At 41.4% G+C, this 71,782-nt stretch overlaps 3 protein-coding genes across 5 annotated transcripts in view; 1 reads left to right on the forward strand and 2 right to left on the reverse strand.

The window, feature by feature from the left end:
• Nucleotides 1–2,903: 2,903 nt before the first annotated feature.
• On the reverse strand, nt 2,904–19,605 carry KRCC1 (lysine rich coiled-coil 1). 2 transcript variants are annotated; one of them, XM_037527787.2, is made up of 4 exons: nt 19,455–19,605; nt 8,403–8,501; nt 7,854–7,966; nt 2,904–5,651 (listed from the first exon to the last, which is right to left on the reverse strand). In XM_037527787.2, exon 4 carries the CDS (start codon nt 5,627–5,629, stop codon nt 4,859–4,861), a length of 771 nt encoding a protein of 256 aa, XP_037383684.1. In that variant the 5' UTR covers nt 5,630–5,651; nt 7,854–7,966; nt 8,403–8,501; nt 19,455–19,605; the 3' UTR covers nt 2,904–4,858. The 2 variants fall into 2 exon arrangements, with proteins under 2 accessions (XP_037383684.1, XP_037383683.1); XM_037527786.2 differs by having other exon boundaries at nt 7,854–8,035.
• Nucleotides 19,606–29,535: 9,930 nt separating this feature from the next.
• Nucleotides 29,536–56,855, forward strand: SMYD1 (SET and MYND domain containing 1). Of its 2 annotated transcripts, XM_037526857.2 has the most exons (10): nt 29,536–29,672; nt 41,154–41,330; nt 42,287–42,500; nt 45,361–45,491; nt 47,498–47,536; nt 49,192–49,381; nt 51,298–51,390; nt 53,804–53,967; nt 54,957–55,125; nt 55,773–56,855. In XM_037526857.2, exons 1-10 carry the CDS (start codon nt 29,536–29,538, stop codon nt 55,929–55,931), a joined length of 1,473 nt encoding a protein of 490 aa, XP_037382754.2. In that variant the 3' UTR covers nt 55,932–56,855. The 2 variants fall into 2 exon arrangements, with proteins under 2 accessions (XP_037382754.2, XP_054557790.1); XM_054701815.1 differs by lacking the exon at nt 47,498–47,536 and having other exon boundaries at nt 55,773–55,949.
• A 13,484-nt stretch (nt 56,856–70,339) lies between these two features.
• FABP1 (fatty acid binding protein 1) overlaps nt 70,340–71,782 on the reverse strand; it is a 4,137-nt gene continuing 2,694 nt past the window's right edge. The window contains exons 3-4 of the mRNA XM_037528872.1: nt 71,271–71,363; nt 70,340–70,453 (exon numbers count right to left, since the gene is read on the reverse strand). Of these exons, the coding sequence (XP_037384769.1) occupies nt 70,403–70,453; nt 71,271–71,363 (144 nt within the window). The 3' untranslated portion in view covers nt 70,340–70,402. The remainder of the gene's footprint in view (nt 70,454–71,270; nt 71,364–71,782) is intronic.

Raw genomic sequence — 71,782 nt, forward strand, 5'->3', positions numbered from 1 at the left:
TAAAGGCATCAGAGCATAAAATTTCTTGTCATCATTTATAATTGGTGCAATGAGGTTGCTGTAAAGCTTCTCTTAAAAAAGGAGCCACAGATGGTGCAGGCAGTTGAGTGCCACGCTGTGAAGCTGTCTGCAGTCTCTGCAGTGCAGGTTTGATCCTGGCCGGCCTGGGAGAGACACACATGGCGCGGCAGACCTTTCCTGTCTCCCCCGCTCCTCCCCTCAACAGCGTATTTCGTCAGTCTGCCTGTTCTGTTCCCTGCTCTGTCTCTGGTGAATCCTCTCATCCTCTGGTGCCTCTCATCTGGCCTGTGCCCTGGTTCTTGTATAAATAAATACATCTAAAAAAAAAAAAAAGGAGCCACAGATATTTTCCTCCATGTACAACTCCAGGTTTTCCCATCATCCTTCATTCTTGCCACAATGTACCCAAAGATGAAACAACTCATATCCACACAAAGCAGAAGATAGAAAAGAATGGCACCTTTAGCAATGTCTGTATACTTGAAACCTTAAGTGTGAATAAGATTTTGCAAAGGGAATTTTATTTCACCTATAGGAAAAAAAAGATCAGTGGGTTCCATGGGGTATACTTGTTAGTCTGAAAAGAGATTCAGAGCTTTTACCCAAGATCAAGTGTACTATACACCCTTACCACTTTATCATCTTATAAGGCCTTTATTCAGAGAAAAAAAAAGTAAGTGGGTTCGGGGTCGGGACAGCAAGATGGATGGATGTGTATTCCATCCGGGGTGCAAGCTCCATCTCTTAGCTTCAAAAATCCACTTAATGCAGTGTTCTCAGTAAAACAACAAAATAGCAAATATTAAACTATGAAAAACAGATACCACCCCAAAGCCCCTCACCCCCAAATTCCCAAACTTTGGGGGACTCTTGAGGTCCTTCCTTTGTTCACTCGTCTAGTTCACAATGAAAAACCTCAGCCTGTCTAAATTTCGCCCTCTCTTATTTGAATATTACACTGAAACCAATAATCTCTTTTGCAGACATTTTTGTTACCCTCGTGATTTATTAATGACTTTCGCATCCTTTTCTGTGCACATCTCCCCTGGCTGAAGTGGCGGTTGATTTGACATTGTCCAGTCTCTTCCCCTGGGGCGTGGCCATGACGGGCCTCCCTCAGGACTGCTCCTGCTTCTGGGAAGCCGGTTGGAAAAGCTCTAGAACCACCCCATTGTGGGCTGGGACACACGTTGTGCCCGAAATTGAAGGAAATTTGGACTTGGGTGAATGTAAGATTGGTGAACAAGGTTGTTGCAGGCAGAGAGGTCAGCACTCACCTGGGGAAAGTGTGTCTACACAGGGGTGCCACTTGAGTGTGAGGTGAGGTCACTAACTGAAAAGAAGGGGCCTACAGGACTGAGGAGAGAGGAGAGAACATAAAACAGCTCTGAGAGTGGGAAACTTACTGGGGAAACAGGATGGGTTGGAAACAGAATGGTTCTCCTCCCCCTCTCTCTGCTCTTTGGGGCCCAGTGAGGTAGGAGGATTGTCTAGGTGGTGACCCAAACCTGCCGCAGGGCTGAGAAAGGCTCAACCCAACAAGGGTAAGGGGGGTTTATTACATGCAAGAGGATTGGGGGACCATATTTATATGGCTCTTTTTTTTTTATATATATATATATCTATTAAACAAACATGATAATGGGAACTGGGGGGTTTCTTTGCAGTCAGAGAAGGAAGGTACAGATATAGAAGAGGGAAAACTACCAAAGTGATCTGCTCTGTTCAGTCGCAGGGGGACGTTTTAGAGCTGCCTTGACTTAAACAGCTGATTTTCCTCCTTTCTTGAAGTGTTGTTTCACTTTGTTTGTGATATCACATGTATGTACCTGCGGCTAATTTTCTGGCCTTTTTTCTGCAGTGTCCTTTCCTACTTTTTTCCTCTCCTAAATGAAAATTTCTTCCCCCTGGACTCCTCCATGGTTCCTTGAATACCTTCTGATCTTTTTTTAAAGGGGAGACATTCAACTCTATCCAGTCACACTAAAATCTAGTTAAAGACAAAAAGGGCTACGATGATTGGGGTGAGGAGGGTTTAGATCTATAGGAAGTGGCCTTTCTAAAAGAAAACTGGAAGCTACATAGGACATAAGGACCTTTAATCACTTCTCATTGTCCTAAGGACAAACCCAAGGTTCTTGCCATGGATTTGGGCTATTGGGAGACTTCCTCTCTTCTAAGCGTTAGCTCTGGTGGCTCCTTATATAGTCATCTATAGAAAATTCCAGTTTGTCAAATAAGCAACTGCGTTCTTGCTTATGGACCTTTGGACATGGTAGCATCTCTGCTAGGAACACACTTAGAAATGAAAATTGATCCTCTGTAGAAGATGGCTTAGATGTTGTTTGGTGAGGCTTTTCCCGAATGCCCACTCCCAACCCAATGAATTAGTTGCCCCTGCTCCCCTCATTATCCTTTGCCCCACTGTTGTACCCCTGGATTGTGATTGCCCTTCGACTTGTTGGTTTCCTGTTGGTCTGCCAGCTGTTGGTGAAGAGTGTCTTAAGTTCTTATTTTTTAATTTCATCCTGGCATAGTGCAGGCTCACAGCTGCTGCTATTTATTCATGCATATTATGATAATTCCACTTTTTCCTTGTCCAATTTTTGGTATTTTCAAAATTTAGTCAGCATTTTCCTCCCTGTATTTCTATTCAGTTTTAGTCCTGCTTTCATAGAAGAACCTTTGAAGATTTGTTCAAGAAGTGGGAAGCAAAGTAGGGCTCAGCTTCAGGGTCACCCAAGACATTGTAGGGGAAAAAAGTTTGTCTGGAACATTTTGAAAATGACATACATAAGCCACAGTGATTTCCTTAAGACTATCAACATCACATACCAATTTCCATGATTTTAATTAAAATTCTTCACAATATACTGTGTGTAGATTGATGCTCTGTTGTATATTGGTAACTTTATTGAACCTTGGCACCTACTTTACAATCATTTTCAAAAAATCACAGTACTTTGGTATCTTACTGAATATGCTTGTAGCCCCAGTGTTACTCAAAATAACCTCTGAAAAAGAATTTTGTCAACTCCAAAGATGAAATTTAACTGACCTTGTTTTGTAGTATCTGTCAAAAAGAATTTTTCTTGGAATTTTTAGAGAAAAGAGAATATTTTGTGTAAATAATTCATAGTCTCCTTGTGCTCTATTTTGGTCTCTTTTTATCAGCAGATTAACTATACTGAGAACTGAGAAAGTGTTACAGTACAAAATAGTCATTGTGAATGCCATGGAAGAACAGTTGATTTGAGGATCCATTCACTCACTTGGAGACTAGTCATATAATCAGTTATACATCTATAATATTCCTTACCCCATATTTGTCATTTTGTGCAAATTTGAAGAAAACCTATACAAGTCTTACCTTAAGGCAAATGTATCATTAGGTTTATTTTTTTCATAGGATTAAGTAATCAAGGAAATGGAATAGCCCAATTTCTCTGTCTTGGTGCCGCCACATCAGATTTTTAGATTCTGATGGTCACTGCTTCCCTTTCTAGAAGGTCACAGTCTAAAATGGGAAGAGTCAGAGCATAGGCATGCTAATAAGAGCTGAGATGCTGATTCATTTTATCAGGAGTTTATTTTTCCCAGCTAAAGGTTGTATTTTTGAATAAAAAATGGGAAGTGCAGATAATTTTATTTTTGAAGTTCCACATCTTTCCCCACTGTGTTAAAAAATATTAACAAAAATAATTTTAAAGTTAGTAATTTAATATTAAAATAGGCATATAAATATAACATTGTAGAATGTAAAGTGTTTTCCTATCACAGAATCTTGTTATCCAAGGCATTTTAGAGAACAATCCTTTTAGTCATATTTGAAAATGAGGAAAATGAAGTCATGACTTCCCCCAAATCATATAACAACTTGATGACATAGCTAAGACTAGATTCCCAGGCCATCACTTTTTCTACAACAAAACAATGATGTCTAAATATTTGATATGCTTTTCATATCAATCCTTTTCACAGGATTACCAGAATATATAAAAGTACTGGCCAAACAGAATAATCTAATGGCATTTTATTTCTTAAAAATCCCTCCCAACTATTTGGAAAACTTGTAGTCATTTACACATTTCTATCCTAAAAAGTGGCTTTAAGTAAGAATAAGCAAGAGATTTTTACAATGGTAAATGTGATCTACCCAAGAGATCTTGTCTGATAATGACAAATTTCTCAGTTACAGTTCTTTCAGCAGTTGAATGGGAACAGATCACTGACACAGAACAATAAAATGTAGAAATTAGAACACTTTATTATAAACATTTCTAGAACAGAAATTGACTTTTAGGATATAAACTTTGAAACTTAAAACTATATGTAACCTAAGCTTACTATTACTTAATGGATTTCATTTTCTACTTTCCAATTTAGAAAATACACTGCAAGTTAGATTTAACAAAGGGGGAAAAAAAAACCAACCTAAGTTGCTTCATAGAGAAAACTGATGAATATAAAAATACCTCCCCTAAATTAAACCAAACCCAATCAAGAAATAGAGTCTGCAAAGCCTATTAAGCCTCTAATTTAAAATAAATGACCTCCCAAGGGGTAACTACTTCCACCATCATAGCAATTTGATGCAGAAAGAGCCACTTTCATTAAGGGAAATTACATTATATGTAAGAAAAATTGTAGCAATGCCTTCAGAAATGAGGAAAATGAATTTCCCTGCTGGAGAACAGTAGCTACTTCCCGTTCACTCGGCCTGTTACAAGTTTGAAGTGTCTGTTCACATGAGAAAAATGCTATGAACACAAATGTCATAAACCCAAGCTCCTCAGTACTTTTTCAATTTAGCCTTGGGAGAACCAACTGGAGAGAGTCAAAATCCAAGGATAGACTGATCCCAAAGCATTTCCTCCTCTGTCCTTTCCTTGCCTTGTTCCTTTTTTTCTTTTCTATGCTTACGCTCCTCTTTCTTAGAGGCTACTTCTCTTTTTTTCTCTTTTCTGTCCTTAGGCTTTTCTGTATCTACCCTGCCTGCTTCCATCTCTGTTGTGTTTCTTTTGATGCTTTTGTATTTGTCTAAATCTATTTCCTCACAAGTTTTTTTTCTCTTATGCTTGGGCCGTTCCTCCTTTGGTTTTTCTCTGCCTTCCTCTGGGTGCCGTTTTCTCTTGTGATGTATCTGTTTGTGACTGGTTTGATGGATGTTGGTACTGCTTTCTGAGGAGAGGTGCTTGTGAACTCCAGAATCTATACTATATGAGTTACAATTATACTCTGGCTGACTAAGGTGGAGGGGTACTGACTTTTCTGAAAAACAGTCCCTGGTGAATTGACAGTAGCTCAGGGAGTCTAGTCTCAGCCTACTGTCATGAGCTGGCAGCCACTGTGGCAACCGGTTTTCCACTCTTTGTGAAATAGCGCATGATCTTGGGTAGGTCTGGATGGTTTCTGATGGAAGTCTTTGATTAAACATTCTATACCTGGGTCTGGAATCAACCTCTTCTTTGTATCTACAGGTTTCCAAAAGGTCCTCTCTCATTTTTCTGAAACAAGTCTTTGGCTCTAAGCCTCTGGCTTTCTGTACTTTGATATAATCTTCAAGTTCATCTTGAAAAGAGTTATATGTCTTCATTGAATGTTTCATTAGGTTGAAAACAAAGGGTTCTCTGTAGAGAAGAGAGAGAATTCTTTTTACTAGGTTATTTTATTCTGAAAAGTGTATTTCCTTTACTTTTGAAAAGAGCTTCACAAAACAAAAACAAAGATGCCCAAGCAAATTAAATCCTATGTCTGCATAAAGTTAAAAATCACACCATTATACACCAAAAAGGAGCACCAGAATGGTCAAATATCTCCCAGGTCACTCACAAGTAACTCTCCTTCTCAGAAGTGGGATGAAGAGGACAGGAAGGAGCTGACATAGAGGACTGTGTTATGGGACTGAAAATGTAAGGCATATAGGGATGTGTGGGTAACGGCTACACATGCATGTTGTGTGACCTGACCTGAAAATTGAGTAAGTTCTAAAGTTCTGACTCATTAGTTTTTATATATTGTTTTCTAAGAAAAGTAACAGATCATAGAAAAGAAACTTGATCTTTAAAAATCTTCAGTTTACTCAAACAAAACAAAATAAAGAGACATACTCACCTAACTAGAATACTGTAAGACTTAATGATAAAAGGATGTTTGTAAAATATTTTGAGACTGCTGGAAACTAGAAATTCAGCTATGAGATAAAACTACTCTTCGGTTTACAGGGTATGAGGGGAAAAAAGAGAGAACAGAGTTCCGTGTCTTCTATATAGGGCTTGGACTTCATTCCACCACTTATGATTGGTGAAAAAAGCATTCTAGAATGTCTTTTGATTTGTTCTTTCTATTAAAGTGCTGATGGGAAGGGTAAGGGAGGAAATGGAAGGAAAGCTGAGAGGAGTAGAAAGGATGTAGAGAAAGTTTCAGAAGAAATATAAAATAGTTATTTTTTTATATTTATATAAAATAGATAATTTTTGTTTGACTATTGGGGGGGAGGTGAGCACTAACCCTGACTCTCTTCCCCAACTCAACTCCTGCATAAATACAAATAAAGCAGATAACATACTTATTAGGAATGACAATGCCCTAGGTAGTTTGGTGATATATTTTATCAGTAAAAATAGGGAGGCAGCATAACTCACGCAGGACTAAACATTCTTTCCCTTTAACAAAAACAAATATGCGTGACATAGCAGTCTGAGTCACTAATGATCATCTATCTCTTGTGGAAATTTGAGATCAGAAAGAAAGTCTAAATGAAGCCTAATTTGATGATTCAGAAAATTTAGCCCCTATTCAACGTAAGTATAAAAATTACGATTAGCATAAAATAATGAACAAGAATTTCACTAAGTATGGGTAAAATATTTGAACAGACACTTCATAAAAATATACAAAAGGTTAATAAACACAGGACAAGATGCTTGATATCATTAGACATTAAGTAAATGGCAATTAAAACCACAATGAGATACCACTATGTACTCATTAGAATGAGTAATCATTAGAATGATTACAGTGAAAAAGATGACAACATGAGGTGTAGAACAACTGGAATTCTCAAACACCCTGGTGGATGTAAAATGGTACAACCATTAGAAAACAGCTTGGTAACTTCTGAGAAAGTTAAACACATACCCACCATATGATCCAGTTATTCCACTCCTAGATATTTACCCAAGGGAAAATGAAATATATGTTCACATAAACAAGAATGTTCACAGCAGGGTTTTTCATTTGTTTTTTGTTTGCTTGTTTTTTTGGTAATAACCCCAGAAAGGAAGAAACCCTTGATGATGTTGATGAAGGTGAATGAATAAATTATTGAAATTAGATGATGTAAAAGGAAAATTTTCTATTTTTATCTTTGAAAAATTTTGATAATAAAAAGATTTTACTTCATGCCACTGGAATTGCTATAGCCAAAAAGACAGATAAGTGATGGCAAGAATGTGGAAAAACTGGAAACTTCATTGTTGGTGGGAATGTGAAAAGGTGCAGTTACTTTGGAAAGCAGTTTGGTAGTACCTCAAAATGTCAAACATCGAGTTACCATATGACCCAGCAATTTCATCCCTAAGTAAATAATCAAAAGAACTAAAACCTACTTCTACACAAAACATGTAAATGTTGAATAGCAGTACTATTCAAACAGCTAAAAAGAAGAAACAAACTCAATGTCTATCATGGTATGTTCACACAATAGGATATTACTTAACAATAAAAGGAATAATGTACTGATCTATGGCTTACCATAGATGAACACTTGAAAAACCAGCCCTGAAGAACACAGATAGCAGAGAGATGAAAAATGATGAATGGAATCTTACCTTTATCAGGCTGAGAACTTTGTGGAGAAATCTGAACATATTCACTCATTAACTGCTTCAGCTTTTTAGCACCAACTTTCTCCAAATAGTGAGACTGTATACCAGCTGGGGAGCTAAAAACCATGACGCAGAGATTATAAAACTCTATTTTTGTCCAATAGTCTATTCCCATATACCTGAAACTAAGCACAATCTTGTTATAAAGATGAAATAATTCAAGGTTTAGAATTCCAGCATTAGTACAGATCAGTTATCCGAAAACTCATAAAAATCTAGTGTCAATTTCTTTCATTTTGCTTCCTATAAATTTCAAAGTAAAGCTAACCTTTTGAGCATGTATTTTACCTGGAGCAATAAATAATATCTTATTTTAGAACCAAGTCACCACAAATATACCCCTCAGAATTGAAGATAGCATTAATGAATTTTGATATATTTAGCCTGAACTAAGAGTTTAGGAATAGCATTTCATTTGCTTTAAAATCAAAGTATCAGTTTCAGTAGAAATAATCCCATGATTTAGGATTTAGCGCTTTATTTTCAACCTACCTCATAGTGTGAAATCCTCTGTGATTCAGACTACAGTATTACAACACATATACCTTCTACAAAAGGTATCTGTAAATAGTTCAGTTCATTCGATGTTATCTATGAATAAAATAAAGGAGGTAAGACAGATCATATTAAACATTTAAGGTAATACTTTAAGTTTTCGACTAGATATTTCATTATTCAAATATCAATTTCCTGCGTGCTTAAAAGGCTATTATTGTATTTGCTTTTTGCTCACTACAATAGCAATTTAAGCATGAAAACATTCAGTAAACCTCTAATGTTTAATGTGGTAAACAGAAAATGTCATTCTGAAGAAGTTAGTGTAGCACCAGCAGGAATCTGAACTTTATGAAAATGGTCTGGGGCACTAGTACTAAAAGGCTGGGCTAAGAAATCTCTAGCCTTGACACTTTTGTGCTTTATCACAGAAAATCTCAAGAAATGCAGTCTATTTTCAGATAGTCACAGATTCTAGCTATACAATGAATGTCATCTTAGAATTATAGAGGAACCACAAACCATCTTTACCTGCAGTGGGCAACCACCCTCCACAGTTTGTACAAACATGACCACAAACAAGGGTCACAACAACAAAGCTCAGGTAAACCACTCAAGGCTATAATTATATTTATATATTCAATGCCTTGGATATATTGCAGGTTTCAGATTACTGAATAAAGCAAATACTGCAATCAAGTCCCATTACATTTTTGTTTGTTTCCCAGTGCATGTAAAAGTCATATTTATGCTATACTATCATCTGTTGAGTATGGACTAGCACTATGTCTAAAAAAAGGACATAACTTAATTGTGACACAGAGACACAATATGATCACATTACAGTTGAAAAATGGCATGACAGAATGGCTTGAGGCTGGGTTGCACAAATCTTCAATTTGTAGTTTTGCTGAAAGTGTTCCATACCACATGTCAAAATTACTACATATATAGTAAAAGTCTGCATTACTATCTAAAGCTGCTAAAATTTATTCTATAGACATTTGCTAGTTTATAAATATGTCAATCACAGAACACCAAAACTGTATTTTCTATGCAGCTATTTAATTGAATGAATCGGAGCCACACATATTGGCATAGAGAAATATCCGTGACATATTAAGGGGAAAAAACAAGATGTAAAACACCTTACTTATTGATCTATTGATTGTAAAATCTAACTTTAGTATAGAGACATTCAACATACGTACACAACTACAAATTAAATAGATTATATATATATATATATATATATATATATTTACTGTAAGGAAGAAGTTAAGAGTGACTGCTCACTCCTCCTCCTCTTGAGGGGGAAGAGGGAAGAAGGCAGGTAACCTCCCGACCACTGAGTAAAGAGCTTAATGATATTTACTAGGAGGACAAGACCTTGTCTCTAAAATGTCCGTAACAAGATGTTCCTGGCTAAAGATTGATTAGCTACAGTAAATAATCGCAGGATTTATGAGGCAGTTCCCTGAAGTACATCACAAACGATGCAACTCCCTGGAGTGACCCTCACTTAGAAACCTCCTCTGTTTATTAGAAACCTTATTGGCTATTATTCTATCAATAGAAAGCTCATCCATTATTCTGGGTGGAGCTGCATGTCCAATGAAGGAAAAAGTGGTCAGAAGGGTCATCATGTGTATTTACTGTAAATACTGTTTCATTAGCACCTCTGGTTGCCTATATTACTGAACTTGTTGCTAGGTAATATTACTGATTCATGTTCAACAATCTGATCTTGTGTGTTAGCTGAATGCCCATAGAAAATATCTGAGAAGATAAACACTAAATTTAATGGGGTTTGGGAATTTAACGGGGTTAGGAAAGGAATATGGGAAAACACTTTAAATTTGTCCTCTGTACATATTTGTTTTAATTTTTGTCCCCCCAAAAAACTCCAAAAAAGAGAAAGACAAGAAGAAAAAAACAAAGGAAAAAAACACACACAAAAAATAAAAACAAAAGTTTTGAATAAAAATACTATGTTTCAAAAAATTATAAGTAAACATTTGGAGAGATTAGATGACTACTTATAAATCTCTAATGTATCTCTCTCTAAATTAGTTTTGAGTTGTTTTAAAGTATATAATTTAATTACATTGACCCTAAAGTTTAGTGAGACCAAAAAAAAAAAAGTCAACTAATAAGGCTTTCAGAACTTTCACTGATTCAGAATTAAAATATATAACCTGACTGTGGTGATGGAACACTGACTTTTTTATTACAAATCTTTAATAAGAACTGGAGAATGTCTTTTGGTGACAATCAAAACTTAGTATGGATGGAAAATTTACAGAAGACTAGTAAACTTAGAAGACTAGTAAATTTAGAAACTCCAGATATCCTTAAAAAAGGTTCAACCCTTAACGTCAGATTCCCCATTTCTAAAAGTCAGTGCTTTAAGTTGACACCTTGGTAAGAAACTTGAAATTACCTTTAACTTCTTCACCACCAAACTATCAATAGCTCTTGCTTTTCTCTATCTCTCTTAAACATCACATTCCTAAGCTCAAAATCTCAGCTATTTTTCTCCTTATCAAACCTTGAGTCATATCAACTCTGGCTTTATAATGTTTTTCAATGTTACTCCTTTATTTTTCAATTTCCATATCACTTAGTTCAAATTCTCCATAACACTGGGCTTTACTGAACATTATTATTATGGGGCCTCCCTGGTGGCGCAGTAGGTTGAGAGCAGTGCTGTGAAGCTGTCTGCAGCCTCTGCAGTGCGGGTTCGATTCCCAGCCGGCCAGGGAGATACCCACATGACGCAGCAGACCTCTCCTGGCTGTCCCGCTGCTTTCTCAGCACTTATTTTGCTCCTTCTACCTGTTCTGCTCCCTGCTCTGTCTCTGGTGAATTCTCTCACTCTCTCGTGCCTCTGACCTGTACCCCAGTGCTTGTAAAAAGAAATAAATCTTAAAAAAAAAAAAAAAAGACTGTCATCCTTAAAAAAAAAAAAAAAACAAAACACATTATCGAGTTTTGTCTTCAAGGTACCATAGTGAGTACTATGGGACTAGGTAGGAGGGAAAAGAGATGAATATTTATTGAGTGACTTGTGTATGCCAAACAAGATAAGAGGTAATTCTTTCAGTCTTTCACTTCTGTAAGGTTAAATGGAATGTCCTACTCTTCATTATATTTTTCTCTTTTTTTTTTTTTAAGATTTATTTATTTATACAAGCACTGGGGTACAGGCCAGGAGTGGGAGGGTGAGAGAATTCACCAGAGACAGAGCAGGGAGCAGAACAGGCAGAAGGACCGAAGACACTGCTGAGGGGCGCAGCGGGCGAGCCAGGAGAGGTCTGCTGCGCCATGTGGGGTATCTCCCTGGCCGGCTGGGAATCGAATCCGCACTGCAGAGGCTGTGGACAGCTTCACAGTGCTGCTCTCAACCCGCTGCACCACCAGGGATGCCCCAAATGTCCTACTCTTTAAAGAGCAGGATTCAAAGAAATTAAAATAACTTGCCTCATGTGTTAATTGATAGTGCTGATCTTAAACAATGGTTTATTTGGACACTTTCCATTATATATACATGGCTGTTTCACACACTAGGAATTATAAATAAGTAAACAAGGCAAGTCCTAACATCAAGAAAATTATAGTTTTGAAAATGATATGAAAGAACTAAAATGTAAGACAAAAGCATGTTGAGTGCCATAAAATAGGAAAACAGAATGTTTTCTTGTGAAGGGTTTGGGAAACGTTTTATGAAGAACAGATTCTAGATTGATCCTTAACACCCAAGAGGAGAAAGCAAACATACAAAAATGAACAATGATGTAAAATATATATAAACTATATAAAAATTTTTAAAAAGACAGGAGAATAGAATAGATAAAATTTTAAAAATGAGTAAAGAAAGGGCATTCTAGAGGAGGGATAGGCACTAGAAAATGCTCATCTGTTTTAAATAAGATATGCATGAAGGTCATGAAAGACTATGCTGTAATGGCAGAATGTGGCCAGATTATAATAGGCCTTCTTCGGATATTTGGATTTAATACTGTAGCCAATAGGGGAAGAGACTCGAAATGGGGATATAGGTTAGGAGGGTACTGCAGGCAAGAGATATTGGGCTAAAGCGGAAGACTGGCAGTGAGAACAGAAAAAGGAAGAAAGAAACATTCTAAAGGTAAAATCGAAGGAATTTGTGGTAGCTGGGAAAGCAGGTAGAAGGAACAGAGAAGCACAGATGACTCTGAGACTTTGATTTTGGGTAAAGTTATTTTTGTCAGAATGAAGATGAAGAGAGGTATTATTATCACTGTTACTGCTTTTGTTGTTATTCTCCAGAAGGAGGGGCGTAGGGAGTGGAGAAGCTTAGTGTTCAAAAAGATGGTGGATTTGACTTTGGAATAAAGTTAGATTCTATCAAGTGTCTGTCACACCTGTCCTTTCCCTTCCTATTCTGTGTGTTCTATTCCTCTATAGCTCTAGAACCAAGTTGAGATAACTTGCAGATGTTCTATGTACCTTGAAATTTGTTATAAAGATTATAAATTAAAACAGTTGGACACTGGCCAAACTTCTGTGAACATGGTGGACAATAAGGAACCATAAAAGAAGGAAGGTATGATAGTAAATTATACGTATTGTAGAAAGCTTCCCTCAGAAAACATTTATGCTACCTTTATTCCATTTTCTTAGTGGATACATTTACTTATTACGGGTTGTAGCATTCTACAGTTTGAAGAACACAGACTTCAAGTCTGTAGAGCACAATGAAATGATCATGTCCCTTGACCTGGATGCTAGTTCCATTTTTACCGTATTCTTTGGCATTATTTTTTTTAAAAAATAGGTGTCATATTATAGTTTCTACTGACCTTTGTAATTGTTAAAATACTAGAGGCAACATTTCATTCCCTATATTGGCTCTTCTCCCACTTGGTAATAAATGTAACATGACTTTTTCAAAATGCAGGCTTTATACTGCATCTCATGAGTTTAATTATTCCAATCTATGAGATTTTTTACATTAAAATTCTTTTAATCTTTAAATTTACTATGGCTCTGCAAAGGTAAGAGTTTTCATCTATGTCTTCATCTACGGCACTGGTAAAAACTTTCAGTAGGACAAGCGCAAGATAATATTATGGCATATGACAAAGAAGTTACCTTTTTGCTACATCCATCAGTAATCTATGATTTTAATCAGGGAGATATTAAGAATTTGACAGAATGTGAGTTTATTTGAAAATTAAATTTAGCATCTTTTCAAATACTATGTTTCCTCACTCCATGCCCCATGTACCTTCCTCTTATGGATCTGAATATTCAAGTCTTTCTGTGTGACATCACTCTTATTTTTCCATTTTGTTAATATTTTAAAGATACATGACATGTCCTCTTAAATTGTAACCATTCTATAGCAATGGTTCTCAATCTCAATCATTTTACCAAAGTATTTTATAGGTAGGCAAGGAAATTTTCATTGCGAGGTTAAAGAGACCAATCACAAAAACATGTATTTAAAAGTTTCATGGTTTACCTTAAGAATTTATGGACTTCCTGAACACTAGTCTTAAAAGAGTCTTTAAACTTTAAATAAAATGTGCTATTCAAACTGCCAGTGCCTCTTGATATACTACTGAACACCTCAAAAGACTCAAGGAAGTCTGAGAAATATGGTCCCACAATGGTCCTACGATCTACCAGTAGACTTTTCATAGAAAGGAAAATGAGACATGTTTGTGCTTTCAGTAAATCCACATTACCTTTTAATGTTCATTTCAAAGTATTACATTCATAAGTCCCTTAGTAATAATCAGTTTCATAAGACTTATCCAGTATTGCCCTTACTATGTACCAGATACTGTTGAAGCACTTATAAACAGTAACTAATTTTATTTCCCTCAGAAACTTATGGGCTAAGCACTACTATTATCCATATTTTATAGAAGAGGAGACTGAGGAATAGCAAAGTTAAGGAACATGTCCATGATTGCAATTAGTAAATAGCAGAGGCATTCTGGCTTCAGAATATATCATTAACTGTTATGCTTGGTTGCCCTCCCAACTGATAAAAACTTCCAGTTTACATTCTGGAATCCACTTTTCCCTTTTTTAAAAACCGGAACATCTTCTGATCTCCATGATTTATACATCTCTCCAGTAAAAAAGTTAAAAGTCACAAAATGGAAGAAAATATTCTCATCTATGAGACATCTAGAATGACGAATTCTTTTCCACATAAACAAGCATATTATCTGCAAATAAAGACAGTATTGTTTCTTCCTCTCCAATCTGAAAGCCTTTATTTCTTTCTCTTGGTTGAATGTACTGGCTAGGACCTCCAGGAAAATATTGAATAGAAGCGGTGAGAATGGACATCCTCGTTTCTTGTACCTGCTCTTGAGCTTTGCCATCTTTTAACGCCATTACAATTTCAGGAAAGACTAAGCAGAGTGCAATACTAAGTTTTAGGAGACTAGGTAACATTCTATTATCTTTGCCAAAGTATGTTGTTTTATTCCTTTTTACCATGAAGGTCAAACCCCATTAAAGTTCTGAGATCTTAACTGTGCTGGGATTACAGCCCTGTACCTGTCAGTACCATGAATACTCTTTGCTTTGTTAGTTATTAACCTTGCCTTTTCAGGAAATGAGATTAATATCTGACCTGACTTTGTCAAGCTCCAGCTACTTCACACTAATACAACAATGGCAAAAATTACTAAGGTTTACTATGACATATTTCTAATGAAAAAATACAAAGGAATTAAAGTATTTAATTGGGAGTACTAGTTACATATTTAATATAAAAGTTGCTTTTATTTAAACTTTATTCAAACTTTGTCTTTGAGTAGCAATTCATCTAAGTACTCTATGGCAACGAGCTCAAGGATCATGCCTGTGTAATTTTATTCGAACCCAAGGCAGACATCCTACATTAGAGTGCTATCAAATGCATACCATTCCTTTCACAGTGTTGGTTAGTTAATGTGAATGCACCTGTATGGAGGAGGGAAAAAAAAAAATCAATGCTCATGTCCTAACATAAAATGGTGAACATAGTAGGGGTGACCTCAAATTAGTTGTTTTAATGTGCCTAAGTCACTATTTTCACATATTGACACTGAATAAATGTAGATCTGAAAGTCATTAATGTCTCTTCAGATATCCTCTCCTCCCATTAGTGTTCCCAGCTGCCAACACTAGATTTACAATATAATGTGTTTTGGTGTGTCTGTATCAAAAATGCCATGGGCAGATTTGTATAAAACAATGAACAACTCCTGATACTCCAGGAGTTTGACTGATCCATATTTCAAACTGCAGTTTCTCCACTGTCCCTCTCTAATATCACTAACAAACATTACTACTGAGCTCTTTAAAAGGGTTATGTCTGGTTCATCTGTTATTCTTAGTGCCAAGCATAATATCTGATACAGAGCAGAAGCTCAAATGTTTTCTGAATAAATGTAAGGACTTGAGCTTCTGCTTAAAAACATGAAAAGGGAAATTTTTTTAGGCAATTGTTAAATAAATGGATTAGTGATTCAATAAGGAGTCAAATACCCTTCAGTAAAAAACTGAGTCCATTTATTTCTTCCTAAAAAGCAGCAGCAGATAAACATGTAATTTTATTTTTACTGATTTCTCAGGGCTATCATTACTCAGTGAAATTTTTTTAAGCTGTCAAAAGTATTTGAGAAACCTCACTGAATGAATTATAAAGTGCTGTGGAAAAATCTGATACCTTGACCATAAATTCTGTTTATGTCTTTTCATTTAAGTCTGGTCACGTATTTCTTTTGTGACTCAGTTTAATTTTTGAATTTCCTATTTGTAATCTTATACCACCTATATATTCCGGACTTGCCAATATTTAATACTAACATTTGTTCATTATCAAGCCCAATACGGAGTAACTCCTCATAAGAGTGTTACAGTTACAAGTATTAGCAGATAACCTTCATATCAGCTTCAATGTTCCTATCAAGATCTTGAAAGTCAGAGTTGAATAAATAGAAACACACCAATAGTTTTACTCCTCGAAGAATCTGATAAACTATTTTTAGGGGGGAAAAAAATGATATTAAGTACCAAGTAACATTTCTTTCCTCTTCTTGCTTATGTACTATCATAATTGCCAATTATTTAAGGCTTTTATAAATGACCTAAACTAAAAATATACTGAATCCTATTAAAGTGTTTGAAATAATATATCAGATATTGACCATTTGTTAAGTAGCAATTAACTGAAGGCTAATGAAGGTTATTTACTAGAAATGACAACAGATAATTTTTAAATAACAAATGATACTGGTTTTCAAATCCTCCTGAGTAGTCTCAGACCTAAATCTACAGAAATTTCATTATTCTATGAATGTCATCTATGGTCTCTATAGGTCAAAGGATATTTTATGAATTGCTCTTATAGAACAAAGCCATGCCACGGCAATAACATTAGGAACTGCAAAATCAACTCAGTTCTGAAACTGTCAAGGACCTCGGGGTTTGGGTAGCATAGAATTCCTCAATCTCAATGCTGACATCTTGGGTGGGATGATCCTTTGTGTGTATGGGGGCTGCCGATATATTTTAGGATGTGTGCAGCTTCTCAAGCCTATACACCATGCTGGTAGCTTACACAGATGCTGGTAGCACCTGTGCTCACCATGCCCATCCTTTCCTAAAGGTGAAAATCAAAAGTATCTCTAGACACTGCCAAATGTCCTTTGGGTTGGGAGTGGTATTGGGGGATGGCAGAGGGTGGTGGTGGGAGAACAACAAAATCACCCCTGGTTGAGAACCACTTGATCCGGCTAGTCCTACTCCTCCCCTGACAAATGATAAAACTCAAGTCCAGAAAGTTTGGGATTTACTCAAGTCCCCACAGCTAGTGAGGTAATCAGCACTAGAACCTGCTACAAGTCAAGACTCAAGCACTCTCCTACTTCCTTAAAGTGGTATAGAAAGGTTATTGCTAATATTGTGTGAACTGTCACTGTTTTTAATAACTGCACAAATTCAAAGTTATCACTAACTACAAACAAAATGCTAGGATTGGCAAGAAGTCATTTCTTTCACAAGAAACTATTTCCAAATGTTCCTGTGATCTGGCTATGGAAGTCAAATTAAACTGTAGTCCTGACGCTTGCTTGTGGGTGACACCTATATACAGCCTTCCTTGTTGGTGAGAGAAAGAAGTTTGGTATAAAAACAAAAAATCCAGATTTTATTGTTTATCTCAGAAAATGATACTATGCTATCAGGCTGATTAAATACATTTAATCTAATCTTTCAAAGACTGTCTTCAGTAAGAGACTGAATGGAACATTATTTGGTTGCAATGAATTTCTAATAACCCCTTTTAATGAATGGAATTTATATAAAGTGCTTACAAAAATGTTTTCAGATATTTATGATATTTTACTGCTTTGTCATTCCTCCAAAGTGAAAGGTGCAAGATTATGGAACAGCAAGTAGAATATAACATGAAGAGGGTGAAAATATTATTTTTGTGAGGCTATTGTATTTATTCCTCCAAGATAAAGAAATCTAAATTAGTCTACAATAATTTCACCGTCTTTCACTCGGGAGACACAGTGCAACATAAAGCAACACAGCAAGTACTAAAAATTAATTATGAAATGAAGATAGCTGAATGTTTCACTGAGACCTTCTGCAGTGGGATCAAGCTACACCACCTAAAATCGTTTTCAAAGCTGTCTTAAAAGTTTGTTCTCACAGTTGGCACAGAAGGCAGTTCCCAGGTATATATTATTTTTATGAACTCAACCATCTCTTAGATTGAAATGCTCAAGAAATACCTTTTTATGTTAGGGGAAATGTGTTGGTGAGAACCGCAGAACACTCCTTCCAAACAAACGGCACAAAAAGACTTGACCCAACTTTACCAGGGCCTTGAGCATCTAAGGCCAATTCGGTGGGATCAAGGCCCCTTCTGGGTTCACATGAGTAAAAAGCTCAGGGATGTCGAAAAGAACATCCTGTTCCAATCAACACCTGCTGATAGGTCCCTGATCGCCCAGCTTTTGAGTACTTAGTAAAACAGATTGACAAGTGAGCTCCCTCCCTCACTTCCTCTGAGATGTACACGTATTTCCTACAACTCAGGAGGGGTCTTTCTCCGGGGCCACAAAGCCATCCATTTCAATGCAATCTTCAGAAAGGACCGGTTCTTTGCCTCCCAGGCTCCGTGGGAAGCTAGAATCCTAACTTCCATAATGACCAGCACGCAACACTGCTGGCATTCACACTGCCTGGGTCTCTACTTTTTCACCTCCCAGAACACTCTTTTCTCACCCACTACCTCATTTCCCCTCTAAAACGTCCAGTCACCCCGGGGCATTTTTCTGAATGGAGCTAAGCTGCCCCCATGTCAGTAGTTAGGGCATAAAATCTGTTATTACTGCTCTGATTAATGTCAGGCTTTGATGTCTTTGACGGTGGCATATACATAATAAAACTCAGACCATCTCAAGCAAGGCCTTAAAATCTTAGAAACTTGTTTGACGGGCTGTTATCCTTAGACAAGGAAATCTCTCCAAAGGGATCCCTCAAAACCCTCACCACCTCCTAGTGGTCCCGACAACTTGAAGCTCCCAAGCGACTTCCTACTGTCCCCCAATTCCTAACTCCACCTCTCTTTACTTGCCGGGGTGTTCCCTTAGTGCAAATCGAGGTGATGTCCCTTTCCCGTCTTAGGCCTCTCGTCTCCTTGCCTCTGTCCCCTCAGTCTGGGAGTTTTCTCATCAACCCCCCTTCCCTCTCCCTGACAGTGCACGATCTCTCTGCCTGGTCGCCTCTCGTCCCCACTCAAACCTCCGCCTCCTCAGCATGATGTCGCGTTCCTTTACTCTCCACAATCCACTGGGGGCCCTGGCGCCCCTTCCCGGGGTCGGCGGGTGGTGTGGAGAGCGCAGGAACTCCGGCCCGGCCCGGTCGGCCATTTCGCACTTTCGGGGCGAGCCCGGCCGGCTGGGTGCGCCGGGCCTTTACTGGGCCCCGCAGTGCAGGGGCTGAAGAGGGGCCGCTCCCGCCGCCGGGGCGGGAACTCACCTTCTCTGAGGCAGGGGCGGGCGTCTACAACTACAGTCCCCCTCCCCGCCAACGCCGCCGGCCGGGACACAGGCCGAGGTGGAGGTGGCGGAGAGGCAGGGACGACCGCTGCCGCCTCCGCCACCGAGCAGGCGGGGTAGGTGGAGGAGGAGGCGGAGACCCGGCTTCCAGAGGGGAAGTCGCCGCCACCACCCGCAGCTGACTGGACGGCGCCCACGCCATGGCGGCGAAGCGCGCTACTGCGCTTGCGCCGGCCGCCTTCCCGCCCCCCGCCCCCCGCAGCCCCGCCTTCCTGCTCGCCGGGCCCCTCAGCCCCGCTTCCGGGTTCCTCGCGGGCGCTGCCGGCGAGCCCGAGGCCCGCGCGCCTGCTGTTCCCGGGGTTGGGGGCGGGGAATAGCAAGGGCGGCGGCTCGGCTTTCTGAGCGTGAGTCCGAATCCAGCTGTGGGGGAAAAAGGTCTGGAAATCTTCGGATCATACCTCCAAAGTAGTTGAAAAATGCACATCTTGCCTCATCTTTCTCTCCTTTATTAGGGCCTTTCATCCATATGGACTAGGCCTAGCCCTTGGTCACAGTAACATGTTGTCATTGGTTTATTAATGACCCTTCTCTAGATCCCTCTCGCAATGCGTGCACAGAGACAGGTCCTTCGCCATCTTATCTCGTCCGCTGTCTCAAAGAAGTCACTTTCGGTTTGTAGTCATCGTTTCTTTCATGACTATGTGTCCATGTATCTGCACATGTTTATGTGACTCCAAAAAGCTGAGACTGGTTTTAAATTTAAGAGTTGTATCTTTCTCTGTGCAGTATTCTGTGACTTGTTTCAGTCAACATTTTGAGTTTCATTCAAGCTGTTGCATATGGTATGCTATTCATCTCACTGCTAGGTAATGTCCCACCCATTTCCCTGTGGAGCGGCTTGTCTGCTGGTGGGCTATGCAAGAGTTTCTCTTCGCTATCCTCTCCTTTCCTTGTCAGATTGCCATTACTTAATTTCAGGTTCTCATCTCATTTGAGGCCTACCCCATCAGCCTTCCTTTGTCTTCACCATTCCAATCTACTCTCCATAGTGATGCCAAATCGAGGTATCTGGAATTCATGACTGGCTCCCCTTTGTTGGGAAAGATCAAACCTGAGTAGTACCTGGCTTCTCTGCACCTCCCTGAGGTCTTTCTCTAGTGCTCTCCCCTTCCCACCCTTTTTTCATCGAATGATTAAGTAAATATTAAATCTTTCCTGATTCCACTACTGAGCTATTGTATATCTCAATGTATAGGCTGCTCCTTCCTGGAATGGTCTTTCTGAGACATAGGGCAAGTTAGAAATTAGGCAGTTTTAGGGACAGTGTAGGAGAGGACCTCTGAAGAATTTAGGGAGGCTTCAGAGATAAGGACAACCAAGGGAATGTAACCAATTTCACTAAGAAAAACAAACATCTCAGGACCAAGGACAACATTGTTAAAGCTGGTCTTGGTTTTTTTCAGGTGGTAAAGGGAGGCAGAGATTAGAGAAATAGAGAGTGGTTTAATTTATGAACAACTTAGAAAGACAACTGTTTAACTTCAATACAGGAATGCCCATCCAGAGAACTGGGCCATAAAGATAAAAATACAACAAATGGGGAAAGACAAAACTGTTAAATAAAAAATGTAAAAATCTCCCACTCAGTAGCAAATTAAGTAAAACAGCCGAAAACTAACCAATCACAAAGAGACTGGTGGAGCTTTAAAATAATGAGGGAAAAAGAGGTATATATATTTCCTGAGACACAACTCCACTTTGGCTTCCTTGCCCCTCCCAGGCCTGGTTTCCTGGCCTGGGAGTCCCACTTTATTTCTGCTCTTTTTCTCCTCAATAAACTTTTTCTTTCTCAAAACAAACCTGCCTCTTCTTGCTTGCTTGCCTGAGAGTCTGTGAAGTTCCTGCTGCGGCTTCGTGAGACACCAACCCGTGGGGGTCTAGTGACTGAGGCTCAGCGCTGCCCTGCAGCCTGAGGTCCATTCCTGGCTGGGAGACTAGGCCTGACAATTCCGGTATCATTTCCTTGCTTCCTCATGAACCTTTCCTTCTCTCAGAAGTAAACACCAACCTGAATTCAGCATTTCTCATATCCATTCATTTCTTTATAACTTTTACTTCTTATATATGTATCCCTAAGTAACATGAAGTATTGCTTTGCATGATTTAAATCTTTAGATAAATGTTATTTACTTGCTTCCCCCCCACACTTGCCATTTAAAAAAAAAATATTAATGCCTGCTTAGATATGAGAGTTTACTTCATTCACTATCATAGTGTTAGGGGGAAAAGGATGTCCCAAAGCTATTTCCATATAGGCTTTGTGGACTCCACCCCCACCCCAGGTCAAAGCCAAAGACACTGGGAACTCCAAATCCCATCACCACCAAAGGGAAGGTGGCTGGGACCTGAGGGTGGGGTTAAGCAGCCAGGTGGATAGAAAAGGCAGACACGTGGGCTTTGGGGGACCCCATTTTTGGGCTCTCCACCAGGTGGCAGCGTCCGGCCAGCTCTGAGAGTGACTTTGGGTTTCCAGGTCATCGGATCGGGTAGGACGCATTAAAGACTTTATTTCCCTATTTTCTCCCTGAGTTGTACATTTTCCTTATTTCCTTTCCTCTTGTAAATAAACCTTTTATTAACCTTTTGTGTGTGCCTGTAGTAGAGTATTCATAAGTCCCTTTAAAGCGCGTGGGTGAGGACCCACAGCCAGGAACCCATTTAATATCGGGGTTGCTCTATAACAATAGTTCTGTATTGTATGAATATGTCATAGGGCAAATGTGGAGGTGGGGGAAACTGGGATGATGGGGGTTGTGAGTCCTCATTGGTGCACTTAAGAATGTAGGACAACACCCAAAAGCAGACACACAGGGAGAAATTAAAAAAAAAAAAAAGATTTAAAGGGATTTATTTACATAGGGAATGAAAAAGGGAGAGGTGAGAAGGGAAAGAAAATTTTTGGCTGGCACATGACCACATTCCATCTGTCTTACCAGCAGATTGCATTGTTGTAGAAATAAATTTTAGCCTTTTAGCCAGGCAGAGGAAGAACAAGCGGTACTTCAGGAATGGTGAGGTCAGGAGAAGCTTTATTACTCATGCATGAGGTCCCAGACCTGGGTAGCCCAGTAAGGTCTGAGCACCTGTTTGAAGACCAAGGATTCCTTTTATACACAGTTGTCTCCATATCTGTTACATTGTAATAGCATCATTTTTCACCAGGCACAACCATTTGCAGCAACATCCCCAGACAAGGCGGGAAAGATGCAGGCATTTGGGGATGACCTTGGAAAGATAGACTAGCTGGTTGGCTGCCCAACCTTGTAGATAAGAGTGCCAAGTCCCTGGCCATGAATCTTGAAAGGAAGGAGCTGTAAGTGAGCACACTTGTTAATTATGCCTGTATTGGAATGTTCATTGCTCCTAGACTGGAAGTGCTGTTGGAATCTTTTTATATTCATTTGCTCAACAATATATTTTCTCATTAGTGTCGGCTCTGCAGAAACCTGGATACAAAGGAAAGTCAAAAAAAGAGAGTGACCCACTTGTGTTCAGTCATTTTAAGGCCTACAAGTTGGCTCAGTTCTACCCCTAGTTCCCAGTACCCCCTGTTTAGGGAGTCTTGGGGCAGTCAAAAGCTGCACCTTCCGTTTTGCTATGAGCGCAACCCACTGGCTTGGAGGTTGTTCCTCTCTGGCCCTCTTACAAACAGACCATGAGCTGTCCTTTGTCTTTCAGCTAGACATTGAGCTTGTTTCCCATTTTTGTTTTCACGGAGTGTTGCTTTAGCCTTCCTGTATAGTCTCGTGTGCACAAATGGGAGTTTCTCAAGAGATATTGCTGCATTTTAAGTAGGAGGCTTCCATAATAACTACCTCAAAGGATGTGAAAAATACGAGGTAATGTTAGTAAAGCATGATTTCAAGCATTCAGACAGTTATTGTTGTTGTTGAAACAATAGAAAAGTTTTCAAATGTATATAAAACTCTGGGACATCAAAGGCAATAACACAGTAGTCTCCCCCTTATCTGGGGTTTCACTTTGCTCAGTTTCAGTTATATGTATCAATTACCATTGAAAATAATATATACAGGGCCTCCCCGTTGGTGCAGCGGTTGAACGCTGGGTTGCGAAGCTGCCCGCAGCCTCTGCAGCGCTGGTTCGATCCCCGGCTGCTCCCCGGCCACCGGAGGAGGGTCCCACATGGCACGCAGACCTCTCCTGCCACCCACTGCTCCCCTCAGCAGTGTACTTCGGTCCTTCTGCCTGTTCTGCTTCCCACTCTGGCTCTGGTGAATTCTCTCACCCTCCCGCGCTTCTGACTGTACCCAGTGCTTGTGTAAATAAATAAATAAATCTTTAAAAAAAAAAGAAAATAATATATACAATAAGATGTTTTGAGAAAGAGCATAGTCACATACCTCCTAGTACAGTATGTTGTTAATCTTATTATTAATTTCTTACTGTGCCTAATTCATAAATTAAAATTTATCATAGGCATGTATATATAGGGGAAAAAAAACTGTGTATATAGGTTTTGGTATTATCCATTGTCCCAGACATCCATTGGCAGTTTTAGAACATATCCTTGTCAGGGGGGACTATTGTCTTCTGGTATGATAAACAGAATGATATGATAAACAGAACGATAAACAGACGTATAATATGAGTGCTTATGTAGCTCCCAACTGATTGCAATTATCTGCACATGTTATGCTATTGTTTATATCCTCATGTCTGTTCATGCTCCTTGGGACTGAAGTGGTCTCTTCCAGTTCTGCCTCTGCCCCTCCCTGCTTATTTTCGTATGCCACTTCTCTGAAATCTTTCCTGATTCCTCAGGCTGCCTTCGCTACCCTCCCCCTTGCTCTTAATGCTCTTTCCACACTTTTCCACCATCCATTCTAAATGGTCAATATCATAAAGAGAGGGCCTACATGTGTTTAATCTTGGTAGCACAGAGCTTAGTGCCTGATACATGTGATGACAAATGCATGTGGAATGAATGCATTTAGGAATTTTGGGGAAGAAAGCAATTTGCGACTAAAAATATTTTGAAGCCAGAATAAGAAAGATAAAAGCAAGTGTGTTATTTTAGCAAGCACATAGAGACTAGAGAAAGTGTGGAGTTTTGTCAATGATGTGATTATACAGGATATAATGAACCCTTAAGGAGGGAACCTGCCTCTGACGTCCTGGAATGTGAGTGGCTAGATGTGCATCGAGCTTTTTCTTTGATCGCTTGCAGTGATAATGAATTGAATGAATGAATGGATCAATCATTCAATCATTCAAATTTCAGTGGATGCACTTGAAATTTGAATTTTATAAAATTTTCTTGTGTTAGAAAATATTCATCTTTTGATCTCTCCCCCACTCCCCAATTAAAAAAGGCACAAGTCATCCTCAGTTTACAGGCCCAGAGGAAACTTGTTGACCCCTGGCCTAAATGAACCTTAGCTTCACGGACAGTGGGAATGGAATCTAGTGATAAAGAACTGGTGTTTACTAAATCAGGTTTTAGAAAGATTTAAGCTCTTGCAAATCCCTTGATTTGCCACTAGATGGTGGCCCTGCAGCCAGTGGAATTTTCAATAGAAGGGATGATTGGAGTTTTTCCAAAGTATGGTAAATCAGTCACAGAATTAATTAGCACCACACAATCTACCCCAATGATTGAAAACTTATCATGAACCATTACTCTGGATTTCATTTGTAACTTCACTTTCTCACTTGTTTCTACATATTAAATTGTGACATATGCAAATGAAGGGGACACAATCACTCTCTGAAGATCTCTGAGGTGATTTGCTGAAAGGCTCTGGATGGTAATATGAATATAGGCATTGATTAAAGATTTGGAGGCTACAACATGGAATCTGGAATCAAATTCCACAAGAGATGCAGGTTAACCAGTGGAAGTTCAATTAAAAGGATACTTGGAGGGCCTCCCCGGTGGCACAGCGGTTGAGCGCTGGGTTGCGAAGCTGCCCGCGGCCTCTGCGTCGGTTCGATCCCCGGCTGCTCCCCGGCCACCAGAGGAGGGTCCCACATGGCGCGCAGACCTCTCCTGCCGCCCGCTGCTCCCCTCAGCAGTGTACTTCGGTCCTTCTGCCTGTTCTGCTCCCCGCTCTGGCTCTGGTGAATTCTCTCACCCTCCCGCGCTTCTGACTGTACCCAGTGCATGTATAAACAAAACAAACAAACAAACAAATAAAAAAAAAAAAAAAACATGCCTCTATTAAAAAAAAAAAAAAAAAAAGGATACTTGGAGCCCATGTCTTCTTTTGTAGTGCTACACAGATAACTCTTTAAAATAGCCCCCATTCCTGGCCTCTTCATGTCACTTTCTTCCACCCTTGAGGTACATGACTGAGTACCCAGCATCACCCTCGCTTGGCATGTCTTGCAACAGTTGCCTCACACTTTGAGGAGCACTGTGGGAGTGCTCGGAGGTCAGGGGTGATGTTCTTGACATATATGGGCTGAGGTAGGAAGACAGTTCAGCTGAAATAGAGGCAGAGTTCAGTGGTCATTTTTGTCTTCCTCTTGTCTGGAATCTCCTAGGTCAGATCTCTCTCAAGGACTGGGGGTTCTTTCACTTGAACTGTTTCATTTTCCACCCTTTCTCACTGTGTATGTGTGTGGGTATGTGTGTGTGTGTGAGACACACATACACAAAAAAACTAGATAGCTGTTAAAGTCATTAGCAATGGAAAAGTTTTCCATCTTCTTGGAGCAGAAGGGGCACGTTTACAGAAGTGTGGTGAAAAATCTGTGGTGTGCAAGTGTATCATCTTATAACTGTGACACCACATGATTATGCCCATCCTGGGCCCTAGTTTGATGTATGACATCGAAGAAAGCCCTTGTATCATTCCTGAATCTTTTCATCTCTGGCTAAGCAACTCCAGCAGGGCTATAAAAAATCCTTTTAAAACTCTAGATGTACTTTTCCTGATGACAAGCATTCTAAATGGTGACCATTCTACCACATAGAAGGTATTTTAGAAATGGGGGTGGGAAGGAGGAAGGGAATTTTGGTTGTCAATGATTGTGGGTATTACCGGCATATTTTGGGAAGGACCAGGGCCACGAGGAAAGGTTTGCCTCCCAATTCCAGTGAGGGGAAATTGAGCAAAAATTACACACAGGACTGGTCTGATGTATAATATAGGGCCCTGTGCCTCCTTACCCATCACCATCCTTATATTTAGTACTAACACCCCATGTCTCACTAGTCTTGGCCAGAGAGACTAGATGCATTGGGAAGTAGGGGACAGTCTTAGACAGTGAAGAATCTCTGGTCATCTTACACAACCTCAAATATCTAGATGCACATTTCAGTTATATGAAACTTTGTTTTTAACTATCCACGTCTAGAACTTTATTTTATATATAATCATAGGGCAGTTTTTGTAAAGTTTAACGTACACTAAATTTTCTAGGAATGTGACTTCTTTTTAACTGAAGGGAGGTTATACTTTCTTTTGTTCAGAACTTGATTATAGGTCATTCATTACTTCAGAAGATTATGTCACAGACAACAATGCCCTGTGTGTTATCTGTGTCCTCAATATCAACCTACATTTTTAGCTCTCACTTATCACAGTGATTCCATTCAGAGAAGCAAACATCTGACCACTTTTTTTTTTTTTTATTTTACAGTATAGTTGTACTCAGGCATATTTATAGTGAGCATTGTAATGAATATATATTACGTTAACTTTCATTTTATTTCTCCCTTATTAGGTTAGGTTAGTGTTTTAGTCCATTTAGGCTACAACACAATAAAATACCTCAGATTGGGAAGCTTATCAATGACAGAACTTTATTTCTCACAGTTCTGGAAGCTGGGAGTCCTAGATCAGGGTGCCAGCATGGTGGGATGAGGACCTTCTTTCAGATCACAGTCAGCCCAGTCAGAGACAAAGAAGAAATCTACCTGCCCCAGGACAAAAGGAGGGAGAGAACATTGGGCCCAGAGTTTTAGTTATTGAATCTAACCTTATTAGCATTATGTTGCTGAAGTGTGGTAGACAGAAAGACAATATATTGCCCCCTCAGATGTCCAGGTCCTAATCCCCAGACCTGTGAATTTGTTGCCTAATACGGCAAAAGGAACTTTGCAAAAGTGATTAAGTAAAGTATCTTGTGGTGGGGAGGTTACCCTGAATTATCTAAGCAGGCCCAATGGAATCACAAGGGGCTTAGAACCAGACATTTCAAGATGTTAAACTGCTGGTTTTGAAGATGAAGGAATGGCCCATGAGCAAAGAAGTGCAGGCAGATGCTAGAAATTGGAAAAGACAAGGAAACAGCTCCTTCCCCTAGAACCCCCAGAGGGGGTGAGACCCTGCTGACATCTTGATTTCAGCCCAGAGCCCTGTTTCTGGCTTCTGGACACCTAACTGTAAGATCACTTACAGTTTTAAGCCACTAAGTTTGTCGTAGTTTGTAACTCTTTTCAGAAACTAACCTGTCGAGTATTATACTTAACCTCTCATTATAGTAAATATATAACATCCAAACACTGAAATGGCATTTGTACATAATATAATTTACTTGCTCATACCTGAAAAAAATCTAAATTACTAACTCCTATGGCCTGAATGTGTCTCCCCAAAATTGATTTATTGAAGTCCTCATTGACAAAAGTGACAGTATGGTAAGTGGGGTTTTGGAAGATGCTTAAGTTATGATGGCGGAATCAAAAGGACTGACCAGTGCCTTACAAGGAGATTCCAGAAAACCACAGAGAACCAGAGTGCAGGGTTCCTGTAAATAGATACATCCCGGAAGCTAAAAATATTACCTGGAAGATAAACCACAGCTCCGGATCTTCAAGTGCTTTTCTTTTCAACTTCAGTGAGAACTGCCTGGCCATCAAGGGCAGTGGTATTTAGTTAAGTGGGGATTTTAGAATTGTGTCTCTGACATCCACACCCCTGCCTAAGAGGGCCAGAGCCCGTTGATAATTCCTTGGTAGCAGACATGGTTAAGGGAGATTTGATAGAAAGAAATGGGGGATTTTACTTTTTCTTTTTATGTGGTTTTAAAATATTTTTTGCATAATGATTTTATTATTTACAATTTTGCTCTTAATGCAAGCTTATATTTTAGGTTTTAAAATTTTTTAAAATTGAAGTAATGTTATGTTTTCACATATAAGTTATTGGTGTGCATCATTTTAAATCAATGTCTATGTGCTACATTAAGTTCACCACTAAAAATCCAGTCTGTCCTTCTGGTAACCACTATTTTAGTTTGTTTTTGTTTTACTTAGTTCACTGAAAGGGGGGATTTTGTTTTCAAGCCCTGCCTCCTCTCTTTATCCTCCCTGTGTCCTGCACACCTACATCCTCAGTGATGCCAAGGCAGGGCACTCCCAGGCCTCTATGCCCTGGGTGGGAGTGCTGTGGGAGGCCCAGGTCATTGGAAAAGAGGGGTGGCCCTTGTAGCCTAACTAGTACTGTTACATAGATGCCGAAGGAGTCAGTTTAGCAGACCCCTGCTTTCTGCCAACAGTGCACCCGTGAGGGAGGAAGTAGGGGCCAAGAGGACTATCTCATTTGAGAAACTGCAAGTCTGATAAGGAAGAATCCCAGAGCAGTAAGTATCACCTCGCTTCTCCCCTTGGACCATTTGCTCTCTACTTTGGATTGACAAAGGCATCTGGCTGCTAAAAATACCCTACTGACCAAGTGCTCCCTATTCCAACTAAATCTGAGCATGACTGCAAATCCAGGACTTAGCTTATTGCAAAGAAAGTTTTCAAAGTTTGTAGGCCCAACCCCAGGAGCACACCCGCCCACGATTATTTTCTGCTGTGTCAACTTTGCCATGTGTTGAAAGAGGTCATTCCTGGACCACTGTCCCCTTGCCTGCTTCCTCCCCACCTCCAGAAAAAGTGGAGGAGGGGAGGCAGCCCAGGGGAAAGTGAGGGGGCAGGGAAGGGGAGGTGGCATGTCCATTTATAGACTTGCTCTTTGGGATGCTGAAGTGCTGAAATAGCAGCGACAAGAGTCTTGGCTAAATACCCTGTGCTGCCTGAGCCTGAGATGACAATAGAGAGAATGGAGAACGTGGAGGTCTTCACGTCTGAGGGCAAAGGCAGGGGTCTGAAGGCCACTAAGGAGTTCTGGGCTTCTGATGTCATTTTTGCTGAGCGGGCTTATTCAGCAGTGGTTTTTGACAGGTATGAAATGTGGGGAGTTGCCTTCTTTTCTCTTGTTGATTTGGCTGATGCCAATTTCTAAAATACTTTGCTCTTATATTTACCAAGGAAAGGTAATTCAAACTTCTGACAATTAATTGTTTTCTGACATAACTTTTTCTGCAGAGTCGCTGGCAATGTGACTTGTTAAGAGGGTTATAAAGCAAAGACTTTGGGGGAACTTGCCTGGGTGGAGGTACCTTTTGTGGTAAGGTGGAGGGGGAAGTGGGTGTGGTACTGTCAGAAATCTTTTCTTACAGAAAGCTCTGTGTTCTTAGTTTCTAGGATATAACACATATAACATGCGTGTGTGTGTGTGTGTGTGTGTGTGTCAAAGGATAAAGTGATTGCTGAAACTTTAAAAAAGTAATTACAAATACACAAGTAACACTGGGATCCATTTACTTTTGGAAAGTTGGAATATCATCAATGAAGCTGGAATCTCTTTTTACCTTTCCCACCTTCACTTCCAGTCACCTCTTCAGAGGTAATGCTTGTTACATTTTTAATATTTTCTTCTAGGATGTTCTGTACTATTACACACACATATCTGAACATATAAAAATGTACAGCTACCGTTTGTCAATTTTCTTTATAGAAGTGGTATATTTCAGATGTCATTCTAGAACTTGTTCTTTTCACTAAATATTTTGATATCTATTCTTAAGGGAGCAATATGTCTATAGCTACTTCTTTTAAATACTCAAAGATCTGTTTCTCTTACCCGCAAATAGACTTATCCATGTCAATCCATATACTGTATGGCTCACCCATTTTAACAGCTATCAATATTCTACTCTATAAATAATTTTATTTATCTTTTTGAGAACCACAGTTGGTAGTTTCCAACTTTTCATAAAACAAGCATTTCTGCAATTAAAATCCTTGACCATGTCCACTTGTAAATACGTGGCTGTTCCCTCAGCCATATGGATAGAAGAGGAATTGCTCTGTTTTTCATTTTAATAGGTCCTATTAAATTTACATTTCTAGTTCCCCAAAACCCTGTCCATGCTTGACCACCAAAGTTTTAAATAAAACATTATTATTTCAAATTATTTTATTTTATTAAAATCTTTGTTTAAAAAAAGCCATACGTTGTGATTAAATCATGACAATACCCTCTGAGCCCAAAGCTGGGGTGACCTGCCTAACTTTTCTGGGATCTGATTCAAGTAGGTGATCAATTCATTGTACTGACCATCCTCAGAATGGGCACTGCTTTTCAAAGACAATTTGATTAGCATTCACATTCTGTTTTCTCCCTGCCTACCAAGACTTTCAGGAAAAAGGCAGTGAATGGGGTAGATGCTGACTACCACCTAAATAAGGGGACTGAGGTGCTAGTAACAGTTCTTTGGAGAACTTGTCTTACTTTACTAATTTGCTTGAATATGTTGGGGGTGGAGATGAGTGTGGTTAAGGAGTTGGATTCAGAATTAAGACATAAAAAGCTAGAAACACAGGAAGTTTGGATAATATGGTGCTGTCACTGGCTTGCTACCTTCCCTTATATGGGAAACCCCTATTGGTGCCTCCAATTCCCCAAAAGTCAATCTATCTAATCAATTTCCCCTCCAAGAATGTTTGCAGTCTAGTGGGGCAAAACTCAATCTTATTTTAGAAAACTTAGGAAGAAAAAAATGTATCTTTACTCCCTTGACATGATTGTCGATTTTTTCCAGCTTGGTTTAAATCATAGGTTTCATTTGTTGTGCTATATAACTGGGATCTTAACTGTAGAAACAGTTATAGTGTTTCATTTAATAATTTGAGCATCTTCTGTGTTACTGTACACCCTTCATAAACATAGTACTAAACAGCTGCATGCTCGCCTACCACTGCTTTATGCCTAGATATTTAGATGGTTTCATATTTTTCTAACTATAAATAATTCATCGTCCATTTGAAGTTACAGATACTGAGACCATAGAGTGCATTGCAGAGATAAAATGCTACATAAATTGCAATAGACATAAAAATTAGGATGATTGGAGTAAATGATCTTTAAAATAATTTAAAAAATCTAAGAGATATTTTTAAAAAGTGACTTGCCCAAATCTGTCACTGCAAAGATGAGAGTGTTGCTCTTTCTTTGGGCATATCTGAGAGAGTCCAGAGAGGCATTGAAGGAAAGCTGTGTCCATCTGTTCTTGCTCCCGTATTAGACTTCTGGTTGAGACTCAGCAGCTGTGCATAGGAGACCTGACACAGGAGGTAGGCTGAGTCAGCCACATAGGCACTCTGTTTTAAAAGAGGCACATTCTAATCCATGAAATTGCCAGGCAGGTTTTCTTCCCTATCGTCCAAACAAAAACATGGGGGGGGGGATTATTATTTTTAGTCCAGCATTGCATTAAGTGAAAATGAATCCCTACATGTATGTATGTATGCATGTATATGTCATGAAGCATGGCAATAGTGGAATACCTGTGAAACCACCATCTAACTTAAGGAGAATATTCCAATTGCATCTTTCATCTTTTCCTATAGTGTCCTGTACCTACCCCAAAGTTAACTACTATATTGAATTTTGTGTAATGTATTCCCTTGCCTTTAAAAAAAACCAAAACCGGGCCTCCCCGGTGGCGCAGCGGTTGAGCGCTGGGTTGCGAAGCTGCCCTCAGCCTCTGTGGCGCCGGTTCGATCCCCGGCTGCTCCCCAGCCACCGGAGGAGGGTCCCACATGGCGCGCAGACCTCTCCTGCCGCCCGCTGCTCCCCTCAGCAGTGTGCTTCGGTCCTTCTGCCTGCTCTGCTCCCCTCTCTGGCTCTGGTGAATTCTCTCACCCTCCCGCGCTTCTGACTGTACCCAGTGCATGTATAAACAAAAAACAAACAAACAAATAAAACATGCCTCTATTTAAAAAATAAATAAATAAATAAATAAATAAACAGTCATTTCTAAAAAAAAAAAAAAATAAAAATAAAAAAAACCAAAACCATGCCTTTGAACAATTCTTTTATTATATATGCACATATTTCTTATATATGTGGAATTTAGTTTTTGTGCTTTTCTTTTTGATCTTTTAAACAAAAGTATAATATGTGGATTTATACCTCTTGCTTATTTCATTCAAATGCTTGCTTTATTATTAATTCATATGGTTTTGCATAACTAATGAAATTATAAACTCTGGGTGTGTGCCACCATTTATTTTTCTGTCTTATAAGTAGTTGCTTATGGATTTTTTTTATTCCTTTTTCTTGGTGAGCAGTTGCATGAGGTATGTGATCTAGGAGTAGAATTACTTGATCATAATGCTTGTGAAATTCAACTTTGAAGTATGATGCTGTACTATGTAATGCTGACTTGTAAATTTGAATTGTGTCTTTGGTAGACTTAGTTTACTATTAATAGCAACAATCCAGGCCCTCATAATAAAGTCATAGTCTGGTTAGGATCTCTAATTTTATTGGCTGGAAAAGCAGGTGGTCTGGTCAAAGAGGAGCAAGAATAAAATGGAGACACTCCATTCAGGCCTGGAACGTGGGTAGCATTTGGGTCACTGCTAATTGATCAGGCAACTTGGCCTAATTGATTTCCAACTTGGCCTCAGAATTCTTTCAAATACGGTGCTCCAGGCAATCACTACGTGCAGCCGGCAACGCCAGAGCTGGAGGGGGCTGTGCTCAGCGAGATGGGCCTGAGCGAGGGAGAAGAGTGTCGAATGATTACGCTTGTAGCGGGAATGTGGGGGAGCCAGGTGAGACATCTGTGTAGGAAAATTATGACGGTGCAGAACGCGGCAAAGCAAAAACAGACAATTGTAGGTCGGAGACCTGCTGCCCGGGAGGGGGGAGGAGGATCAGGAGGAGGAGGAAGGGAGGCGGGAGGGAGACTGAGGTGATAGTGCAAGGGTGCATTGGTGAGGGAGGTTCTGTGGGGACTGCACCTGAGGGGGTGGGGGGGGAAACAAATATTGTTTGGAAATGAACAGTGATGTAAAAAAAAATTATTAAAAAATCATAATAAAACTTGGAAAAAACCAAAACAAAACAACCAAAAACTGGCATTTAAAAGGAAGCCTATTTGCCAGGCTCTTTTTTTGTTGTGCTGGTGGGTGCAGAAAGGAATAGAAGTGAAGTAGTGGGAAGGTCAGTTTGCCAAGAGGTTAGTTTTTGCAAATATGATCTTTTAAAGTGAATGACACCCCAAGAATGAGCTATTAAAAATTGCTTTCTGCCCCTCTGGCTCTTTGCTCTGAGGATTTCCTGTTAATGGAAGCACAGTGAATGGGAGTCCTATCTTGCCCTAGCCTGAGTGATCTGCTTGCTTCTACATGAGCTGGGGCTAATCTGGGAATTCACGATGCTGTCTTGTTCAGATGGTTTATTTAAATTCATTTTAGAAAATTTGGAAATTACAGAAAAACCAGAGCAAGAAGTAAATATTCTTAACATTCCAAGAAAACTACTTTTAGCTTTCTGGTGTATATCCTTTTAATTCTATTAAACAACTATTTATATGATATAAATCAAGTATTTTCTTGATCTTGATGATTAGTGGGTGGGGTGGTGGTGACAGGAGAAAGACTATATTAAATGTATACCTTATTTGTAAGATACATCCCTAAATTCAAGAAATTAAAATGTGATGGCAAGGGAGATTATTTTACAATGAAGTGAATATGAGAGAATATAGTATTTTATCAATTCTAGGATACATATTTCATTCTAACATCTCTAAGATCATGATATGGTCTATAATCTATGGTTAATATGGCTTAATTGGGGACATTTATTTTTAGTTTCTTAATGGTAAATAAAAATAGTGTACTTATTAATGGGAATATCTTAGATTCAGTGTAATTAATTATGCATCTTTTTTCCTTTACAAAAGTGGGATCATTGTATGACCTGTTTTCTTTACTTCATAACATGTCGTGAGCAACTTTCCAAATTCTTCTTCTAAAACATTTTTAATTACTTTAGAGTATGTTTTTATTGACTGGTTTGTATCAATTTAACTGGCACCATATTTTGGATGTAAAGATTGCTTTCTAGAAGGTTGTTTCTACTAGGTTGCTTTCCTAGTAGATCTTTTTATGTACACATTTCTCGTTATTATTTATTTATTTATCTAAAATTTTATTTATTTGTTTTTGTTTGAGGTAATATTAGAATACCCCAAGCAGGTATTACCACCATAGTGCACCCACCACCAAGTGACACATAGTCCTCCACCATAGTCTGTTGTGCTTCCTCCCCTCTTCGTTTTCATCCCCTTTCACCCTTCCACTCTCTCCCCTCTAGCTACTTTTTAAAGATAAACTCCTTGGAGTTTGCATTTTGGATTCAAAAGACATTTTAAAAGGACTTTTAATGTAGATTTCCAAATCACTCCAACAAGAGGATCCTGCCAGCTTTCTCCACTAGCAGTATAGTGTCTGCCTCTCTATCCTAACCCTGACAACACAGAAAACTACAGTTTATTTTTTTGTATTTATGAAAACTAAGCATTATTTCATGTTGGATTTTAAAAAATTAGTTTGTGTCACAAAATGAGAGGCAAGACAGGAATGAGAGCATAAATAGCTTTCATCCGAAGAGTTACTCAGGCCTTCAACAAGGAGATTAGATCTTTATCTCTGCTTGGTCATGGAAGATCCTCTAGACTTCTGAAGTAGACCCTCCCATCTTTTACAAACTATAAAATCAGTTAACCCAGTGGGCCACAAAATAAGATCCACGGGACACAACATATGACAACATGAATAAAATCCCTTCATTTCTATCACTATCACCACCATTACCTTCAAACAATATCCACAATCAGTACATGTATGAAGATGAGAACATGAGAAAAAGTAGAGTACTTTAAAAGAAATTACTGTCACCCATGCTTGTTTGTTAACCAAATCAGTTATGAGCTTTTTTAAGCCCAGGGGAAACAGCTGGGCTTTTAGCTGGTATAATTCTATGTGGGCCTGTGGGAACGTCAGGATTAGCTGTGGCACATCCATGAGCACACATGTGACCTTTAGTTTGAGAACAGCTGAAGGGGTAGGTAGTGGGAGACAAATGATGCTATTAATGGAAATGAGTTAATAAAGGGATTAGGGAAATTTCTGAACAGTTAGTTAAAAAAAAAATGAATAACTGGTAAAGTATTCAGGATATAGCATCGAATGCACTTGGTGTTGAGTATAACCATAGTAGATTTAGAAAGCTTTTAATCTAGCACTTTCAGCTGTGAGGGCAGGACATGTTGATTTGTTACATGATCTATGATGAGCAGTATTGGTACCCAAATTTTACTACCTAATCCTTAAATTCACAAGTTTGGGAATAATTGCCTTTTAAGCATAGATTAGATCAAATGCTAATATGTTATCTTCACTCATTTGCACCTGCAGATATGTTTTGAGCATGGAAAGGAGTTTGGTCACATCTAGAACATGGGAAATGCATGTAGTTCAGAGTGGGAGGGTGTGAACTTCCTCATGTGAGTTGTGACAGAGAAAATATTGAGAACTGCTAGTTTAATAAACAATATTAAAAGTAAAAAAGAAACAATGAAAGAAAAAAATAAAAATAAATACGTGACCCTTGGACCTGATCTAAGAAAACAGTATTAGCTAGCTTCTTTTTTTTTTTTTTTTGATTTTATATATTTTTTACATTGTTTTTCATTTTTGCACAATGTATGCATTTTCATCTTGGTTGTAGTCCCCATACAATTCCCACCACCCTTGTTTTGCTCCTACTCCCTGCTCCCCGCCCAGTGTGTCCCTGGTTTATAGTTGCTAGCTTCTTATCTAAGGTATATCATAGTCAATGCAAACATGAATCCATGGATTTTCCTCAAAGGTTGACATGAGCCATTTAAAAATGACATTAGGGAGACATCATGGGGAAAAGAAAATGAGCATACCAACTCTGGCTCTTTCTCCTCTCTGCCAAAGCCTCAGGGGCTCCCCTGTGACTGAAAAGGAAGGACACACGACTGAGAGTTACTTTCCAGGTCCTCCACAGTCCAGGCATCTCTCCAACATTTTCCAATATAATAGATCCTATGATCTAATCTAACAGCTACTCCTGTTTTATATGTGACTGCCGCCCCATCCCATCTCCCCCAACCAGCCTTTGATTCAGACCAGTGCATCTCAGTGGAAGAACTTGACTTTCTCTAGGCACAAACTCAGCCCATCTTTATAGGGTCAGGACAATGCCTCTTCCCCATCTAGGTGATTGCCTTTCTGGATTCCGCCTCTCCTGCTTTGCTCTCTCTTCTTTGAACCCCACAGCAAGTTCCCAGCACTCCTGGGCCCCATGTCTCACCTTGCTTACTTACCAGTGTTTATGTTCTAGGCCAGTCTGGGGCCTGCTCAAAAGCAAGATGTATGTCCCGTTTATCTTTATGGCCTCTATCACCTTGCTGGATGCACAGCACACAATGGATACGCAACATGCACTCCAGCAAGGAAGGAAGGAAGAAAGGAAGGAAGAATGTAAAGAACCAGGAAGGAAAGAGAGAAGGAATTTAAAGTATTATAAATTTCTTTGGGTACTTGAGAGATGAAATATTAAGACACATCCCTTCCTCTTCAATTTTTGAGGGGAGACAACTTGGACAGCTGAGGGTTTTTAAGAAGCACAGAAAGCCAGACTGTTGGTTCATTTCTCTTTGGTTGTGTTTTGGAGGGCTGGTCCACCTTGCAGCTCCTTCTTTGCATATCCATGACATGTCCAGTAACTGGTTATTTCCTTACAAGGAGATAAGCAGCAGCTGCCTTCCCATCCCTCTTTTCTCTGACAAATGATAGAGTCCAGGTCAGGGTGAAGAGTGAGTGAGAACCCACTGACTGGGGCAGGGCACATCCAGGGCCAGTCGACTTGATGCCTTCCCCTGGCTTCTGTGCTGGGAACAGTGTCTGGCATCAGCAACCCCTGTGAGAGTGATATCCTTGTGACAGCCATTACCACTACTCTAAAGGGTTGTTGTGAAGGTTTATCAAGAGAACTGCTTGAAACATCCCTTTAAAAACTGTTATAATGGTGTAAATGAGAGCATAATATTATATAACTATGTAATAATATGAATGGAAATAAAATACTCTCTCGTGGAACTGGGAAAATGAGACTAGGCATTGAAATGAGACTTGCCGAATGAAGGTCACCCAGCTAAGCCTGGCTGGGAGAAGCACTCTTTGTCTTGGAATCCAAAATGTGGCTTTAGTACATCATTTAGGACATTTTTCTCTGGGGAAATCAGAGAAGGGGAGGAAGTACCCTAATGCCAAGGAAGTACCCTTGTGCTCCTATAGGAGTTCTCCGCTAGCAGGGAGCACAGCCTCTCTGGAGGCGCCCTGAGAGTTTGTGGATGCTGGAGGAGAGCAGGAGCTCAGATAGCTCTGGGCCCAACCCCCTCCTGCGACAGATGGGACGAGCACTCATTCTGTGTCAGGCTCTGAGCTAGAAATTATTTTACACATTATTTCATTTAACCCTCAAAACCATTCTGAGAGTGGTTGGGTTTTGGAACTTATTTGTAATTTTCTTTTATATTGAGTATATTTCAGTAAAAAGCAATTGTCACTAGTATGAAAGCTATCAGGATCTAGATATTGCTATTCCCATTTTTACATAAGGAAATAAAAACTCGGAGAGGTGAAGGTGCTTACTCAAGGAATCAGGAGTTGAATCAAGCTTCACCCAACTCTAGGTCTGTCCTCCCATAAGTCCCATCCCAACTTCCCCTTACTGCCTGCCTGACACTTCCCTGACTACACCACCAGAAGTTGCAGACTTTAGGTTTTCTCTCATCTCTACATTTTTGTTACTTAATATGATAGAATCAGCATCATTTGGGAACTTGTTAGAAATGTGAACTTTAGGCCCCATCCCAGACTACTGGATCAGAACCTCAATTTTAACAAGATCTTTGGTGATATGTATGTGCACTGAAGTTTGAGAAGCTCTGCTCTTCATCAAACCCAATCTTCTGTTTCTTCCCCATTCTGTCCCATGGTGAAGATTTACTGGTGGGTGAGGTGATCAAAAGGTCAGCTCATTTCAAGAGACCTAACTGAGGAGATAACTCATAATGCTTCCTGGATCTCATCAGCTTATAAAATTCTATTCTAGGCCCTAGCAAAATTTTACAGTGGAATATGAGACAGTTTGTGAGCCTATAGGAAATAGTTTGATGGTTAATATTTGGAACCCACTATGAATTTACTATAAGAAAAAAAATTTTCCAAATTCATTACATTTTTTCATGAAAAATAATTAAAATTTGTTATATCAAATTGATTTTAAAGAATCTTGAGCAATTATGCCATTGAGATATTAGTGGAACCATAGTTGAATTGACTCAAGGCCTGATAAATGATTACATAAGTGACTGGGCAGGTTTCTCTGTCATCCAGTCTGGGGTCAAGTCTGTATTAAATCTTGGGGCTCTGTCTCCAACTTTCTCCTGGACAAAATGATTATTGGTGACTTTGAATACATGAGGGGCTTTCAACTTGAAATTCTTATCACTTAGTAAAGCTGTAGCTCTTGGCAGATAGATTGTTTTCTATATAATCAGACCCTATTATAAATGGATTTAGTTAGTTCAAGAAAGATTGTAGAGAAGCACTGAAACAGATGTATTCCCTTTGAGTCAGGTTAGAAAATTTACCCTCACAGACAGTGTGGACCAAGGAGAAGGCTGTGCTAGAGGTCCATTCACCCACCTCCATCTCAATGCAGGCAATAGGAGGCATTGCCTGGGTCCTGGTGCTTGCTTCTAATTGTTTCCTCAGCACATCAGCTATTCTCTCTGGCAGTACCCCCTTTTCTTTCTGCCTTGGGGTTGTGTTCCTGGTCTGGTTCCTGATACCCCAAAGGTGGACATTGGCTTCTCCTTCCCCTTCCCAGCCTTAGACACGCTCTCAGATTTGCAGATGGCTCCAAGCTTAGCATGGTTATAAAAATGATGACCATAAAAATTCAAAATGATCTTGACAGTTTGGAATTCTACACTGAAAGCAATCAGATAGGGATAAAGGTGAAGACTCCAGGTTTAAAAATTCAGTGTCATGAAGGAACTTTTGGGCAGTGTGATGAGTAGGTTCATTATATTGATTTGGCTATGGTTTCATGAATAGGTACACATATGTCAGGGCCAATAAAATGAAATATTTTAAATATGTGTAGTTTATGTATATCAGTTATACCTCAAAAAAGCTGTTTTTAAAATGTAGACAAATAGAGGGAATCTGGCTTGACTGCAGCACTGTTGAGAAAGGTTGGAGGTTTTAGTCACTATATTTGTAATTTGACCTTAAATAAATGTGATTATTTTTGCTAAAAATAGTTATGGAAACACAATGTCTAGATGCAGGTAATGTGAATATCTCCCTGTACTCTGTTCTGCCTACATAATTTATAAAGTGTTGTGAGCCAGGCTCCCACTCTTGAGTGACCAGGAGTCAAGATTTGGAGCTTAAGTTGGAATTTCAATTATTTGGGTTCTTCAATTATTTGCAGTCCAGTTCTTGATGATTATTAGTGGTATTAAAAAAAAAACAAAAAAAAACTAACTTTAAAAATGCTGTTTTGTGTAATCAACAAAAATTGTGTAAAAATAAATTCCTGTAATCAGAACCTTGCGATTGTTTAGTGTTCCATGCCATGGAACATCGATCACATGTACCTAAATGATAAAGTAAATGTCTTTTGTATGACTAAACTTCTCATACTGAAAAAAATAACTTGTATAAAATCATCCATTGTTTAAAAAAGGTATAAAAGTATAAAATAATTTACAACACATTACATTCAGATCTTCACTCTTGAAGTGTGTCTGTCTGTCATTTCTGTGCCAAATCCTTGACCGCCTAGCTCAGTCTCTCATCCCTGGGTCAGCCTTGCTAATCTGCCACTGCGCCGGTCGGCAGCACCTTCACATGCTTGTCATGGAACAAAATCCTGACTTGAGACAGATGGGAGAAATTCATTGCTCTCTATCGCCAGGGATTAGAGATTCTACTAGGTTGTCAAGGTCCCGAGTGTTCTTTTCTGCTGGGATGAGTACTATTGACAGATGACCTCAAGCAGGACACACTCTGGCAGAGTTATGTTGGACTGTGCATTCTGAGCCATACTAGGTATGCAGATGTCATTTGACTCTTTTTTTAATTGCTTCTCTGGCAACTTGTGGTATTCTCAGGACTTAATGCATGTAGGTTATAAATCTGTAGTTGCTAAATTAAATTGAAGGATTATATGCAGAATGCAGTAGTGTCTGTCACATTGAGTTCACTTGAAAATATCTGCTAAAACGAGTGTTATGGTTGGCAGGGACTTTTGGAGGCCCAACAAGCCCCTTATTTTGAAAAGTGGGAATCTGAAGCCTGTCTAAGACAAGGAGGGCTCATGGAACCACTACCCAAATCTTAGTCTCCCAAGAGCCAGTGCACTATCCTTTCCACTGTGGCCTCCAATCACCTCTTTTCTCCCTCCACTTCCAGCCTCGTTAACGTTGTGTGCCACACCTGCTTCAAGAGGCAGGAGAAGCTCCACCGCTGTGGGCAGTGCAAGTTCGCTCATTACTGTGACCGCACCTGCCAGAAGGATGCTTGGCTGAACCACAAGAATGAGTGCTCAGCTGTCAAGAAATGCGGGAAGGTGCCCAATGAGAACATCAGGTAAAAGCTAGCCCTAGGGGTAGTGCATGGGATCCCCAAATGTCAAATCGGGGTGGTACTAATGATAGCATTGCCAGACCCGGGGAAGTGAGGCTGAGTGCAAATCAGGAAAGAGCCTCAAAGAGACTGGATGTGGTTACTTCTTCCATGAACTCCCTTTGAGTCTGGAATTCTGTCTCAGAGGGAGAACTGGGTGTCTACAGCAGTGCTGCAATCCCTGAAGCTGGCTCTATGTTTGTTCTGTAAATGCTGTTCCCGAACATTTACTTAAAAAAAATTGATCTGCCAATGTTTAAAATTTGGGAAAATGCACATTTGAAAACATTATGAGTTGGCAATTATGGAGCTAAAGGAACCCTTTTACACTGTTTGTGAGAATGTAAACTGATCCAGCCCTTGTGGAAAGCAGTGTGGAGGTTTTTCAAAAGATTAGAATTATGACCCACCAATTCTATACCTAGGTGTTCACTGGAAGAACACAAATACACTAACCTGAATGGAAACTTGCTCCCTTCTCCACCTTTACTTCCTCCCCATTCCTTGCTTCCTGTGTTCCAGCCATCTTGGCCTTTTTGCTGTTTTTTCATCAAGCCAAACTTATTCCTGGTTTAGGGCCTTTCTGTTTGCTGTTCTTCCCCTAACTGCACAGAGCTGGCTTCTTCTATTCATTCCACTTTCAGCCCAAAGTTGCCTCTCTGTGTCATTCCCCCCATCACCTTGACTTCCCCTCCCCACCTACTCTATCACGCTACCCTATTTTATTTTCTGCCCAGCACTTAATACTAGGTTAAATTATCTTTTAAACTGTAATACAATAAGAAGCGTCATGATAGATGTTCTATCTAATTAAATACTCTGTCTTGGGCCTGACCCTGTGCCTAGCATGCTTGGGGTACTTGGTAGGTGTTGAATGAATGAATGCAGTGGGGCCTCACTAACCCTGCCCCTCCTCACAGGCTGGCTGCGCGCATCATGTGGCGGGTAGAGAGAGAGGGCACCGGGCTCACGGAGGGCTGCCTGGTCGCCGTGGATGACCTGCAGAACCACGTGGAGCACTTTGGGGAGGAAGAACAGAAGGAGCTACGGGTGGATGTGGACACTTTCTTGCAGTACTGGCCGCCCCAAAGCCAGCAGTTCAGCATGCAGTACATCTCCCACATTTTTGGCGTGGTATGATTGCTCATAAAGTGGGGTGGGATAGGTGACAGCTGGAATTGTCCAATTAAGAAGTTTTCAGATGCTACCAGGCCAAAATGGGGAAAAGAGAGCAAGAGAAGGACTGGAGGGGTGAAAAGCCCAAATGGAAGAACGGGAATTCCATTCTTTGGGCTTTCTCTGGCCTTGTTTAGTGTGAGGTTATTCCTACCCCATTTGAAGTTGGCATCCCTCCACCATTCCCCCCACCCCATCCCAAAACTGTTCCTTATCTCTTAATGGTAGCTTTGGATAGTAAATACCTTCTTGTTTATCTGTATTTTATACTTTTTCTTCTCTCTACATTGAGAACAAAGACCCAATCACTATCCCCTTGCTTTGAAAATAAGATCCATCTGATAGGCAGGACAGTGGGCAGCCTGGAGCAGTGGGTGTGGAAGCCTTGGAGAGGAGCTTTGGGGCAGTGCTGCCTTGGAGCAACATAGCCGGGCCCTCACAGCCATGTGAGTGTAAGAGGTGGGAGTGGGAGCATGTGGGCCAGCAGGCTCAGGCCTTGGGTTCTAGAGATAGAGGTCTTCTGGCAGGGAAGGCCTTTCCTGGTGCTGGTGAGTAGGCTGAGAGGGAAGTTATTGTAATAACAATGGCACTATCATACTCAACATTGCTCAAACCCTTCCCATGTACCAATCCTTCTTTAATAAAGTTCTCCAGAGAAGCAGAACCAGTTGGATGTATGTATATAAATGTATTTATCTAGCGACCTAGATATCTAGGTATTGATCAATCGATGGATAGATTTTTTTTTTTAAACAATTTGATCTCACAATCAGGGAGGCTTGGTTCATTCAAAGTCTGCTAATAGTCTAGTAGGCTGGAGACCCTAAGAAGAGTTTTGGTTTGAGTCCAAAGGCAGAATTCCTTCTTGCTCAGGCCTTCAATTGATTTGATTAGGTCCACCAACTTAACAAGGAACAATCTGCTTTACTCAAAATCTATTGATTTAAATGTTAATCTCATCCAAAAAGGATGCATACAAAATAATATTTGACTAAATATCTGGACCCTTTAAGAAGACACATACAATTAGCCATCACAGTTCCCTGTGTAATATTTTATGCAACTTTTACAATATAAGCTGAAGTGTATGTTTTTAACACCCTATTTCATAGATAGAAATCCCAGGCCTAGAGAAGTTATGTGATTTCCAAAGGCCACACAGTGAGTGGGTATCCAAGGAAGGATAGGAAGCAGCCTGTTTGGTGCAAGAGTTGCCACTTTTCACAGTTACATGTCCCAGGTTTGGAGTGAATGCATGTCCTAGTTCAATCCTGGCTATTCCTAAGGCAACCTGGGCTGCAGCCACAACATGGTTTACTCACCAAGGTTTAGACAGTATCCTTAGAAATCATCCAGTCCAACTTATTTAACCTGCAGATGGGAAAACCAGGGCTCAGAGAAGAAAGAAACTCAAGGTACCACAGCTTGAATGGTCTGTGGTATCAACAGACTTAACTTTCTGATTGACTGATGACTGATGAGATTGAATGGAGAAACTCACACTTCTCCAGAATCTATAACAAATAACCACGTGAGTGCATAAATGCATTTTGTATTATATTATATATTAGTGTATATATTTCAATATCAGAAATATTCATGCAGTTGTTAATGTATTCTAAGTATATTTCTCCTTAAGCATTTTTCTTACCCTGAGAGCAGATACTTGGACTGTCTCTATAAATAATAACTTATTTTTTAAAGATTTATTTATTCATTTATGTGTACAAGAAATGGGGTACAAGCCAGAGGTGGGGGGGTGTGTGAGAGAATTCACCAGAGACAGAGTGGGGAGCAGGCAGATTGACTGAAATACACTGCTGAGGGGAGCAGAGGGTGAGTCAGGAGAGGTCTGCTGCACCATGTGGGTATCTCCCTGCCCGGGGATCGAAATTGTGCTGCAATGGCTGCAAATAGCTTCATAGGTTGTGTCTTAACCCATTGCACCACCAGAGAAGCCCAAGAATAACTTATTTTTAAAGAAAAGAAAATCAGTTGAGTGCCATATAGTAATAACCTTTTAATTTGATTTACCTTTCATTTAGAGATATTATATTTTGTGCTCACCAGACACAAAATTATCAAAAAGCTATATCAATTTTATTTTATAAGGAGCTATAAAAATTGAGTGTGGGTAGGCAAAAGAAGCAGGGGACACACATACACAGAGTAAGGTAGGACAGGGCATGGAGATAGACAACAATACACATACCACCGAAGACTCGTGTGAGACACAGATACAGGAAAAGGGAGCAACTTGTTAGAACAAACATTTCTATCTTTAACCTTTTTACAACAGCTACCAAAAATTTTCTAAGTGGCATTTTCTATAAATATGGAACTCTCTTAAGTGATCATTCTTTTTTTTTTTTTTAAGATTTATTTACTTATTTTTGCATAGAAGAACTGGAGTGTAGGCCAGAGGTGCAGGGGGTAAGAGGATTCACCAGAGACAGAGTGGGGAACAGAACAGGCCAATCTACTGAAATACACTGCTAAGGGGAGCAGCTGGCAAGACAGGCGAGGTTTTCTGCGCCATATGTGGGTCAGCTCCCTGGCCAGGGATCAAACGCAGGCCATGGCAGTGATAGTGCTGAGACTTAATCCCTAAGCCACCAGGGAGGCCCTTAAGCTATCATTCTTGAGGATCATTTGAAGTCACATAGAATACAAAGACTGTTTTGTTCCCAGGCTTTCTAAATATTTCCAGGATGAGACCTGGTTGTCTATTTTTAAAAAAGATATCCAACAGCTAGGATAGTATTCTGTCCCTGGACTATGTATGTAAGTTGACTCTTTCATCTTTCCCTCTGAGTAGATTAACTGCAATGGCTTCACACTCAGTGATCAGAGAGGCCTACAGGCAGTGGGTGTGGGTATCTTCCCCAACCTGGGCCTGGTGAACCATGACTGCTGGCCCAACTGCACCGTCATATTTAACAATGGCAAGTAAGTATGTTTTGAGCTGGGGGTGGTGTGGTGGGGTGGGAGTCGTGGTGTTCTCTCTACTTGGCTTAAAACCAAAGGCAAAATGTTGAACCTGAAGAAGCATGCATTTCAGATGCGCAGCAAATGGGCAGAAATTTCATTCTAGAATTGTGAAGCAGAGAAAAGTAATGACTAGACTGGCAAAGAATTCCACAAGGATCATCTCTTAGCTTTTGCATGTTTGTTGAGGCTGCCTGGATATTAGATAAACCTCCACTACTGTTGTAAAACTTGAAGTCTGGAGTTATCATCTAGAGGTCATGCAGGTCAACATCAGCCTAGAAGGTACCTGACAGGAATATATATTAGTCAACGTCCCAGCAGAAATCAGAGAATTTAATTAAAAAGACAAGTTACAGAGTGTAGTAGAGATTAAGGAAATAAGGAATGAGGTAGTATCCAGGGTCTAGCAACAGCATGCAGTCATTACCATTTCTAGACTTGCAGGGGCCATTGGAGGAAGTACTGTTTCTACAACTGGAGAGAGCTGGAGCCATGGCGAAGGACCCTCCCTTCCCACCACCCAACAGCTTGACTGTTCTTATAGCAAAATCAGCCTCTTTTGGAGCCATAGTGAGGCAGGGGGGGAGTGAGGAAACTATCCTAACCTCTCTCTGCTCCCACCTTCTGACCTCCCACCAATTGGCCAAACCCCAACCAGAAGCCAGAGAGCAGAGGAACCTGGGTGATGAAGCCCTCATAGCCCTCTGTCCCTCTGGGGACAGAGAAGCAAGAATGGATCTTGAAGTTGGGGCACAAATGGAGAAGAGTCAGCAAACAGCAGGAGCCCCTGGTAGTTGATAGAGCAGCCTGGGGGATTTGGGGAGTGAGGCCTGAGCAATATTATTTCTCTTGCTTTTAGAGACGGGCTCTTAGGACATATGCAAATCAACTCTGAGTTATCAATGATGAACAGTTTTCTCCCAAATTTCCTGGAAATGAAAGACAGTGGCTTCTAGTTGGTAGTGAAGAAACTAACCTAAACCTCCATAAAACAATGATTCAGATTTCCCTTTTTTCTTCCTATTTCTAGAAACAAGGACCTGTATGACAACAGATTGCCAAGCAATTGAGAAAGTTGGTCAAGATAGGGAGGTTTGTTTTGGGCCAGATGATAATCTTTCTCCAGCATCTGTATTTCCCTTCCTAAGCCTTGAGGGTCATGGTCTGGGTCTCATGGAATTTTCTCCAGAGAGTCCACTGTTTGGGCAGAGCCTGCTTATCAGAGAGCATCAAATTCAGTCACATATAGGGCTGGTCTTTCTCAATATTACCTGCCTAAGCGGTGGTGACCCAAGGCTCCTCGCATCACAGCTACAGGTGCCTGAGAACCCTTTATTCAGACCATCTCTGGTGTCTGCTCTGGCTTCTATGCCTCCATTAATTCTGAGCAACATATTTTGCAGGGTTTCTTGACTGTTGTGTAAGAGAAGGCAACTTTGTAGTCACCACCTAGCTGTAGGCCATGATGGAAAGAACACTGGACATGGTGTTAGGAGCCCACTTCTAACCCCAACATTTTACATACTCACATGTGTGACCTAACCAGTCTCCATATACAGCTCAAACTCTCCCCAAGATTGACGTCAAAGCCGCAGTGCTTATTTGGCCAGGTTGTTGTTAGTGAGATATTAACAGCATCTCATCTGTTTCTTAGCACACCACTTCTAAATGCACTGACTCATGACAGTCTCAAAACCAGGTTGTAGACGAGAACACTGTGGCCCAGGGAAGGGAAATAACTTTTCCATGACTGGTACTCAGAATTCCTCATTCTTAATCCAGTGCACTTTCTATTAGATCAGGCTGTGTCTTGTCGAGTGAGCACAGCACAGCTAGAAAGGGCTGGGATAGAGGTTGTTGTGATGGCCAAAACTTTGATAGAATAACCTGGAATGCTGTGCATCCAGCCTAGGCAATCAGCAAATAGAAATGATTTCCATTCAGGTGTCTGTTTTGTCTTTCAGTCATGAGGCAGTGAAATCCATGTTTCACACCCAAATGAGGTGGGTCAGTCATTCCAAGCATCCCTCCTCCTCTGACCCATCTCCCTCACTTGCCTGGTTTGCTGGGGCCACCCCTCCCCCAAACCCTTTGGCTATTGTCTGCCTGTAATAGCCTCTGCATCAAAGAGTCTTTGCTGAAAGTCGTATTTTTAATACATTTCTTGCATTTCAAATTAATCATTTTGTTCCTTACCCATCTGCATGTCTTTGCTTTACTGTTTTCCTTTCTTTCCTCTCCTTCACTACTTACATCTGCTACTCCTCCAACCTCAAAGCATAACAGTCCATTCTAGACCACATCATTAGTAAAAACCTACGTTTTCCCTCTGAATGCTGAAATGAAGACTGACCTACTAATACTACTGACCTACTAAGGACTGTGTATTTGTTTATAGTCCCCAATTTCTCACCAGATTGGGTTCTGCACACATCACCCATAACTGCTATATTTCTGATAGATAGTTATTCATAATTTAATTTAGTCATATTAATGTTTCTGACCAACTATGAATTAGTGGTGTAGTTTGACTTTTCTTAATGACAACCAAATGACCTCATCTGGGTCTTTTTCTTGAAATGCTCTTGGGGTTAAGAACATAATGCTCAGTGGGAGCTTGAGCTGGAGGAATGTAGGGGTAGGGGTGGTTGGTGTTGGCTCTGTGTTGGTGCATTTGTACAGTTCACATCAGCTCCTGGGTGTCTGATGCCACATCTGTGGGAGTGAAGGCCAAGATGAGACTGTCTCTTGGGATCTTCTTATTCTAAGTCTCTGTGGCTCCAGGCACTATTCCTAATCCCTGCAAGAAGTACTTAAACAACTTGTCTACTTGTGGCTCAATTACTCGAACTATAGAATTGCAGAGCTCTAGGGATGGAGAGGTCTGGGGTACAGAAGAGAGTGGTGGTCACTATCACTCCTTGATCCCCACTTCCAAGTTAGGTAAAATGGGGCTTTTGTCCTGAGCACATTCTGTATCTATTACATGGTAAAGTGCTATATGGAGGTAATTGGGGCCCAGGCAGGGAGGTATTTAAATGCCAGCTTCTTTAGCTGAGCACCTTCAACCAAAAAACCACATTCCCATTACACAAAAGTGAACAATGCAGTGGGCTGACATTGTCAGCTTTTGTTTATTTGTCTTCAGCGATCACCAGGCATAAGTCTCCTCACATAATGTAGCTCTGAACCTCTGCACCAAAGGTTAAGGTACGAAGCGGGCAAGATTGTGGGTAACTGAATATGTATGTTTTTAAGAGCAGATCCTAAACTAACCAGAAATGTCCACTGATTTTTTTTGAAGTTTTCACCTTATTATTTCTACCTTCCTTTGTTACAGACAATTAGTAGCTAAATATACAGGGATAATTGCAGGCAGAAAGCTATGTAGGGTTTTATGACCAAACGGAGCTCTCTAGCAGGAGCTGATTCCAGAGCAATTAACTAAAGGGAGCAGGTTTGATTGTTATAATGAGTACAGCAGAATTATCCAGAAAAGTGTCCTTCAGGTCAGTCTTTCTTTTGGGGGGAGAATGGGAGTCTTCTGAGTGCTAGAAGTTGTTGTCTTTGCTTTTCAACTTCTTAAGATCTCGAAGAGCACAAATCCTACTCTGATAGTCCTAGATTGATTGACTCTTTTCCTTTTACCCTGCTCCAGAATTGAGCTCCGGGCCCTGGGCAAGATCTCAGAAGGAGACGAGCTGACAGTTTCCTATATCGACTTCCTTAACATCAGCGAGGAACGCAAAAAGCAGCTGAAAAAGCAGTACTACTTTGACTGCACATGTGAACACTGCCAAAAAGGGCTGAAGGACGACCTCTTCCTGGGGGTAAAAGATGACCCGAAGGTATATGTCGTCCTGCAAGGCTGATCTGGGAGAGGGAGTTCAGTTACCAGGTAGCAGAGGATCTGATTGGAACAACCAAAAATGCAAGAGTTAAGTCTTTAATCACTTCTTGCAGTGGTCTAAGCAAAACACTGAAGCTGGAGCAGGTACTGACACCCCCTCCTCCATCTTCCCTCTTAGAATAGTGGGTGCACTGGTGGAACAGCAGGTGCATCAGCACAGATGTGGGGGATTGCCTTTTGCTTAAGGGGCCAGAAAAAAAGATCCCATTACTTTATAGATCCTGAGGTGGGATTAAGTTGAGGGTGAGGGGGAAGGACAGCGGAGTGGAAAAGTTCTGGGTACTGAGTCAGAGTATTGTCACACAGTTTTAGAGGCTGAAAGTCTGAGATCAAGGTGTGGGTAAGGTTGGTTCCTTCTGAGGACTCTCCTTAGCTTATTAACAGTCGTCTTCCTCCTGTGTGTCTTCACACATCGTCCCTATCTGCATGTCTCTTTTTTTTTTCTCTGCATGTCTCTTTATCTTCATCTCACGTTCTTTTTATAAGGATGTCACACCCTGGATAAACAGTCCTTCTCCAGTATAGCTTCATCTTAACTAGTCATATCTGCAGTACTCTATTTCCAAATAAGGTCCCTTTCTAAGTTACTGGGGGCTAGGACTTTAACATTTGAATTTGGGGGAAATTCAGCCCCAAATACTGTGTATGCTTCCATTTATGAAAATTAAAGGCAAACACGTGCTCACTCACAGAGAGCCATGCACTCACACATGTGTGCAAATACTGTCAGACTCTCTACAGACAGAAGTTTGAGGAGGAAGCTATGACCAATGGACCAGTGATGCCTGGTATAAAGAAATTGAGAGTCACCCCTCAGGCAGAGGACAGAGCAGCTGGGACCCAAGGATTAGCATGTTCTCTATAGAAACACATCCTTTTCACAGAATCAGGCATTCTGTTTTCCAGGAAATGTGTCCTGGCATGTATGTGTGAGGCACCAAGCACAGTACCGTAGGAGCTACAGAGAAGACTTAGCTGCAGACTCCACCCTCACCCTGACCTTCCAGACCTGCATGTTAACAGGTTTTGATCCAGCCTTCCTTCCTGGTGTTAAGCCTGAATATTTGTTTTGTCACTTTTCTTCTGGTCTTTGAAAAATTTTCTTCAAAATTTTCTTCAAAATTTTAGTGGCTTTATAGGAACTAGCTACTTAATTGTGGTACTTCCTTGCTACAAATATCAAACTTCATTTTTTTTTATAAGTTCACTAGACTGCTTAGGCAAATACAGGAAACCTAATGAGTCTAGAGTTAACAGAAATGGTAGACAGTTTCTCTAATGATATCCTTTTGGTTGAGACAAGGAAATATGAACTAAATGCTAAGACTCTTGGAAGGATTTCAGTGAAATCCAGTGGCAAACTGGTATATGATTTTCTTTTTTTTGTCAAGTTCTTGGCCTCTGTCCTCAACCCTGTACTGGTCAGTAATTAAATCAATGACTTGGTATAGAAAAAGCTGCAAGGGCATACCTGTAGAATAATGGTTGACTTGAAGTAAAGAGAAAGAATGGCAGATATTTTGGGTGATAGAATGAAAATCCAAAATGCCAGAGAAAATACAACAGGGATCAATATCAGATTCTGCACTGAGGTTCAAAATCCCAGGCATGAGCACACAACTGGCAGGCAGCTAGACTCAGGGGCTTGGTCAGTGGAGAATACAAGAGTCAGAAGCAAGATGAGGGAGCTGGGAAAGTTACAGGAACTTTGAGCTACATTTGCAGAGATGAAGTATCCAGAAAGGGGCAGGCATTGGTCTTGTGTTATATTGAATATCAAAAATGGCAGGAGTTCAAAGATGTAATGGATTTCCTTGTCAAACTGTCTCAACTCAACATCCCTCCTTTCTCCAGCCCTCTCAGGATGTGGTGAAGGAAATGATACAATTCTCCAAAGATACACTGGCAAAAATTGACAAGGCTCGTTCTGAGGGTTTGTATCATGAGGTGAGAATTCATTTTTATAAGGGATGAGGGAGGGGTGAATACAAAGGAGGATGGAAGGGAATAGGAGTAAGGATGGAGAGGCTACTAAACAGGTTTATTTTTGTGGAAGATGTTCCTTGGGTGAGACCATGATCCTTCTTGCCTTTCAATCTTTGCACCTCTTACGGTATTTTTTAGTGATTTTTTTTTAACCCACTGATACTGAGTCTGAGGAGCACAGACAAATGTCCCTGGAGGATTTGTGGTATCTCAGGTTGGCATCTGAGACAGAGGAATGGAGATGGCAGTGGAACATACTAGGATTGGGCTGCTCACTTTCCCATATTTGAATGAATGTTCTCGCTTTGGGTTCTAGGCTCTACAAACTGAGCTTTCAAAGCTGGCTCTTGAAGCACCAGGAGTTCTCAACTGCCTTTCCACTAAAATTTTTTTAAAATCCTGATGCTCAGACCCCAACCCAGGCCAATTTCACCAGAATCTCTTGGGTGGGACCCAGACATCAGGCTTTTTTTTTTTTTTAAGATTTATTTATTTATACAAGCACTGGGTACAGTCAGAAGCGCGGGAGGGTGAGAGAGAATTCACCAGAGCTAGAGCGGGGAACAGAAAAGACAGACAGATGAAATACACTGCTGAGGGGAGTAGCTGGCGCAGCAGGAGAGGTCTGTGCGCCATGTGGGACCCTTGCCCGGGCCGCTGGGGATTGAACTGGCTCTGCAGAGGCTGCGGGCAGCTTGGCAGCCCAGCGCTCAACCGATGCGCCACCAGTGAGACCCCCAGACATCAGGCTTTAATTTAAAGCTCTCAATAATTTTAACATGCAGCCAAAGTTGAGACCCACTGCCGAACACTGATGTGCAAAGTACTTGTATTGAATCACCTGGGCAGCTTGTTGGAGATACAAGTTTCTGTGTCTCACCCCCAACCCCCAACACAAAGATGTGATCGGTGCAATCTGCAACAGAACAGGAGTGAAATATTGACAGATATTTTGGGTAATAGAATGAGAATCCCAAAATGCCAGAAAAAATCACTTCTTGGCCTTTTGGCTAAGCTAAATTGCAAGATGCCAGAGAAAATACCTGCCTCCTACCCCCAGGCTCCTTAGCAACTCTGATGTACAGAGTTGGTTTGGATGCCACCAGGGCATGACAACGTGGGAGGTTAATTTCTGTTTCTATCTGCTTTCCCATTCTATCCTTTCTCCTCCTTTGCTCATTCATTTATTGTATATTTTGGGGCCCTGACTGGGGTAACCAACACGAGACTTGCTCCTTGTTCCTAGTAGTTCTTTCAGGTGGGGGAAAAATCACATGAACTAAACATTATTGTACAATATGGAAAATCTATGACAGGCACAGGTAAGAGCTGGAACAATCAGGAGGTCTCCACTGCTTTCGTTCCGCTGCCTTCTCTCGTCCTCTCCATTTCTTCCTCTTCATTCACACTTGCCGGGGCCAAGTGTAGGACTGGACACCAGCCCATGGGTTTAGGAGGACTATACCCAGGTGGATTGACTGCCACACCCTCACCCAGTGGCCTCAGGGAAAGTCTCAGGGAAATTAGATTCCACTCATTTGAAATGGAAATAATTATGTGACATTTCTCCCTTGAGAGCAGCAAGGGACAAAGAGAACAACTAACAAAGAAAATCTAGAGAGCATCTGACTTTCTGGGATGCAAAAAGCCTGTATCTATACATGAATAAGTTGGAAAAGCCTGACTCCAAGCTGGCTGGACTCAGGCTCCTCCATTCCCCACCCCCCAGGGCAATGTGGCATCCTCCTGCTGGGTCTCCCAGCCTACCAGCCCATTCATCACCTGCACTTCCAGCAAAGCATGGTTGGCCAGCCTCTCAGATACTTAGTTTCAACTGGTCTGGGATAAGACCCACACCTGCTTATTTTTAAAAACTCTGTAAGTGATTCCAAAGCACAGGTAGTGTGGAGAATCATGGGAATGGTGGTTAAGATAAGGCCTGAGCACTTGGTTTGAGTCCTTGTCCCATTGTTCACTCACTGCCTGTGTTGACTGTAATAAAGCACATGTGCCCTCTCTGTGCTTGTTTCCTGATTTGGTAAAATGGGAATATTAGTGTCTGTCTTATTACATTGTTGTGAGAGTAACACATACATGACTATATGGTACGTACATACACATTTGTGTATAGGTAGTTTTCATAAATCCCTGTGCATTCTGACTTACTCTGCCATGTCACACTTACTCTTTTTACTCCTACATTAGCCATATAGGACCATTTTGCTATTCACATCACAAACAGGTGCTTTCCTACTGCTCTCAGCTTGCTTCAGCCTTTAAAGAATGAGTATCTAATGTCACTGTAATGCTCCCATATGTGAATTAAGCATGTGCTCTGATGTAAGGGTAATGGACAGGCCTGTGTTTCCTTTAGGTTGTGAAATTATGCCGGGAGTGCCTGCAGAAACAAGAGCCAGTGTTTGCTGACACCAACCTCTACATGCTGAGGATGATGAGCATTGTTTCAGAGGTCCTCTCCTACCTCCAGGCCTTTGAGGAGGCCTCATACTACGCCAGTAGGATGGTGGATGGTTACATGTAGGTGATGGACTCTGGGTATCAGATAATCTCCTGGAAATGCGTTGATTCTGGAGATGGCTAACAGTTGGCACACGTGTTGCTTCCTCTCCCTCCCAAACCCACTGCAGGCATTTGAAATGGATTGTGGTTCTCTTGATGACTAAGCCTTTTTACCATGGTATTTTGAGTAGTAATGACCAAATAATTACAGCTGGTACCTGAGATGAAACCTATTTGTCATGGCTAGGGTTTCCTAAATCTTACAGCTCATCTGTCATCTTCTGTCTTGGTGTCCTTAAGGCTAAGTCCAGATTAATTTTAAGTACTTGAAAAGGGTTTTTCTTCCTAACAATCAACACAGGCAATCTTGTGAATTTTATTTTATTAAAAAAAAAAAGTATCAGTCATCATTGCTTATGAATTATAAAATGCAAATCCTTTGCCTTCTCTATGCTAATGTCCTCTCTTGCCTTCTTTGTTTATATTGGCATGTGAGTTTGTATTTCTGGCCAAATTAGTAAGTTGGCACAAGAAAGTTCCTTTTTCCTTTTTCTGAGAGATGTTACTCATGAAGAAAATGTGGGACAACTATGCAACACGCTCAAAGGAAGCCCTGTTAGTTAAAAGATGCACAGTTCTATCCCAAGAAAAACATTCAAGTCATTTTTTTCAACGTGAACTTCCTGTGGCTTCCCAGGGAGAGGTCTGGGATACTCCCAAGAGTCCCAGATTCCTGTCCTCCAGTTCAGAGGATGATTCTGGCCCCCTTTTCCCATGGCACTTGACTTGGTGTCACAGGTCAGCGTCTCAGCTCTTGCAGTCTCACTGTGTGGGGGTGTTTAGCATCTCACTGCCTCTCATTTCCCCTAGATAGACTGCAGATGCGTCAGCTCTGATAGGAGGAACAAATGAACTTCATTGATGAGAGCACTTTACCAGTTATCAAATGCTGTGCAGACATTAGGATGGTTGGGATTATATTGTGATTATTTGCTATGCCCCTACAGGAAGCTCTACCACCCCAACAATGCCCAACTGGGCATGGCCGTGATGCGGGCAGGCCTGACCAACTGGCATGCCGGTAACATTGAGGCGGGGCATGGGATGATCTGCAAAGCCTATGCCATTCTCCTGGTGACACACGGACCCTCCCACCCGATCACCAAAGACTTAGAGGTGACTAGCATTGCGGGACTGGGTCTCTGTCTGGGCTGAGCAATCTGAGGATGAGATTTGAGAAAGCTAACTTTCTATCTAGTATTTTAAGCTTATCAAATGCAGAATCTTCGTCAGTCTTATTCTCTACTGTATCCTCAGCCCCTGAATGATCCTGACCTTTGATAAGTATTTCTTGCACGAAGATATGAAAAGACGAGGGCTTTTGTGTGCGTCACACACTATAATCTCCCTGGACTATTGTAAAGGACAAAGGAATCACATCCACTTCATGTGTAAGGAAACCGAGGGCTGAATGGATAAAGTCACCTGACTATGATCCCACAAACTTAGGTGGGATTTTACAGAGACCACAGTTCAAATCCAGGTCCCCACTGACCAGATCCTGACAACAAACATTCTCTATGGAGAAACAATCCTTCAAGCTTGTTTCTCAGAAGTACAAGTCCTTCTCCTTAACAAACCACGGCAACTGCAAGGACATTAGGCCCCCAGTGGATGAGTGAGTGTGTGTGTGTGTGTGTGTGTGTGTGTGTGAGTGTGTGTCTTCTGAGGGTGTAGTTGAATCACAGTGACTGAGAGTCATTTACCCCATTGTCTATGTGCTGGGGACTTGTCACTGTTTATGGTGTGTCTGTATCCCACAGGCCATGCGGGTGCAGACGGAGATGGAGCTGCGCATGTTCCGCCAGAATGAGTTCATGTACCACAAGATGCGTGAGGCCGCCCTGAACAATCAGCCCATGCAGGTCATGGCAGAGCCCAGCAAGGAGCCAGCCCCAGCTCTGTTCCACAAGAAGCAGTGAGGACTCACCGCGGGGGAGGGGCAGTGTGGCTGGAGACCTGGGCAGAGATTCTGGAGGTGGGTTTCCGGGGAGATCCTTGATGAGGCAGTCAGGGTAATGCTCAACCTTGTTGCTGTGGGAACATACTGTTCTGTGTTCCCCATTGTCATTTGGATTCACTTCACTCAGTTCAGTTCAATTTAGCTCTATCTTAGCCCAGCACAGCCTAACTTATCATACAGATATTTATTGTGTGCTAGGCCCTAAGATAAAGATGCTGCAAATATAGCAGGGCAGACAAAACATAATGAATTAAAGCACAGTGTAATAATAAATGAAGTGGTAGACTATATGCGCAGGGTTGTGGAGAAGGGTGTGTGTCTGGTGTGTGAGCGGTGTGTCATGAAGGAAATAACATCTGAGTTTCAGGTGGTAGGTGCTTGGAGTTTCAGGTGGCTGTTCATCCATCTGTGCAGGTATCTGTGGGGCTTATGGTCTCACGCGTGGTCTGGACTAGAAGTGGCCCCTTTATCCTCAGGTTAGTGTAGAGTTATGAAGAAGGGACTGTGTTTGGACCACTTAGGTTCTACTCAAAGAGCTGAAACCTCTTCAGAAAAGGGGGCTTTGCCCAAACCACCCGAGGCTGCAGTTAAAGGTCTAGGTTTGCAGGATAATTTTGAAAATATTTCTAGAACACAGAGAGGAAGTGTCTCTCCCACTATCACCTCACAAACCTTGTGATTACCGGTGATGTGAGGGTCACTTGGACAACATCTGAGATTTTTCTGTCTATTGGCCGAGTAAGAGCGAGGAAATCTTTTCAGGGTGAAGCTGAGAGAGAAACAAGGAAACATACACACCTGATGACCACAGGTCCAGCAGAATTGGCCTTTGGGGGATTGATTTTGTTACATGGTGGTTTTTACTAGTGTAGACTTCATCATCAGACTCCATTAAATCTCTATTCTTAGTAATAAAAAATTAAGATTTTAATGTCTTTTATTGTCCATATTCTGGGGCCTCTGCTCTTCTCCCCAGAAGGAATATCTAATTTGTACTCTGCACATGTGTCCAGGACTTCTTAGGGTGTGTGACCAACTTGCCTTTATATCCTGGGAGGTTTCTGGGGTTTCCACCCCAGAGTGAGTGTTTTGGGAATCAGCCAATATAGTTGTTATGTTGTCTTGTCGTTTTCTGGGACTGCAAACATCTCACCAATGTTTTGGCTGATCTTAGAGAACAGTCCTTCTTTTGGGGTGTCACCAAAAGTTCTACATCATCTGGGGCTACTCTTAACTCTAGTTAAGATCTTGAAGTCAAGTGATCCCACTAGGCCTCATATTTTTCATCTGCGCCTCTACCTCCTATCTTTCAATCCTCAGAATGACCCACTGCCTTTCTCTGAACACTTTCCAGTGCTTCAAAACTGCAAATGTGCCACCTCTTTGTTCAATATTTATACCTTGAACATAGCTCTTCTTGGAGGAAATCCCCATCTCAAGAAGTTTTCACAGATAGACTGATAGTTGTTCCAAGTCCCTATACTACAGGCCCAGGGATGGCACCTGCATTCTCCCAAGCACCCATTTGAGTGAGCACATTCAAACAATCATTCCTCTATCTCCCCTCAGACCTTCTTCCCTTTTTTGTCACTGCTGTCTGCCAATCAACTGGTCATCCCCCGTCCTGCCCCTCCCCCCTGCCCCTACTGCAATTTGTGGTCTTGCTTTCCATTCCTTTCTGCCTCAGTTTGTTATCTTTGATGTCCATTCACACAAGCCATCTCACACTCTTGCTTCAGGATGTTTTTATATTCAATTTCTAAGGTCGGAAGGACTCATGAGTCTCCAGATTCATACACTCTCTCACAGCTACACCCTGCACTCTGTCATAATTTCTCCATTTTTGATATCTAACTCCTGGTCATTGCTTCCTACCTTTTCACCTCTCTCCATTTCCCCTCCCACCCCAAATTACTACATGATGTGATGTTATCTCTGGTGTTTCCTCCTGGCTTTACTTCTCTCCAGATAAACCAGTTCATCAGCCCTTCTTCCTTCCTGCCAGCAGAGTCCCCACCCTGCATTCATTCAGCTGTGTTGTTTTCCCTCTGCTGCACCAGGAGGTGCTGAGCACAGCCAGGGTAAACAGTGTCTCTGTGAACAGGGCCTTGGGTGCACCTCAACCTCACCTGGCCTTGGGTGCACCCAGAAATGCTTCAGTGTGCCCCTTGTTGCTCTTCTCTTATCTCCCATGGCTTCCCTTCTGTCCCCAAGTCCTCTGCTTTCATCTGTTTCATGGAAAAAACAAAGACCAGAAGATGGGATTCCCTCAATTTCTTCTTCCCACAGTGACACAAGTTGTGCTGTTCTCATCCTTCCTGCCCTCTTTCTTTCTCAGACGAGTGGATGTGCAAGCCCAGCTCCTCCTACAAAGCTAAACTGTGCTCTGGGCCCCACCCCTTCTATGTCCTCAGGGTTTTCTCCACCTGGGATTCTTGACATTTCTCCATCTACTGGCTCCTTCAGTGCAGTCAAGAAATGTGGTGGGGGACCCTTTGACTATGAACTCTGCAGCTGAGTATGTCTCTATTTTTCACAAGGATTTGTCTTTCATAGTTATTATCTGCCTTCTTCACTTTCCATTTCTTCTTGAACCCTCTGCAGACTGGCTTCCTGAACTCCACTAAGATGGCTCTTACCAAGGTTAACTCCAGGGGTTATTTTTCAGTCCTTGATTTGGCTTCTTCATGTCAGTTGACACACCCAGTCTTGATTTCTGTGACCCCCCGCCCCACTTCCTTGTGATGATCCCCTGACGTGGTTTCTCAGACTCCTTCACTGGCCAACTTTCTCTCTCTCTCCCTGAGATGCTGGCATTTTCTGGAGTTGGTTTTGCTGACCCCGGCCTTTCTTGGTCATGCACTCTCTCTGCAGGAGCCCAGCCAGGCCCTCTGTTGAATCACCACCTTGAGCCTCATATTCTTAAATCTGTAGTCCAAACTTGTGCTTGAGTTCCTGCCCCATACACTCACCAAGACATTCTGCAGGTGCCTCAAACTTTCTCTTTCCTTTCCCCCCTGCCCCATCTCTCTTCTTCCTCAGTGCCCCCCACCCCCAGAACAGCTGACTCCTGCTGTGTTTGCTTTGGAGTCTCTGCAATTAAATGCTTCAGTCAGAACCATGCACTCTTAGTCCCTGAGTGGCCTGTGTTCTGTCTGCCTCCCTTTGAATTTTGAAACATTCTATCCAAAATACCTGCAACCTGGTCAACTCTTGTTGACCTTTCAACACCCAGTTTGAGATAACCTCTTCTGGGCAGACTTCCCTGAATGTGTTAGCATCCATTGGCAGCCTCTTGGAGTCCCCACATTAGCGGTGCGCCCCCCCCCTCAGAACTCTCTCCTGGTGTCATCATAATTGCCTTTCACATGTCTGCCTCCTCCATGAGATTGTGAACCTCTGGAGAGCATGAGCTGTGTCCCTTCACTCATCTTTCTCCAGAGCCTAGTATAGGTTCTGGAACATAGTAGGTGCTCAGTAATGTGTGTTGAAGGAAGGAATGAACAAGTGAATGAATTTGCTTATCTCAGAGCAGAAAAGGCATGAGAATGTCTATTTGGAGTTTTTATGTTACAGCTATCAACAAAGGCCATTAAAGCCTCTGTGTTTCCAAGAAAATATGTGTGGCTTTTTTCTTTCTGGTGATCTTTTTAGAACTGTGCTAAGTGGACTTTCTTTGATGATGAAAATGTGTCTGTGCTGCCCAATACAGTAGCAACTGGTGACATGTCACTATTGAGCACTTGGGTGTGTCTAGTATGATTGAAGAACTGAATTTATTTATTTTTTTAAAGATTTATTTATTTATGCATACAAGAACTGGGGTACAGGCCAGATGTGCAGGGGGTGAGAGGATTCACCAGAGACAGAGTGGGGAACAGAACAGGCAGACTGACTGAAATACACTGCTGAGGGGAGCAGCGGGCAAGACAAGAGAGGTCTGCTGTGCCATGTGGGCTGCTCCCTGGCCAGCGGGGATTGAACTCATGCTGCAGAGGCTGTGGATTGCTTGATAGTGCAGTGCTTAACTCCTTGCACCACCAGGGAGGCCCGAGGAACTGAATTTAAATGTTATTTAATTTCACTTAAAATAGTCAATATGGCTAACGGTCATGGTGTTAGTGCAATTTTCGAGAATACTTCATGCAATTTTTAATTTTTTTAAAGATTTATTGATTTATGCATACGAGAGCTAGGGTGAAGGCCAGAGGTATAGTTGTGGTGAGAGGATTCACCAGAGACAGAGTGGGGGGCAGAACAGTCAGACTGACTGAAATACACTGCTAAGGGGAGCAGTAGGCCAGACAGGTCTGCTGTGTCATGTGGGTTAACTCCCTGGCCTGCTGGGGAATCGAACTTGTGCTGGAGTGGCTGGCAGTAGCTTGATAGCACTGTCTTTAGCCCCTGTGCCACCAGGGAGGCCCCCACTTCATGCAATTAGATTATGAACATTGAGACAATTGGTTAAATCCTAAGCTCTCCTAATATTAGCTGTATGACCTTGGCCTGGTTATTTCACTCATGACTCAGTTTCCTCACTCCTATTTACTCAGAGTTGCTGCAAGAATTACAAAATTTAAATGTAAAGCCATTAGAACAGTATCTGACCCTGCTTAAGTGCTCCAGGGGCACCCCAACACTGCTCCTACTGTGATGGCCCTTGTCCCTAATCAGAAAGTGGAGCTGAAGGGTAGAGACAGGCAATGGTGAGCTGGATCAAGCTCCTACAGGCTCATGAGAACCAACTGTACATAACCCTTCCCAGCTCTGCATTCATCAGCATCCCACTGGCAGCTTGGCATTGGCATGGTGGGAATATTTTATACCATGGTGGTTGAATTAACTTTAGAAGAACATGTTAATTGGTAGTGTTGTCAATCTATAAAGTTGGGGTTTGCTATAAGGGAGTAGCAGAACAAACTGAGCGCTTAAAGGATCATTAAAAACCTTAAATTAAACTGGGGTGGAATGTGCATTCCAACACCTCTACTTCTCAGGGCCATCCAAGCAAGCAAGTCTTAAGACCACTGATTGTGCCTTTCAGATTAAGCCATCTGCCTACTGCTCTACCGATATATTGACATATATTTGTATTAAAGGCCAGGAGTAGCCATTGGCTTGGATGAATTATGCAGTTTACTGCTGCAAAAAATGCAGAAGGTATTCAGTACAGAGAGAATTACAACATTTTTGAGGGTAGTTGTGGGTATGTACCCCCAGTGTGTGAGGGTCAGCAGCCCTCTGGAAGCTGCCCCGTCCTCTCTGTGCCCAGCAGTCTAGTCTCTGTGCCCAGCTGGCCCATCACCCAGCTTCATGTGGGCCAGCAGGACATCATCAACCTCAGAAAACAAAAAATGCAGCATGACTGTAGGCCACCTTAGGGGTAGCTAGCTGGCGTGAACTAGGTCCTTGTCTATCAGGCTTGGCTTCCCCAGCTTACTAGGCTTGAGCACAGGGCTACAGTTCTTCAGAGGTCTTAGGAGTTGCATTTGTTGTCTACTGTTGCTATTACAAATTACAGCACATTTAGGGGCTTTAAACAATAGATATATTAGAGTTCTAGAAGTCTGAAGTCCAAAGTGAGACTCACAGGGATAAAACTAAGGTGTCAGCAGAGATGTCTTTTTTTTTTGGAGGCTCTAGGGGAGAATGTTGCCTTTTCCAAGTCCTAAAAGCAGCTTCTAAAGTTCCCACAATCCTCAGTTTGTGGTCCCCTGCCAACAATCACATCTCTCCTTCTCTGCCCCCCCTGCTTTCCTCCTTCACATATAAGAACACGTGTGATTCCATTGAGCCCTTGGGATTGTCTGGGATAGGCTCCCTATCTCAAGATCCTTATCTTAACCACTTCTGCAAAATCCCTTTTGCATGTAATATAACAGTACATTGCATGTGGACATCTTGGGGGGGTCAGCATGTCGACATCTTGGAGGACCATCACTCCACCTACACCAGCAGTCTTGCTCTTTAGCCTCAGACCAGTCATGACCATGCAGCTGCGTGCTTCCGAGTCAAGGATTTGGGTCCTGGAGCCTGATATCCAAGCTCCAAGAGAGTGAATTGTTCTTCCATAGATCACATTGACAGCCGTGTCTAATTTGTCTTCTTTCTTATCCTCATTCCCCTAGACAGTATTTGTAAGTTCTTACTCAGTGGACCACAGTTCTGTCTCCATGGTTTCCTTTGCCTACCTGTGGTATGTATAGAATCACTTGTAGACCTCACAGCTTCCTGGGTGAGGCAAAGAACCAGGCAGGTAGGGAACAATTTCAAGCAGCAGATAGAATCCCAGACACATTGTTTGTGTCTTTGACAGCCCTGTATTTGTCCTGTAGAATAGTTACTGGTTCTTTGTTGACCCTCTCTTTAGAGTACATGTTTCTTGCGTGGAAGATGTTTGCCTTACTCATGGTAGTGTGTGTTCAGGAACTTCATATTCAAGCTGTTTAGAACTGAACACATCAGTTCCCTTTGGACCTCTGTTCACAACTCACTGTCTACCTCCCAGGCTCCCTTTATGCTAACCACACTTTTGTAAATGGTGCTTTCACTAAATTCACACCAAGAGAAGCCTACTGAGTGTGTCTGATTCCCTACTGATACATACCTGCATTTATCTTTCTCACATCTTGTCGCTAGAGTCCCTGATTCTAAGTTCTAAATTCTCATATCCCACATCTGGGATATTCTCTTAGACTCTTCCTTCCTCTCCCTTCAGTAATGGGCTTCTGTGGCTTATCTTTCCAGCCTAGCATCTCCTCCCCACTTCTGATAACAGACTGACCCTCCTCTCTAAACCCTTCTTTGCATGAGGCTCTTGGGGGGTTGTCTTAGCACCTAGCTTGAACTTATCAAGGCCCAGCATTTTCTGACACAAGTGAATGCCTGTGAGTCAATGGTGTGGGGGTAAAGATTTAACAACACTGTTAATAGGAACCTTTCTTTGTAACCCTGATCACCGATTTCCCTAGTGTAAAGACTTCCACCATACCATTGTCAGGCTACTAAGCTGTATGTTGAGCTGGAAGCTGGAACAGGTTGACTCCAGCATATCACTGCATGTGACCATGCCAGGGCCCTGCTGAATTGGAAAATGGGGAAGCTTTTCTACTCTGAGTATACAGCTCTCAGTTTGTGACCCAGGAAGTAGTACTTACTGCCATTTGGAGAGTTCTGAGTGAAATAGCTGGCATGAGGGGATAAGGAGAGAGAGAAGATTTGGTCAATAAGGCAAGAGAGAAAAAATATTCATGGGATTGTGATAAGGCTTGGCTCGGCCTGCTCTTTGCAGTTTTTTAAGTCAGTAGGTCGCTCTCCTCCCTATCTCCCACTTTAATTTGGAACTAAGCCTGTGTAAGTGGGTTTCTTGATGTAAGACTAAATGAGTTCCCATTGTGCTAGTTTGTCTCCATTTGCCCTCCCCTGCACCCCTTCGGCGCCCTTCTGTTCTGCTCTGTGCCCAGAAAGGCTGGCCTCTGCTTTCTTGTTTGGCCAATAGGGACACTGCAGGAGATGGAAAGGCAGAGGAGAGAGGTGGAGTGTTATTCCCAACTGTCTAACCAGGCTTCACCTCCAGCTCTCACTGAATTTCAGTAATGCTGTGCCCTGCATTGTCCCTTCAGGTTTAAGGTGTTGATGATTTTCTGGGCACCTCGGCTACCTCCAAGGCTCCCTTTATGCTAACCACACTTTTGTAAATGGTGCTTTCACTAAATTCTCACCAAGAGAAGCCTACTGAGTGTGTCTGATTCCCTACTGATACTGTTATAGGGCAGCCCTGATACCAAACGGGGTGCCTGACTGTGGGTCCTCACCCGTGCGCTTAAAAGGACTTATCAATGCTCTACTGCAGGCACACGCGAAAGGTTAATAAAAGGTTTATTTACAAGGGAAGGGGAAATGAGGAAATGTACAGCTCAGGGAGAAAAGTGGGAGACAAAGTTTTAAATGAGTCCTACCCGATCCGCTGATCTGGAATCCCAAATGGCGCTCTGAGAGCTGGCTGCAAGCCAGGAGCCGTGAAGCCAGGAGGCAAGCGATAGCGAGCCCCACCAAGGCCCACGTGTTTGGTTTTTATATCCAACCTGGCTGCCCAACTCCACGCTCAGGTCCAAGCCACCCTCCCTTTGGTGGTGACGGGATTTGTCTTTCCCAATGTCTTGATGGCTTTAGTCTGGAGAGGGGGTGGGGTCCACAAAGCCTGTATGGGATTATCTCAGGACATCATTTCCCCCTAACAATACATCCCTGCATTTATCTTTCTCACATCTTGTCGCTAGAGCCCCTGATTCTAAGTCCTAAAAGCTTTTGCACCTTTCTGCTTTGCTCTGTCTTCAAGGCCTTGCTTCGGTTCAGGCCACACCCAGCTCTTGCTTGGACATTGCCACAGTATTTAATGTCTCTCTGTGTTCAGCCTTGGCCCTTCTCACTGGTCCTTAACACCACGCCCAGAATAAATTTTCTACAATGCATTTAGTGTCAAGTTACTCTTGCTGCTGAAAACCCTTCAGTGATGACAACCCCACTGTCTCCAAGATCAACTCCAATCTCCTCACCAGAGTAAAAGGATATTTATGACAAAGACTCTGTGTCCCTTTTCTGCCTCAGCTCTTGCCAAGCCCCCATTAATACAACACGTCCCTGCCAAATAAATATCCTTGGGCACTCTGAGAGTTGGTGAAATGTCACCTCCTATGAGCTGTTTTTCAGGCAGAGTCCAGATCTTGTGTACACGGGCATCAGCACGGATCACACTGTCGCCATTATGGATTATGGGTTGATCTCCCTTCTAGACAGCAAATGTCCCAGGGAGCGCTGTCTCCCCAGAACTTGGCTCTGTGCAGCCCTGCTTTGGCTGAATGAGGTTAGGTTGTGTGGAGAAGATACAGACTCTAATATATGTGGGAAAAGTGCTCTGGAGATTGAGTATAGATTAAGTTAGACCTTCACCTATACAAAACAAACATATACTTTCTTTACCCTAATGGATCCAGTTTAAAAAAGAAAAGACAAGAAAACCAGCAACGTCTACTTTTGTGCAGCTTTAGACACCAGAACTAGTGTCCCTGCAAGTCAATAAACTCACAGGAAAGGAGCACCCTCTGTTGGTAGATTGCATGCAGGACAGGAAGAGAGGAGGGGGACGGAGGAAACAGGGGTCAAGAAAAAAATGGCTGATACCATCAACAGCTGGTTATTCAATTTGTTTAAAGTATGCTATAGACCCAAAGATCTCTGTACAAAGTCCTCACTCAGCATCCAAAAATAATTCATCTTGATGGTGCATGGGTGCCTTGGGGAAGGAAATTCTATGGGGACTCAATCTGAGGGGGTGGGGGGAAGCGAATATTGTCTAAAAAATGATAAATGTTAAAATTAAAAAATCCAAAAAAAATTTAAAAATAAAAATACAATTTAAAAAAAGCAAAATTAATTCACCGTATCAGGCAAAAACAAACAAACCCCTCCAAAACTCAGAGTTGTTCCCAGGGAGAGAGCCCAGTTGGGAGACTGGGGTTTAATAGCTCCCTAGAGCCTCTGCTGAAGAGAAGGCCTAGTTTCACTTCTCTCCTCCATCTTGGCTTGAGAGTCAAGACCTCAGTTCCACCTCTTGTCAGCTGGGTGGTTGTAGGCGAAACTTATTTCCTCTTCATCTACTTATGAATGTTAATTTCTCTGGGCATCACAGGGCTTCTGCCAATAGCTTGAATGTCCAACACAATTGTAATTCCATGAGGATTCCAAGTGGCAATAATGACATCTTTCATTTGGATGCCACTTGCATCATTTCTTGGGCTCCTTACAAAGCCATGAGAAGAGGTATTGTATTGTCCATTTTACACGAGAAACTGAGACCCAATGTCATAGATTCATTAATGAGAACCATGTCTTCAAGTCCAATATTTTTACTTTAAATTACTTGCTTTAAAAAAAATTCACTATCCATGGGCCTCCCTGGTGGCGCAAGGGAGTGGAACACAACCTATGAAGCTGTCCGCAGCCTCTGCAGCATGAGTTCGATCCCCGGCGAGGGAGCAACCCACTTGGTGCAGCAGAACTCTCCTGTCTCGCCTGCTGCTCCCCTCAGCAGTGCACTTCAGTCAGTCTGCCTGTTCTGTTCCCCACTCTGTCTCTGGTGAATCCTCTCACCCCCCACACATCTGGTTTATGACCCAGCTCTTGTATGCTAAATAAATAAATCTTTAAAAAAAAATTCACCATCCATTAAAAAACTAGATCCATAAAATAGTTCCTTGCAAAAGATTCAGACAATGTAAATAAAACAAAAAATCCTCTTGCTTTCTCAGCCAATTCCTGTTTCCACCCCAGAAGTAATGGTTATTATCTGGTGTTCCAAAAATCCATGGTTACAGACATGTATGTTTATTTGTAGAAACAGATAATTTTGTTTCACATTTTCATGAATGTTATTATCCAAAATGAATTTTTTTTAACACTTTGTCTTAGAGATAGTTGCAATATCACCACACAAAGGGATGGACCTGCAGCCCTCAGTCTGATCCCAACCTCTCCCATAAAACAGGTGGATAAGCTGGCAACTTACCAGCTATTTTCCACTGCTCTACCTGCCAGGGAGTCAGAAGGAAGGACTGAGAGGGCCTATTCCCAAACCCAGGAAAAGGCTTTTTTTTTTTAAAAAAAGATTTTTAAATTTATGCATATCAGAGCTGGGTATAGGCCAGAGATACAGGGGGTCAGAGGATTCACCAGAGACAGAGTGGGAAACAGAACAGGCAGACTGACTGAAGTACACTGATGAAGGGAGCAGATGGCAAGTCAGGAGAGGTCTGCTGAGTCATGTGGGTTGCCCCCTGGCTGGCCAGGGATTGAACTCATGCTGTAGAGGCTGCGGATTGCTTCCTAGTGTGGTGCTTAACCCCTTGTGCCAACAGGGAGGCCCTTAGGAAAAGGCTCTTAAGACCTGCTGGTCAAGATTGAAAAGAAGACTCCACAGACATTGGTGAGGGCAGGAAAGGAGTCTTTGTTTATTGATTAGTGAAAAATCAGGAAAAGAGAGCTCTGGGAGACTTCTCTGGGCATGAGAGAGATACCAGGAGGTGCCAGGGGAAGGGGGTCTATATAAGTTTTAGGAATGGGGCTTGAGACCAAAGGGATTAAACTTTACTAGGTTCGAAGGCAAAGAGAGTGGACTTGCCTAAAGTCCATTTGTTGTTGCTAGTTGTGGGCACCCAGCAGCTGCAGCTCAGGGGTCATGCAGGGCTAGTGACACCTGAAAGTGAACATCTCATGGCGGCCCTGCAGCTCCAGGGTGAACCAGTTTTTTCTCAAGGTCTGTGACTCCCTTTTTCTTCTGCTCTTTTAACTCCCTTTTCCCCATCAGAACCAACTGATAATCTGTAGAAAGATAGCTCAGAAATTCCAAGCCTGAAGGAAATTCGTGGAAAACAAACAAACAAACAAATAAACAAACAAATAATCCCAAGGAAATTTATGGCAGCAGGTGCCTGAGTGTTTTTTTTTAATCTCTCATTTGCCAGCCATGGGAACATAAATTTCTTGTAAAATTTTTGTGCTTGATTCCTGTCTTGTTTTGTCCAAGGATCCTTTTTGTCTCACTATGACGGTACACAAAACTCTGTGTCCTTCATTTAATCTACCCTTGGTTATTTCAGAGTATGACTGTAACCTTTTTCACTAATGTGCATTTGTTTCCAGTTTTGACTTTTGCGTCCTTTTTTTTTTTTTTTTTTTTTTTTTGGCGAATGTGTATATGTACTTGTTTAGGGAGATGGACAGCAGTACTTTTGCGAGGTGTTAGAGAACTCTGATTAAGACTATGAACGGATGCTGTTAAACAGTGCTCTGAACCAGCACCAATATCTCTGAACCAGCTGTATCTCACCATCAATGAGAGAACCAGTCATAACATCCTTGCAAACACTGTGTACTAAGATTCCTTTAACTAGTTTGATTTTAAAAATGACATCTCACATTCCTTCTCCCGAATTACTATGAGACTGAATTCCTTTCATACTGTGAATTGCATATTAACGTCCTCAACAACCACCCCCCCCTTCCATTGACTTACTTGTCTTATCTGATATGAGGAGGTTTTAATATCCTATTAGCCTCTGTTATGGGAGCCACAAACATTTTCTCCCACATTGTTGCTTTTAAGAAACTGTGTACATCTTTTTGAATCTGTTATGTGTTTTTTGTCATATAACAGTCTTTAATTTTTTAGATAGTACAAATGAATTCATCTACTCCCTCATGGTTTCTACTTGTTTAAGAAAGTCTTCTATACTTGGATTTATTTATACACTATCATATCTATTTCTAAAATGCATTATATTAATTTAGCTCTGTAGTTCATCTGGAATTTACTTTTGTGAATGGCATATCATGGGTGTTTCCAGTTTGTTATTTTCCTACCACCTCCGGTGTCTGAGTGCTTAATGCTGAGGCTCTTTCTTAGGTCTGTCTTAGTTCCCAGAATGGACTTTGTTTTTTTCCAGGACACGTCCCTCCTTTGGGAGGAGGGCAATATACAGAGAAACCATAGAGCAAGTCAGAGAGAATTTCACCCAATTGACTGGTTCCAGCAAATTGTTAGAGAGAGGGAACTGTACTTACAGCTGTGCAACTTAAGAACCTTCTTGAAGGATGGAACTTAAATTGCGAGAGAAGCGAGAGGTTGTTCATGCTGTTGGAAAGTAAGTTCTAGAAAAGGATGTGAAGCTAGATAAGGTGGGACAGCCTGTGATGGTGATCCAGCAAGGGTTCCTGGCCTGCTGCCCACTGGTCAGACGCCACCTGCATCTGTATAGTGTACCAACTAAGAATGGTTGTCTGTGAGTAATAGTCTAAAAAAAAAAATCAAAAGAAGAATAATATTTTATGATATATATAAAAATGATATAAAATTCAAATTCAGAGCACATAATTACTGTCATTTGCTCAGTTTATGTATTGTATGTGACAGCTTTCATGCTAATTAGGGATTACGAAAGAGACCAGAGGCCCACAAAGCTGAAAATATTACTCTGGCTTTTTACAGAAAAAGTTTATTGACTCCTGATAGAGAGACCTGAATGTAGGTTTAGGAGTGTTGCTCTTAGGTGCCAGGCAGTGAATTAGGAAGCATTCTGATCAGCGCTGTCTTTAAGGAAGATGACCATTAACTGGGTGGAAGCTCAGAGTGAGAGGTAGGGATTTGCCAGGTAATTTGATTTCAACTCTAGAAGTGGGAAGACAGGAGGCGAAGTTGCGACAGATGCACTTATTTATTAAAGCCCCTTTGTTGGGCCTCCCCGGTGGCCGGTTTAATCCCCGGCTGCTCTCCTGCCGCTCGCTGCTCCCCTCAGCAGTGTACTTCGGTCCTTCTGCCTGCTCTGCTCCCCGCTCTGGCTCTGGTGAATTCTCTCACCCTCCCGCGCTTCTGACTGTACCCAGTGCTTGTATAAATAAATAAATAAATAAAAATCTTTTAGAAAATAAATAAATAAAGCCCCTTTGTTGAGAACTCTCCGTTGCTTAGCTGAAAGATATGATGAGGTAGAAATGTCCCAGCTTGCCAGCTCTTTGGCTCTGGGGAATGAACAGCTTAGGCTGCCATAACAAAGTGCGACAGGATGGGTGATTTATACAACTGTTATCTCACAATTCTGGAGGCTAGAAGTCTGATCAAAGGGATAGCAGCATCAGGCTCCCTCAAAAGGCACCAGGGATGGATACATTTCAGCCCCTCTCTCCTAGCTTGTGGTTGTTTCTTGACTGTGACTGTGTAACTCCCATCTCCACCTGGTGTACTCCCAGCACTTCACCTGGTGTCTGTGTCCAAATTTCCTCCAACCATAGTGGATTGGGTCCCACCCTACTCCTGTGTGACCACACACTTAGCTTATTACATCTGCAATGACTATTTCAAAGTAAGGTCACAATTGGAAGAACCAGAGATTAGGCCTTCAACATGTGAATTTTGGGAAGATGCAACTCAACCCAAAACAAATTCCAGAGCCTGGTGTAAAATACTGTTCAGAGGAACTCTTTTTCTTCCACAGTTTACTTCCTCTTATTGCATGCTGGGAATTTCCACTTGAGCTTCCTCTAGCCATGTCTGATGTCTCCTGCTAAGCCCAGTCCTCCCCTAACAGGGATAATTGTTTATTTAGTGGCTCATTTATTGTCCTTTTTGTTCATGTCCACTGTGGGTGGGATTGCTGTGACCACACTCAAGGGATTAGCTCCTTTTTACCTACCTGCATTCCTGACTGGGAAGATGAAATGGGCAGATGATTAAGGTTTACAAAAATATAGGTGATCATTGTTCACTGATACCAACAACGCCATCAATGAAAAGTCATTGAGAAGAAAAGACATTTGAAAACAACGTTCACTTTATTACATTAATTTTACATAGTAAAAGAATGTGAAATGCAGACTGGTTTAGATTCTCTTGCTGATTCTCTTCAAGACAATGTCGCCCAATGCCATAGTCTGAAAATTAGAAAAGAAGTCATGACATGTTCATCTGATGTTGAATCACAATAAATAATTAAGCCTGCAACATAGTCCCAAATATACTAACATAAGAAACAATTCAAAGATTCCTCTGTTTTTCATAGGACCAGAAGAAGTGTTGACAGTTTTTTCTAAAATCTCATGCCAAGTCTTTGTCACTTCACGTTCTCACTTAGCTGTTCTGTTCTGTTTACTGAATTCCTTTCTACATCAATGGCTGATACAGCAAGACCGTCTACACCAGTTCAATCTAATCCAGTTTCTCAATTTCATTGAGCACCTTCTATGCACCAAACTAATAATGAGAACGAAGGACACACGTGTGTAAACACACAGGCACCCAGTGTGGAGGACAGGAGGTACTGCGTGATCTTCCTCCCAATTTATGAGTGTATGTAAACATTGTATTCATCAGTTGAAGGATGCTCCTTTCTCCCTTGCCCCATATTCCCACTGTTTCTCTTTTCAACAAGACTGTGAGATAATGTACTCAGGGTAAAAGAGGAGACCATTAGCTTCAGCTGCAATGGAATGGAATGGAAAGATTTAGGTTTGAATCCTGGTTCCACCACTCATGGATGGATGGATGACCTTGGGACAGATCCCAAATTAAATCCATCCTGCCTTGTTTGCATGAGAGGGGAGGGCCAGGGGAGAAAGCAAATGAAGGGATGCCGACCAGGACTGGGTTCAGGACAGGCTCATCTCCCCCAGCTCTGCTGGTACCTCCCTGCTCTGCTGTGAATGTCCTGGGTGGCGGGGACCACATGTTTTATGCTCATAGCAAACTTACATGGGTGATTATGTCGCCATTGAGTTCGGTCGTGGACTTGATACCTTTGAAAGTTGACACCAGTTTGTTATCACCTTCCAGCTGAACCACTGCCTGCAGAGGACAGAAGAGATAGCCTGTGAGGAAGGGTCTGCTGAGGGAGGAGCCCCTCGATAAAGAGGCTGGCACTCCTGTTTGGGTCTCCCAACAACCCAACGTTCATCTTTGTGTCACACCGACAGAAGGGAGGTGCAGGTGGGAACTAAAGGAAATGTTAGGACTTCTTTTGTTCTACTTTTAACTGATGATATGTGATCTAGAAACAAGCCTAGGACACCTAAGTGGCCTCCAACACAATCACTAAAATAAAATTGAGTAAACTCTTAATTCTCTATGCTAACAGAGGGAGATAGTAGCAAATTTCAAAATATAGTCAAGTTTGGAGAACACGTTTTGAGTTGGTAAGTACCAATCCTTCCACTACATTCAGCTTTCCCATTGTGATCTCCTTTTCAAGTCTATGCATCCAGGAA

The sequence above is a fragment of the Talpa occidentalis genome, unplaced genomic scaffold (genome assembly GCF_014898055.3).
Source record: "Talpa occidentalis isolate TD23 unplaced genomic scaffold, MPIMG_talOcc4v2.1 talOcc4.5, whole genome shotgun sequence".
Taxonomy (NCBI): Eukaryota; Metazoa; Chordata; class Mammalia; order Eulipotyphla; family Talpidae; genus Talpa; species Talpa occidentalis.

Coding starts and splice junctions, on each gene's coding strand:
- SMYD1 (XM_037526857.2), top strand. CDS start 29,536: ATGACAATAGAGAGAATGGAGAACGTGGAGGTCTTCACGTCTGAGGGC. Junction 51,391..53,803: donor CTGAGGGTTTGTATCATGAG/GTGAGAATTCAT, acceptor TGTTTCCTTTAG/GTTGTGAAATTATGCCGGGA. Junction 55,126..55,772: donor CGATCACCAAAGACTTAGAG/GTGACTAGCATT, acceptor TGTATCCCACAG/GCCATGCGGGTGCAGACGGA.
- KRCC1 (XM_037527787.2), bottom strand. CDS start 5,629: ATGAAACATTCAATGAAGACATATAACTCTTTTCAAGATGAACTTGAA.